Source organism: Oryctolagus cuniculus, chromosome 1, assembly GCF_964237555.1.
Source record: "Oryctolagus cuniculus chromosome 1, mOryCun1.1, whole genome shotgun sequence".
NCBI classification, from domain to species: Eukaryota; Metazoa; Chordata; class Mammalia; order Lagomorpha; family Leporidae; genus Oryctolagus; species Oryctolagus cuniculus.
In genome coordinates, this window is record NC_091432.1 from 231,931,892 (window position 1) to 231,992,387 (window position 60,496).

The 60,496-nt window shown below is 62.5% G+C and overlaps 3 protein-coding genes across 16 annotated transcripts; 1 reads left to right on the forward strand and 2 right to left on the reverse strand.

Annotated features, from left to right (window-relative positions):
• Positions 1-386: 386 nt before the first annotated feature.
• PKN3 (protein kinase N3) lies at positions 387-11,353 on the forward strand. Of its 8 annotated transcripts, none has more exons than XM_051838445.2 (22): positions 387-690; positions 2,955-3,192; positions 3,337-3,482; positions 4,074-4,185; positions 4,261-4,388; positions 4,591-4,777; positions 5,617-5,763; positions 5,847-5,956; positions 6,069-6,212; positions 6,452-6,527; positions 6,617-6,785; positions 6,946-7,048; positions 7,157-7,224; positions 7,500-7,563; positions 7,660-7,751; positions 8,426-8,602; positions 9,377-9,439; positions 9,725-9,801; positions 10,155-10,297; positions 10,378-10,485; positions 10,650-10,730; positions 10,854-11,353. In XM_051838445.2, exons 1-22 carry the CDS (start codon positions 667-669, stop codon positions 11,064-11,066), a joined length of 2,670 nt encoding a protein of 889 aa, XP_051694405.1. In that variant the 5' UTR covers positions 387-666; the 3' UTR covers positions 11,067-11,353. The 8 variants fall into 8 exon arrangements, with proteins under 8 accessions (XP_051694405.1, XP_051694401.1, XP_069913768.1 ...); XM_070057667.1 differs by having other exon boundaries at positions 538-690; positions 2,958-3,192; positions 10,650-10,686; positions 10,854-11,092; XM_051838447.2 differs by having other exon boundaries at positions 539-690; positions 2,958-3,192.
• ZDHHC12 (zinc finger DHHC-type palmitoyltransferase 12) lies at positions 11,294-16,115 on the reverse strand. 5 transcript variants are annotated; one of them, XM_070057794.1, is made up of 5 exons: positions 15,433-16,115; positions 13,520-13,656; positions 12,309-12,423; positions 12,020-12,186; positions 11,294-11,912 (listed from the first exon to the last, which is right to left on the reverse strand). In XM_070057794.1, exons 1-5 carry the CDS (start codon positions 16,098-16,100, stop codon positions 11,689-11,691), a joined length of 1,311 nt encoding a protein of 436 aa, XP_069913895.1. In that variant the 5' UTR covers positions 16,101-16,115; the 3' UTR covers positions 11,294-11,688. The 5 variants fall into 5 exon arrangements, with proteins under 5 accessions (XP_069913895.1, XP_051694410.1, XP_051694412.2 ...); XM_051838450.2 differs by having other exon boundaries at positions 12,309-12,386; positions 15,433-15,438; XM_051838452.2 differs by lacking the exon at positions 15,433-16,115 and adding an exon at positions 14,815-14,974 and having other exon boundaries at positions 11,294-11,890; positions 12,309-12,386.
• Positions 16,116-20,494: 4,379 nt separating this feature from the next.
• Positions 20,495-55,745, reverse strand: ZER1 (zyg-11 related cell cycle regulator). 3 transcript variants are annotated; one of them, XM_070057676.1, is made up of 16 exons: positions 55,376-55,745; positions 41,237-41,486; positions 39,978-40,128; positions 39,405-39,841; positions 38,943-39,119; positions 37,943-38,057; positions 37,723-37,869; positions 36,753-36,926; positions 31,749-31,964; positions 30,963-31,004; positions 30,743-30,862; positions 29,660-29,775; positions 29,265-29,453; positions 28,511-28,608; positions 23,267-23,369; positions 20,495-21,894 (listed from the first exon to the last, which is right to left on the reverse strand). In XM_070057676.1, the coding sequence occupies exons 2-16, from the start codon at positions 41,392-41,394 to the stop codon at positions 21,837-21,839; spliced, it is 2,301 nt and encodes a 766-aa protein (XP_069913777.1). In that variant the 5' UTR covers positions 41,395-41,486; positions 55,376-55,745; the 3' UTR covers positions 20,495-21,836. The 3 variants fall into 3 exon arrangements, with proteins under 3 accessions (XP_069913777.1, XP_069913781.1, XP_069913785.1); XM_070057680.1 differs by having other exon boundaries at positions 55,610-55,733; XM_070057684.1 differs by lacking the exon at positions 55,376-55,745 and adding an exon at positions 54,956-55,074.
• Between the last annotated feature and the right edge of the window lie 4,751 nt (positions 55,746-60,496).

Below are 60,496 nucleotides of genomic sequence, written 5' to 3' on the forward strand. Positions count from 1 at the left end.
CGGTGAGGCGGGCTTGGGTGACAGCCCAGTGACCGCACCTGCGAGCTCAGGTAGGTGGGGGCCTGAGGGACGCTGGGTTCATTCAGCGGTCATTTGCCATCATTCCAGGGAAGATTTGCTTCCTAACGACGTCCGTGTTCTTGTAGTGACTGACGCCTAGACAGAGCCAACCACTCCGTGGGGTGACTGCTTTGGGATTAGCCCATTTCACACCAAGGACATCCCGACGAACTGGCCTGGAGCCTTAGCGGGGTTGGGGGGCGCCCAGTGGCGGTCGCAGCCCCGAGCGCACTCGCTACGCCGGTGAGCAGCCGCCAGGGGGCGCCTCCCGGCCCGGGGCGAAGTTGGAGAGGCCGGGTCCGGCCCCGGGGCGCGGGGCCTGTGTCACACCGAGCGTGGCCTGCAGCCGTGGGGCCGCGGAATTTCAGAACTGGGGCCTCGAACCTCATGAAGGCACGGGATGCGGGGCGCGAGTCCGGTGCGGCCGAGGGGCGGCGCTGGTCCCCAGGCGCCGGGCGGGCCAGCAGGTTTCGGGAGGGGGCGCCCGATCCCGCATCTCCGGTGCCGCTTCCCGGGAAGTTTCAAGTTTGAAAGTCCTGGCGGAGGGGCTGGGGCTTCCGGCACCGGAGTGGCGGAGAGGAGGGGCCCAGCGTTCGGAGCGGCGCCATGGAGGAGGGGGCGCCGCGGCAGGTGAATGGCGCGCGCGGACGGGGGTGCGGGGCTGCCTCGCTCGCCGCCCCGGGCGCCCCAGTCGCTGGCGCGTCTCCAGCCCCCGGCTCTAAACCGGCGGCCCGACCCTCCGCCCCGGGCCCCGCGACTCCTAGGCTGGGCAGACCTGAGCGCTGGGAACGTCCCCAGGGTGGGTGACGCAAAGCCCCGGGCGGGTCAGCCCCGGAGCTCCTCTCGGTGCGCCCCTGACTTGCCTGGAGGCAGTTCCTCCAGGCGGGACCCTAGGGCCAGTGGGAATTCGCTGGGAGCGCACAGCCGGTGCAGGCTGGCGCGCGGGAGCAGAGGCGGGTGTGTGCCCCAGGGGGCGCCTCCCAGGGCCCAGGGGCACCGTCGGGAGTGTTCGGTTCGGCGCGTGCACGCCCGCGGAGGGCCCGGCTCTGGGCCAGGGCGGGAACCTTCGGATACACAGAGTGCCCCGGGGCGAGCTGGCGGCGGGCGGCGCGAGCCCAGGAGCTCCGCTGCGTGCGTCGTGGAGGAGGGACGGGGCGGGGGTGTCCCAACCTGGAGCGCGTGCGGCGGGGTAGCGTGGGGAGGAGGACTCCAGCCCGGGGCACGCAGCACCGGGGTGTGCCCGGCTGAGGTATAGGAGCCAGGGGCTGCCTGGTGCCCCCACCGCGCCCACCCCGGCAGCCTGCAGGTGGCCGGCCTCTTCCACCCACTGCGCCCAGAGCCTCTGCCGGTTCCAGGCGCAGCGTGTACACATTTTCCGATTTCCTCCCAGCCTCCGCCCTGCCGCGGCCCGGTGACTCAGGACCCCGGCGGCCGGGCCCCCAGCTCCAAGGGCTCTTTGTTTGCTCAGGGCTTTGGCTCCAGCCCTTCTGCCTGGGGCGGTCAAAAGGATTTCCTGAGCCTCGCCCTGGCCCGCTGACAGCCTGGCCAGTGGGCCCTGAGGAGGCCTGGGGTGGGGGTCCCCGAGGCAGGGCAGCCAGCCCCAACACTGGGCTGGGGAGATGGCCGGCAGAGAGGTAAGTGGTGGGGGTGGGGGGCGGTGGCTACCTTGGCCGCCACCACCGTGGGCTTTGGCACGGGTTGGTTTGAGCACAGGCCTGGGGAGGTTTTCCTCTCCGTGGCTCCATCCTGGGGTGAAGCGAGCTTTCTGCTTCCTCCCGGGCCCCCCTCAGCACTGCTGCCCCGCTGCCCGTCGTGGCCTTGGGGTGTTGGAAGGAAGCCCCTTGGTCCAGCCCGGATTCTGCTTTGATTCCAGACTAGGAGGCCGCAGTGTGGCTGGCAGGCAGGGGCCGGGGCCTCCTCTCTGTGTTGGGGGTGTGGGCCCGGTTCTTAGCTTCTCTGTGTCCGTTCCCACATCTCCAGGCCCAGCACGCCGGGCAGTGAGAGTGGTGAATGACTGCCCCCGTGTCTTCTTGGCAAGAGTGTGTTCTGAATCTGGGCTGGCAGTTAAGACACTGGTGGGGGCACCCCATCCGACGGCCCAGGGTCCACGCCCGCCCGCAGCTCTGGGTTCCAGCTTCCTGCTCGTGCCCACCCGCAGAGACCCGGATGGAGTTCCCAGCTCCTGCCTTGACAGCACTTGGGGAGAGAACCAGGAGATGGGAGCTCCCTGTCTCTCAGATACATTTCTTTTAAAAAAAGATTTGTTTATTTATTTGAAAGGCAGAGTTACAGCAAGGCAGGGCGGCGGGGGGAGGGGGGCTTCCGTCCGCTGGTTCACTCCCTAGATGGCCACAATGGCCAGAGCTGGGCCAATTCAAAGCCAGGAGCCTGGAGCTTCTTCCAGGCCTGCCTCATACGTGCAAGGGTCCCAGCACTTGGGCCACCTACTGCTGCTTTCCCAGGCCATAGCAGGGAGCTGGATCAGAAGTGGAGCAGCGGGGACTTGAACCAGTGCCCATATGGGATGCCGGCGCTGCAGGTGGTGGCTTTATCACTACGCCACAGCACTGGCCCCTCAGATAAATTTTTTGTCTGGGTGCTGAGCACCAGAGGCAGAGATGTGTCCCAAGATGTGTCCCCGTGTGGGTCCTGGGCGCCGTCTGCTCCTTGCCCCCGTGTGGGTCCTGGGCGCCGTCTGCTCCTTGCCCCCGTGTGGGTCCTGGGCGCCGTCTGCTCCTTGCCCCCGTGTGGGTCCTGCGCGCCGTCTGCCCCAAGCCCCCGTGTGGGTCCTGGGCGCCGCCTGCCCCAAGCCCCCGTGTGGGTCCAGGGCCCCGTCTGCTCCTTGTGCTGCGCCCTTGGAGGACCCACCAGGCCTCACCCTTCTCCGTCCGCAGCAGCCTGGATCCGGTCAGCGGCCCCTGGAGGAGGAGAAAGAGGCCGTCCGCCGGGCCATCCAGAAGGAGCTGAAAATCAAGGAGGGCGTGGAGAACCTGCTGCGTGTGGCCACGGACCGCCGCCACCTGGGCCACGTCCGGCAGCTGCTGCGGGCCTCCAACCGCCGCCTGGAGCAGCTGCATGCTGAGCTGCAGGAGCTGCATGCCCGCGTCCTGTTGCCCGGCCCGGCCCCGGCCGGTGAGTGGGGAATCGCCTTCTCCCACAGCCCCTGCTGAGTGGCCCAGGAGGGGAGGGAGGGAGGGAGGGAGGAGAGGGCCAGGCCCTGGGTGAGAGTGGGGCCCTGGGTGACGGGTCCGTGTGCCCCACCCTCCCTGCACACAGAGCCTGTGGCCTCGGGCCCCTGGCCACGGGCGGAGCAGCCACGAGCCCGGCACCTGGAGGCTCTGCGGAGGCAGCTGCAGGTGGAGCTTAAGGTGAAACAGGGGGCTGAGAACATGACCCACACGTGTGCCCGCGGCACCCCCAAGGTAAGGCCCGGGGGAGGGGCGAGGCTTGGCTCACGGACCTCAGGGGAGGTGCATCCCAGCCACTGACCCCGTCCTTGGTCTGATGGGGACATGCACCCTCAGGTCCCAGTCGGGTGGGAAGGCGTGGCCCTCACCCCTGGTCCACCAGGGAAGACCCCGACACTGGTTCAGTGGGGTCCCAGCTGGTCCCAGCCTCGACTCCCAGCTTGATGTAGGGAACCTGGCCCAGTGCTCCTCTGACAGGAAGGATCTGATGGGGGAGGCGGCTTGACCCCTGTCTGATCTGATGGAAGAGGCTTAGCCTTCCTTCGATCTGATCTAATGGAAACAAGCTTAACCCTGGCCCTGGTCTGATGGAGGAAGCTAGCCCTGGTCCTGATGTGAGGGAGGAGGCTTGATCTTAGCCCTTGCAGGTCTGATGGAGGAAGCTCTGCCCGCTACCCTTGCCCTGGTCCGAGAAGGGAGGCTCGGCTGTAGTGTCTGGTTTCGCTCTGTGGGGGGGGGGGGGCTAGGCACTTGGCTTTGACTCTGGTAGGATGGGGGTGTCTCTGGCCAGCCCTGGTCTCATGGGCACGGGTCACGTCCCCGTAGGAGAGGAAGCTGCTGGCCGCTGCCCAGCAGATGCTGCGGGACAGCCAGCTGAAGGTGGCCCTGCTGCGCATGAAGATCACCAGCCTGGAGGCCAGCGGGGCCCCTGAGCCAGGTGAGGCTTGGGGAGGCGGGGCGGGAGCGGCGGGGTGGGGGCGGGGCGGGGCTGCTGACCGCTCTCCCCCGCCAGGCCCTGAGCTGCTGGCCGACGAGCTGCAGCATCGACTGCGCATCGAGGCCGCTGTGGCTGAGGGCGCCAAGAACGTGGTCAAGCTGCTCGGCGGCCGGAGGACGCAGGACCGCAAGGCCCTGGCTGAGGTCAGGCCGTGCCCCTCCCTCGGGGGTCTGCCCGTCTCCATGCGCAGCGGCGGGAGTCACCTCTGGATGGGCCACGCAGGCTGGCAGCGGAAGCAAGGGGCACATGTGGTGGCGACCTCAGGCGGGGTGGCTCCGGGTGGCGCGGGCCAGTGCCCCCCACCCCGTGCCCCATGGCCTGCCCCTGCCCGTGTCTCCTTTGCAGGCCCAGGCCCAGCTCCAGGAGTCCTCCCAGAAGCTGGACCTCCTGCGGCTGGCTTTGGAGCGGCTGCTGGAGGGCCTGCCTCCCACCCACCCTCTGCGCAGCCAGGTGGCCCGGGAGCTGCAGGCGGCGCCGCTGCTTGGGAACCCCCAGCCCTCAGCGACACTTGGGAAGCCCACCGCCCTGACAGGTAGCCGGGGGTCCCTCCCGCTGCGGAGCTCCCCTTCTCTTTGGGGGACTATGGCAGGAAGGAGCTTCGGGGGAGGGTTCCAATCCTGGCCCCAGCACCCCAGCGCCCATTGGGTTAGGACCCTGGGCAAGCGACGGCCCTTCTCTGAGCCTCAGTTTGTGCACCTGTGGAATGGTGGTGCTGAGAGCCCCTGCCTCTTAGGGGTGATGTAATCAGTGCTCAAACACGGTAGCCGTTACTACTTTCAAAATTATTTAATTATTTGCTTGTGCTTAATTAAAAGGCTGAGAGAGAGAGAGGAGTCTTCCAACCCTTGGTTCACTCCCCAGATGCCTACAATAACCAGGACTGGGCCATGCCAGAGCCAGGAGCCAGGAACTCAATCCGGGTCTCCCCTGTGGGTGGCAGGGACCCAGTTGCTTAGCCATCGCCTGCTGCCTCCCAAGCTGTGCGTTAGCGACCACAGTTTGTACCCACGAGGGTGGGGGGAAGAGCTGGGTTTTACCCTCACTGTTCAGATGGAATCTGAGGCCAGGGCTAAGTGGGATGGAGCCAGGCTTCTCCCTCGCCACCCAAGATCGCATCCCTGCCCTGGTGCGGAAGCTGGCGCGACCTGTGGCTCCCAGCAGCCTGGCCTGGCCTGGGCCCAGCTCCTCTGCCCGTGATCCCGCCCCCTGGTGTAGGAAGGAGGGCTGCTGGGCTGTCTCAAGGATGCCCAGTGGCCTCCAGAGCCTGCTCTGGGGACCTAGGGCCTCGGGCAGCCATGTCCCTGGCGTCCAGGGCGCCGTGGGGGCAGTGGGACGAAGGCGCCTGACAAGCAGTCCACGGATTCTGCGCAGGGACCCTGCACGTCCGCCTCCTGGGCTGTGAGCAGCTGCTGACCACCGTGCCTGGGCGATCTCCAGCGGCCGCGCTGGCTGGCAGCCCCTCTGAGAGCTGGCTTCGGGCCAGGGCCAAGCAGCCGCGTGGCGGAGGCGGCCTGACCAGTGAGTTGGGGAGGAGCTGTGAGGGGCGGCCGTGGGGGGAGCCTGTCCTGAGCCCGTCCTGAGTCCCCGGCCCTGCCCTGCAGGCGAGGTGCTGGCAGTGCTGAAGGTGGACAACCGCGTGGTGGGCCAGACGGGCTGGGGACAGGTGGCCAAGCAGTCCTGGGACCAGACCTTTGTCACCGCCCTGGAGCGCGTAAGGCTGGCCGTGGTGTGGTCCTGGTAACGGTGGGCCACGGGCTGGAAGGCCCTCTGGGGCAGGTCACCTGCCGCACCCCATGCCCTTCAGCCTGGCCTCCCCAACGTAGGCCCGCGAGCTGGAGATCGGCGTGCACTGGCGGGACTGGCGGCAGCTGTGTGGCGTGGTCTTCCTGAGGCTCGAAGACTTCCTGGATAATGCCTGTCACCAGCTGACCCTCAGCCTGGTGCCGCAGGGGCGGCTCTTCGCGCAGGTGCCCCGAGAGCCCCCGAGTGTATCAGGGATACTGGAGACAGGGCCGGCCGGGGAGGGCTCCACGCCCCGGGGCCTGGGTTTCCCCCAGGGACTCATGAGAATGGGGCTGCTGTGGCTCTGGGCCCTCCGGCTCCCGCATTGGTTGAGGGGGAGCACGGGCTGGGGTCGGAGGGCGGGGAGGCACTGTGGCCGGTGGGGAGGGCGGGACCGTCTCCAGCCCTGTCCCTGGCCTTGCAGGTGACTTTCTGCGACCCAGTCGTTGAGAGGAGGCCCCGGCTACAGAGACAGAAATGCATTTTCTCCAAACGGAGAGGTGTGCAGGGGCCAGGGCTGTGCATGGATGGGGCGGGGCTGGGGCATGGGGGGGCGGTTCCCTGGCACTGAGCTGCCCTCTCCCCCCAGGGCAGGACTTCCTGAGAGCGTCCCAGATGAACCTCAGCATGGCAGCCTGGGGACGCCTGGTCATGAGCCTGCTGCCCCCCTGCAGCTCGCCCAGCACCATCAGCCCCCCAAAAGGGGGGCCCCAGGCCCCGACAACACCACGGGGCCCCTCGGAGCCTGTGTCACCCAGGTAGGCGCCGCCTCACCCCAGACTGCCCGCTGCTCTGTGGCATCCGCCTCTCCCCAGGGCCAGCCGGTGGCTGTCTCTCCATCCCTCGCCCCGTCTGTTTGTGTGACCGGCTGTCCGTCCACTACCCCCTCCTGCTGTGCCTGCTGCTTCCTCCCTGTAGTGACTTCCTGCCCAAGAAGATCCCCTTGGGAGAAGAGATGCGGCCCCCGCCCAAGCCCCCTCGGCTCTACCTGCCCCAGGAGCGGACCCCCGAGGAGACTCCGGTGAGGGGCGGGCAGGACTGGGGGGCCCTGTGGGAGGGTGGCAAGCCTGGCGGGAGGGCAGGAACACAGCTCAGCCCTGCCCTGCCCTGGGCCCCCTCTACCTCGCAGTGCACCAAACGCCCGCACATGGAGCCCAGGCCTGGACTCGCGGCGCCCCAGCCAGCCTCCCCCACCAGGTATAAGCGAGTGTGTCTGTTCACCACCACTGCCTGGTGAGTGCCTACGCTGGCTCGCTCTCCGGCTCTTACTTGCCAAGCTGACATTATTGAGCGCCAGGTGTATGCCAGACTCCTGGGAATTCCTGTCCAGGAACCTGCACCCTGCAGGGCTCTGCCGTGAGCCCCTCAATGGGCAGGGCCTCCCAGGGCTGGGCATGGAAGGCTTGGAGTGGCCCTGGGTGGAGGCCCAGACTTTGACCTGGGGTGGGGGCTTCCTGTGCTCAATCTTGCAGGAAGACCCCCCGGCTTCAGGACTTCCGCTGCTTGGCTGTGCTGGGCCGGGGACACTTTGGGAAGGTGAGGGGTGCGGGTGGGAGGACCCCTGGGGTAGTGAGAGGCGAAGGGAAGGCTCTCCACACTGCCCCCCTGCAGCCACCCCCCTGTGGCCCTCAGGTCCTCCTGGTGCAGTTCAAGGGCACGGGGAAGTACTACGCCATCAAAGCGCTGAAGAAGCACGAGGTTCTCAGCCGAGACGAGATGGAGAGGTGTGCAGTGGGGCTGCAGGCACCCGGGACCCTGGCCTTGGGGGGACCCGGGGTCGCTGGCGCCCAGGCTTCCGCTGAAGGCTCCTGGGCTGTGCAGTGGTGACCCTGTGCGCTCAGCCCAGGCCTCGTTTCTGTCTTTTGTGTGTGCGTGTTTGTGCGTGTGTGTGTGTCAGAGTTCACACTCCCATCTGCTGGTTCATTCCCCAAATGCTCACCAAGGCCGGGGCTGGGCTATGAGGCCAAAGCAGGAAGCTGGGACCTCACTCCAAGGGCCCCACCTGAGTGACAAGAACCCAGTTACTGGAACTGTCACCACTGTCTTTGGGTTTCGCATGGCTGGAAACTGGAGTCGGGAGCCAGGGGCCAGGTAGCACCCAGGTGCTGCACTACGAGACGTGGGCACGCAGTCGGCGTGCTGACTGGTAGGCTGAGCGCCTGCGCCTGGGTCCTGTTAGCGCCTGCAGCCGTGACCGGGGTGCCCTTGGACAGGGCCCCCATTCTCTGAACCTCAGCTTGCTCTTCTGTAAAGAGGGGTGCAGGCCCAGTGACCCCTGTGAGCTCCAGTTCATGGAGAGCGGTCACTGCCTGCTGACGCCCCAGGGAGCCAGGGCTGTCGTGTGAGCGGCGGGGCACAGCCCAGGGTCTCTCCTCTGAGCCGCTGCCTTCCCCGCCAGCCTGTACTGCGAGAAGCGGATCCTGGAAGCCGTGGGCCGCTCAGGGCACCCCTTCCTGCTCTCCCTCCTCGCCTGCTTCCAGACCTCCAGCCACGCCTGCTTTGTGACAGAGTTTGTGCCCGGGGGTGACCTCATGATGCAGATCCACGAGGAAGTCTTCCCGGAGCCCCAGGCCTGGTGCGTTCCCGCCTCTGCCACTGCGTCTCGCAGCCGCCTCCCCGGTCCCCTCTCGCTGGTAGCCCCCATCCTGCTTCCTCCAGGGTCCCCCGTGGCAACGACAGGCCTTGGTTCAAACCCTGGCACCAACTCTGGTAGTATTTGTTTTTTTCAAGCATTTATTTATTTGAAAGATAGAGTTAGAGAGAGGTGCGTTAGCCAGGAGCTGGATCTGAAGTGGAGCAGCCGGGACTTGAACTGACGTTCATGTGGGATGCCGGGGTCCTAGGTGGCTTAACCAGCTGCACCACAGTGCTGGCCCCACCCACAGGTTTTGTGATCCTGGACCTCAGTTTGTGTAGCTGGTAATTGGGCTTGTGGTAGCTTTCACTGGATCGTGGCGTAGAGGAGAGGAGTGAGGAGTTAGCACAGGGGCTGCAGCTGGAGTCACTGTTCGCCCTCTGCAGCTCCGAAGTCCTGGTTGGCACAGCGGCTCTGCCATGAGCCAGGTGACCCCGGGTGCCCTCTCACCCGGAGTCGCCGATCCTCACTAGAACCACGGGCAGGATGAGTTGGGTGCCGGGGGATGCCGGGAGAGTAAGGTGTGCCGAATGCTTGGCACAGTTGAGCCCAGGGGAGGGTGGGCTCTGGGTGCACCCAACCTTGGGACCACTGAAGAAGCCCCCCAAGCCCAGGCCTGATGCGTGTCCCAGTCTCTCGCCCACATCTGACTGCTCAGGACACCTGGGGCCTCCCTGGGGCCTGTCCTGGGCCTGAGCTTACCCACTCCTTCAGCTTCTACTTGGCCTGCGTGGTCCTGGGGCTGCAGTTCTTGCATGAAAAGAAGATCATTTACAGGTATACCAGTTGTCCCAGGGTGCCGGGGATGGGGTGGGGTGGTGGGGGGTGAGGAGGGGGCACGGTGGGGGGCGGTGGGGGTGGAGGAGGGGGCACGGTGGGGGTGGTGGGGGCCGAGGAGGGGGCATGGTGGGGGGGCTGCCCCCCCGGGCAGGTGCTCTTCCAGGATGCCAGGGGTGGTGGGGGGTGAGGAGGGGGCACGATGGGAGGGCTGTCCTCCTGCGGCTGCCCCTGCGGCAGGTGCTCCTCCCAGCCCCCCGTGATCTGCCCCTTCCTTGCTGTCAGGGATCTGAAGTTGGATAATCTCCTGCTGGATGCCCAGGGCTTCCTGAAGATTGCAGACTTCGGGCTGTGCAAGGAAGGTGGGGGCTGCGTCCTCCGCTGTGCCCGCCCAGCCCAGGCCGACCGGCGTCCCCCACCCCCACCCCCACCCCGAGCCCTGCTTCCCCCGCCTTGGCCTTCCCCGGAGCGGGCAGCTGGCCCGTCAGCTCTTCTTCCTAGCTTGCACTGCACCCTGGGCCAGAGCGAGAGCCCGCAGACAGGGCTGGGAGAGGGCACTCCGTGCCGCCTTCCGTGTGACCTTGGCACAGGAGCGTGGCTGAGACAGCTTCCTCATACAGCCGGACGGTTCCACTTCCTAGTGCACGTGGACGGGCTTGGCGCAGAGGGTTCTGGGACCGGGGCTCACCAGGCAGCCTTTGGCGGGGTGTTGCAGGCATCGGCTTCGGGGACCGGACCAGCACCTTCTGTGGCACCCCGGAGTTCCTGGCCCCCGAGGTGCTGACCCGAGAGGCCTACACGCGGGCTGTGGACTGGTGGGGGCTGGGCGTGCTGCTCTACGAGATGCTGGTGGGGGAGGTGAGTGCCGGGGGTGGGGGCGGCCTGCCGGGGCCTGTGGTTGGGGTGGCCAGGCACCCTGCTGAGCCCCGTGCCCACAGTGCCCGTTCCCGGGGGACACGGAGGAAGAGGTGTTTGACTGCATCGTCAACGCGGATGCCCCGTACCCCCACTTTCTTTCAACCCAAAGCCTGGAGCTCATTCAGCAGGTGAGTATGGCAGGGTCCCGGCTGGGCGGGGGTGGGGCAGCTGCTCCTGGGCTGGGGCCTCTGCCTCCGGGTGGCGCTCGCCGCTGCCCAGTGCACTTGGGGGGCCTGCGGCGCCTGGCAGTGCCGGGCCCGGGTGCCCCACGTGCGCTCCTGCCCTGTCGCAGCTCCTGCGGAAGACCCCAGAGCAGCGTCTGGGGGCGGGCGAGCAGGACGCGGAGGAGATCAAGGCTCAGCCGTTCTTCAGGGTGAGCGGCCGGGCGGCACGGTGCCCGGTGCCTGGCAGGGTGGGGGTGGGAGGAGGGGTGGGGTCACAACCCCCAGGGCTGCGGCTGCTGGCCCCTCAGTTCCCCCTCTGCTCTTGGCCCCAGGCCACCGACTGGCGGGCCCTGCTCGCCCGCACCGTCCGGCCTCCCTTCGTGCCCACCCTCTGCGGCCCCGCAGACCTGCGCTACTTCGAGGGTGAGTTCACGGCGCTGCCGCCTGCGCTGACCCCGCCTGCCCCGCAGAGCCCCCTCACCGCCCGCCAGCAGGCCGCCTTCCGCGACTTCGACTTCGTGTCTGAGCGATTCCTGGAGCCCTGAGGCCCTCTCCCGGCGCCTCCGCCCCAGCCCCGGACTGGCCAACCCCCCGCTGCCCGCAGGCCCAGGCCTTCCACAGTGCTTCTATGCTTTGGGGCCCCAGGTAGCGGCCTGGGGACTGCCAGCGTGGGCTCCGCCCAGCGTCACTGGGCAAGGTGCACCCTCCCCGGCCTCCCGCCCTAACCCTGCCTCCTGGGAAGACCTGGGCCAGAAAGGGTGCCACAGCGAGGAACAGTTTATGTTTTTAATACTTGACTTGCTTTACGGATCATTAAATTTGTACAACTGTGCATTGGAGGCGGCCCGGCTTGGGGGGGTGGGGTGGAGCCCGGCGTCCATCTGTGCGTGAGCCCTGGAAGCCACCGCTGAGTGAGGCTGGGATCCTGCCTGGCAACAGTGCAGAGGCCAGGGAAGAGTGGGCAGCGCCGAAGAGCCCCAGGCCACACCAGGGGCTGGCCCCGGGCCGGGCATACACAGCCTCTCCGGTTTTTAGGCACGAGATGGTGGCCCTGCCTTCAGTGGCCCTAAACAGCCTGGCCGCTGTCCTCGTCCTCCTCCTCCTCGGCCCAGAGGGTCTCCCAGGACCCCGAGGGCCAGCCGCAGAAGAAGTGGGCCAGGTTGCGGGTCAGGCCGCGGTCGAAGGGGTTGCTGGGGCGCTGGCGGAGGTAGGCGATGCGGTGCGAGGAGAGGAACTCCCAGGTGGTGGTGTTGCTGGCCACCAGGTAGAGGTGCGAGGCCAGCAGCAGGCTGGCCACCAGCGAGAAGAGGCAGAGTAGCAGGAAGGCGGCGAACAGGAGCCCGCTGGAGCGCAGCCACAGCCCCCAGGGCTGGAAGAAGCGGAGGCCGGACCTGCGGGGCGGGGACAGGGCGTGGGGCTGGGGGGCGGCAGGGGAGCCCGCTGCCCCTCGCTCCGCCCAGGCCACCCCCGCTCGCCGGGTGGTGGCGGTGGCACCTACCAGGCCAGGTAGAGGCCCCACAGCAGCACCACCAGCTGCAGGGCCAGGTAGGCCACGAAGAGCGGGTGGTTGCGCTCCCCGACGCAGTTCTCCATCCAGGGGCAGTGGTGGTCGTAACGGCGGACGCAGCGGCGGCAGTCACGGCAGTGCCGGGACCGCAGGGGCTGCTGTGGGCGTGGACGGGATTGGGGCTCAGTGCGGCCCTCCCGTGGGGCCAGGAACTGGGTCTGGGAGGCCTTCCTCGAGCGGGGGTGGGGTGGGGGTGGCTGGGGCACCAGGCAGCACTCACCAGCACCAGGCAGTATCTGCAGCGCCGCAGGGGCATGGCCGGGGGAACCATGGCCGTCTGCTCCTCCTTGGGCTCCTCCTGGAAGTCAAGCATGTTGGGGGTGAGGCGGGGTCCCCTGCGGAGACAGATGGCACCGGCGGGGGTGGGGCCTGCCCCGTGCAGAACGCAAGGGTGGAGTGGGGAAGGACCCCTGGCCTGTGAGGCTGTGTGGCCTTCAGGCTGCTGGCCCGCTCTGGGCCGTGGTGGATCCATCCCTGGGGCCAGGTACGGGGCGTAACAAGAAAAGCCGCCACCAGCAACGCCATGATCCCATGGCACAGCACCGTTCGTGTCCCGGCTGCTCCACCCACCCGCCCTCCCCTCCTCCCTCCCTTCATTTATTTGAAAGACAGAGTTAGAGAGAGAGAGAGAGAGAGAGAGAGATCTTCATCCACTGGTTCACTCCCCAGATGGCCACAATGGCTGGAGCTGAGCCAGGAGCTTCTTCCGCGTCTCCCACGCAAGTGCAGGGGCCCAAGGGCATTACCCCGCTGCACCACAGCACCGGCCACTGCTCAGCTTTCAATCCCGCTCCTTGCTAATGCGGATGGTGGCACAAGCCTGTGGGTCCCTGCCACCCACCTGAGAGCCGGATGAAGCTCCTGGCTGCAGCCTGGCCCAGCCCTGGCCGGCTGCGGCCATTTGGGGAGTGAATCAGCAGAGGGAAGATATTTCTCTGTGTCACTTTGGCTTTCAAATAAATAAGTCTTTTTTAAAAAGCATTCAGGGACCAGCACTGTGGCGCAGTGGGTTAAAGCCCTGGCCTGCAGTGCCGGCATCCCATATGGGCACTGGTTCGAGTCCCAGCTGCTCCACTTCCGATCCAGCTCTCTGCTGTGGCCTGGGAAAGCAGTAGAAGGTGGCCTAAGTGGTTGGGCCCCTGCACCCACATGGGAGACCTGGAAGAAGCTCCTGGCTCCTGGTTTCAGATCAGATCAGCTCTGGCCGTTGGGGCTAATTGGGGAGTGAACCACTGGATGGAAGACCTCTCTCTCTCTGGCTCTACCTCTCTCTAACTTTCAAATAAATAATATAAATATATATATATATATATATATATATATATATAAAATAGCATTCACCCAGTGCCACAAGAAGCCCGCAGCACAGGCCCGGTGTGCAGGCTGTCGCTGGGGTCTGGATCCCCGTGGGCCCCTCGGGGGTCTCGTTACCTGGGCCTGGGGCTGGGCGTTCACGTAGCCTGGGTCCATGAGCGACACAGCCAGGTACAGCAGCAGGGAGCCCAGCACCAGCAGCAGGAAGGTGAGCGGCAGCAGCAGCTGCCCCTGCTCTTCCCACTGCCGCAGCTCTGGGGGCCGGAGAGGGTGGTGAGGTTTCGGCTGGGCGGGACCAGAGGGGCAGGGGCGGGGACGGGGGCTGGGCGGGACCAGAGGGGCGGGGGCGGGGCCGGACCAGAGGGGCGGGGGCGGGGGCGGGGCTGGGGCTGACCAGAGGGGCTGGGGCGGGGTGGGGGCGGGGGCAGGGGCTGGGCCTGACCAGAGGGGCTGGGGCTGGAGAAGGGGCAGGGGCAGGGGCTGGGGCGGGGCCGGGGCGGGGCTGGACCAGAGGGGCGGGGGCGGGGCGGGGGCGGGGCCTGACCAGAGGGGCTGGGGCAGGGGCTAGGGCTGGGGCTGGGGCGGGGGCGGGGGCGGGGCCGGACCAGAGGGGCTGGGGCAGGGGCTAGGGCTGGGGCTGGGGCGGGGGCGGGGGCGGGGCCGGACCAGAGGGGCTGGGGCAGGGGCTGGGGCAGGGGCTGGGGCGGGGCCGTGGGCTGGGGTGGGGGGCGTGGCTGGAGGTGAGCAGGTGCTCCTCGCTGAAGGCAGGCCTGGAGGTGGGGTCCCAGCGTGGCTGCTGCCCAGCGTGCAGGCCCGAGAACAGGGTGGTAGGGAGCCATGGACGGTTACAGGCAGGAGCTGATGGGTGGGGTGGGGTGGTTGGGGGAGCCTGGAGGAAGGGGTGGGGGCGAGTGACGCCTGGCAGGGGGGTGGAGGGGAGGGAGAGCAGCCTGGGCCCGGGTGGGGCTCTGGGGAGGTGGCGAGGGGGGTCTCGGGGGCGTGCCACGGCCAGACAGCGGAGCGTGGCTTTGAAAGGCGGCCCGAGGAGAGGTCCTTTTCGGATGGGGAGACCTGAGCAACCCCTTCAGGTGGAGGAGCGGGGCTGGGGGGATGACAGGAATGGGGGGCGGCGGTGGGAGAATGATGCTATCGCGGCGGCCGGATAGGGGACGGGAGGGGTCCGGAGGGGGGCGCTCAGCGCTTGGCTCTGGCGGGCACCGGATTGTCCCAGGATGGCCAGGGCGGCTGGGTTAATGAGGGGTCAGCCGGGTCGCGGGCGGAGGGCAGGTGGCTCTCGGAGTGACGGATGGGGAGGGGTCTCGGCAGCCGGCGGATCTCGGGGGAACAGGCAGGGGGCTCCGGGGAGCCCCAAGCGTCTGGGGAGCCACGCGGGGTCGGGTGGTCCGGCTCACCGGTGTCGTGCAGAAAGAGCACCAGCGTGATCCCCCAGGTCAGCACGGTGTGCCCGGTCCGCACCAGGACCCCGGGGCTGAGGAGCGCCCAGGGCGCCATCGCCTCGGCCCGGGGACCCACCCGGAAGAAGCGCCCAGAGGGGCGGGCCCTGCGAGGGAGAGGCGCCGCAGCCGCCCGAGGATTGGCGGGCCCTGGAGGTGGGCGGGGCATCGTCGGGCGAGCGAGGCTTCCTATTGGGTGACAGCTGAGGCCGAGCGAGCCCTCAAGCCAACAGGTGCCCGAGGAGGCGGAGGGCGGGCCCGGCGCGCGCGCAGCCGGCGAGCGCCCCACGCCGGCCCCCGCCAGCCAGGTAACTTTTGGAAGCCCTGGGCGTGCGGACCCCGCTCTCTGGGCTCCGCCCCGACGGCATCGCGCATGCGTAGAGCTCCCGCTCCAACAGTCAGAGGCTGTGCGTGCGCGGAGGCGCTCGTGCCGGGTCGGTGTGCGGTGAAGGCTGGCACCCGCCCCGCCTCCGGTCGTTGGTCAGGTGTGGGAGGTCAGCGGGGGCGCGTGGGCAGCCGTGGCCGGGGGACCCCCAGCCGAGCCCGGGACAGGCGTTGAGGCCCTGACCCGCTCACCCATGCGGCCTGCGGTCTGCGGGGCCCGCGTCCTGGGGTTGAGTAAGGGGGTGCGCTGTCCCGCGGGGACCGCCTCGCCTCGCGGTGCGCTGTCCCCTCGCGGGGTACTGTCCCCTCGCGGTGCGCTGTCCCCTCGCGGGGTACTGTCCCCTCGCGGTGCGCCGTCCCCTCGCGGTGCACTGTCCCTTCGCGGTGCGCTGTCCCCTCGCGGTGCGCTGTCCCTTCGCCTCGCGGTGCGCTGTCCCCTCGCGGGGTACTGTCCCCTCGCGGTGCGCCGTCCCCTCGCGGTGCACTGTCCCTTCGCGGTGCGCTGTCCCCTCGCGGTGCGCTGTCCCTTCGCCTCGCGGTGCGCTGTCCCCTCGCGGGGTACTGTCCCCTCGCGGTGCGCCGTCCCCTCGCGGTGCGCTGTCCCCTCGCGGTGCGCTGTCCCCTCGCGGTGCGCCGTCCCCTCGCGGTGCGCTGTCCCGCGGGGACCGCCTCGCCAACACCCTGCAGAGTCCAGCCCAACCCCCGGCTGTCCGCCTGGCCCCAAGGCCTCCCGCCGCCGGCTCTGTCTTCCCACGGGTCCTCCTGCAGCTTCCTCTGACCAAGGCTGTTCTGATCGCTCCACATCCCTGTGAGTGTCGGTGGGCAGAGGCGTCTCCGTCCTGCGGGGTCCACGCCCCCATACACCTACCTCATAGCCCTGGGGCAGCTTAGGGGGTGGGCGACTCGGCAGGGCCAATCAGAACCTTTCTGTGCGATTTCAGACGCCTAAAACTTTTTTTTTTTTTTTTTTTTTTTTTTTTTTTTTTTTAAGATTTATTTATGGGGCTGGCGCTGTGGTGTAGTGGGTAAAGCCACCACCTGCAGTACCAGCATCCCATATGGACGCCTCTGTCTCTCTGCCTCTCCTCTCTCTAACGCTTTCAAATAAATAAATAAAATTATTTATTTGAAAGTCAGAATTACACACAGATTGAAGGAGAGGCAGAGACAGAGAGAGGTCTTCCATTTAGATGCTGGTTCACTCCCCAGATGGCCACAATGGCCAGAGCTGCACCGATCTGAAGCCAGGAGCCACGTGTTTCTTCCGGGCCTCCCAAGTGGGTGCAAGGGCCCAAGCACTTGGGCCATCCTCCACTGTTTTCCCAGGCCACAGCAGAGAGCTGGATTGGAAGTGGAGCAGCTGGGGGCCGGCGCCGCGGCTCACTAGGCTAATCCTCCGCCTTGCGGCGCTGGCACACCAGGTTCTAGTCCCGGTTGGGGCACCGGATTCTGTCCTGGTTGCCCCTCTTCCAGGCCAGCTCTCTGCTGTGGCCAGGGAGTGCAGTGGAGGATGCACTGCACCCCATGGGAGACCAGGAGATAAGCACCTGGCTCCTGCCATCAGATCAGTGCGGTGCACCCGCAGCGCTGGCCGCGGCGGCCATTGGAGGGTGAACCAACGGCAAAGGAAGACCTTTCTCTCTGTCTCTCTCACTGTCCACTCTGCCTGTCAAAAAATAAAAATAAAAAAAGTGGAGCAGCTGGGACTCGAACCGGTGCCCGTATGGGATGCTGGCACCGCAGGGGTGGCTTTACCCGCTACGCCCCCGTGCCGGCCCCTTGGGGTCCTTAAGCATCAGGAATAGGATAAAGGGCAGCGGTCCAACTCCCTGAGAGGCACAGAAGTGAGAGGGAGTGAGAGGGAGGCTCAGCCTGGCCTGGGCGTCCAGATCCCGCGTGCTGAAGCTGGTGCTAGCCGCTTAGTTGGCGTTTCCCACCTGTGGCCACGCCGGGTCGGCACTGAGCTGTTTCCCACCTGTGGCCACGCCGGGTCGGCACTGAGCTGTTTCCCACCTGTGGCCATGCTGGGTCGGCACTGAGCCACGCCGGGTCGGCACTGAGCTGGGCGCCGGTGACTTGCAGCTCAGCTGTGATCTCTGTGCCCGTCACCCACGCAGGTCACCCTGCAGCCGCCTGCTCTGAGCCCACCGCTGTGCCCGTGCCACGGGTGAACAAAGCTGGACGCTTGCTTGAGTGGCAAGAAACAGGTTTTTTTTTTAATTTTAAAAATGTTTATTTTCATCTTACAAGGCAGAGTGATCCAGAGACTCTTCCATCCGCTGGTTCACTCGCCAAATGCCTGCTGCGGCCAGGCATGGGCCAAGACAAAGGCAGGAGTCCAGAGCTGCCGTGATGGCCGGGACCAGGCACTAGGGCCGACACCTGCTGCCTCCCAGCATGCATCAGGAGGGGGCTGCATCGGAAGCGGAGGTGCGGATGCGGCCAGTTGTGTCTGTTAGCTGGCCATCATGGAAATTAGGACTTTCCTCCACAGGCGTGGCTCTCGGTCCTTGAGAAAGACCCTCCCCAGTGGCCGGGATGCAGTCTCACTAAAGGCCCAGGCAGGACCTCAAGTGTGAGTCGTTTGGGCAGGTGCTCTGCGCACAGGTGCAGGGGCTGGCCACCAGGGGTCGGCCACACACACCTCGAGGGGACCGGGGTCATCCAACCATGTGGCCTTGGACTGTTAGCCTTTAGGACTTTCCATGTGTGAGTGGGGGTGGCAGATGAAGTCATTTGTACTCAGAGTGTGTGGTTTTTGTAGGCCCGGGGTGAGGCCTGGCCAAGGAGAAGGCTCCAGGCACGGATGCCAGGAACACTCCCGCCTGGCTCCCACCCTCCCTCCAGGTGCCAGGCCCCGCACTGCCGTGCCCTTCCTCCACTGGGTGCTGCTGTGGTGGCACCCGCAGGGTGCTGGGGCCTCTGCCGCCCTCCGTGACCCTGGGTGTGGTCTCCTGAGGCCTGGGAGCCCAGCCTGTCCTTGGCTCTGGGAGCCCGGCCACACCCTGACATGCAGGGTGGGTCCCTGCTGCCTGCCCCTCAGGCACCTACTGCCCCAGGTCCACACCCATGCCTGTCTTGACAACTCCCATCTTGCCAGGGCAGAGCGCAGTGGGTGCACCCCCGGAGGGCGAGGTGGCATCCAGTGTGATGGTGCTGTGAGGACGCTGGCTCCTGGGCCGCCCACGCCCTCACGCTGGGAGACTGTGTCCCCCTCCCCCGGGCGTCTTCCAGTGAGCTTCCTGTAGGTTTGCATGGCTCTGGTTCTCGCGAGGTGGTATTTCCTGGGGAGCCGTGATACAATGGCCTCTGGCTTAGCTATCAGGGTGCTTTGGGAGAGGATGGTCGTGTCTGAAGGCACTGCATGGCGATACATATCTCCTCTTTTACGTTCGCTTTTATTTATTTGAGAGCGAGATCTTCCATCTGCTGGTTCACTCCCTACATGCCTGTAACAGCCAGTGCCGAACTAGACTGAAGCCAGGACCCTGTAACTTGATCCGGGTCTCCCACGTGGGTGGCTGGAGCTCAGATCACCTGAGCCCCATGGCTGCCTCCCGGGGTCTGCATTAGCAGGAGGCTGGAATTTAACCCAGGCGCTGAGCCAGCGTCTACATGTCTACCCTTCATCTGGCAAGTTTTTTATGTTTTAAAATATTTATTTATTTATTCATTTGAAAGGCAGAATGGCACAGAGGGAAGGCCAGAGAGCCAGCTTCCATCTGCTGGTTCACTCCCCAAGCAGTACACGTTCTGTTTATAAACGCCCCAGCGCGGGGGACTCCAGCAGAGGTGGACTAACAGAGCAGGGATGCGGGGGAGGCTCTGGGCACGGGAATGGTGGGGACACAGGCTGGGGAGCTGCGGGAGGGCGCGTGGGCCCATCTGGGAGCTCCTGCTCTCCGCCTCGCCGTGGCCTGAATGTGTCCCCCCGGAGATCCGCGTGCTGGCAACTTAGTCCCCGATGCCAGCGTAGGTCACGGGGACCCCTCTCTCCTCTGCCTGCCAGGTGAGGACCCCTCGCCCTCCCGCCTCCCGCCTGCCGAGGACACAGGAGAAGGCGGGACCTTCGTCTTGGCCGTTCAGGCCAGAGAATAAACTTCTGTTCTTTATAAATTCCGGGTCACAGGTGTTGTATTTTGCAGCATGAAGTGGACTCAGATACTGCTGTGGTTCATGTCCCTGAAGGGCTCCCGTACCGGGAGGCTGGGTCCCTTGGAGAGGTGGCGCGGTGCGGGTGCTCAGAACCGCAAGGACCTCTTCCTCCTTGGTGCCCGCGCCAGGCGTTTTCCCGGCGTGACGGAAGCTGACTCATTTGCAGAGGCCTCCTTTGCCGTGGCAGCCTCGAGGCCATGAGTCACTTGACCTCTCGGAACCTCAGCGTCGTCGTCCGTGAGATGGGCCGCTGGGTGGACGACCGGGCAGCGCGACCCACACGACACACTCAGCACTGTCGCCTGCCCGGGCTGGCACGGCCCTCCCTCCCCGGAGTGACCACTCCCCAGATCCCAAGACGGACCAGGCTCCCCAATGTCCTTTCTGCCCAGGCCCCGAGCCCCTCGGGTAGCCGTGGGCGGGGCTCTCACCGGGAAGGAGAGGCTTGGTCCAGGCCCTGGTCAGGGGGTGAGAAGGGGGGACCTCGTTCATGGAGGGGGGGAGGGTCAGATGCTCAGGTCCCAGCACATTCAGTCCCAGCCTGGGGCTCCCACGGGAAGCCTTCACTCAGGCGCCTTCCACGGAGACGGGGAGCCACAGGCTCAGCGTGGCCTCAGGCACGGGAGTGCAGGGCACCTGACACTGGGCACCGTGGCCCCAGCGCCGGGGTGGGAACCGCGCATCCCGGCGCCCCAGCTGCGGACCCTCTGCGGGGACGCACCCCCACGCCCCTGGGGCCAGGCCTGGCAGTTGGCATCGTCTCTCTTCTCTGAAGTCTCTTGGAAGAAGCCTCCTCCGACTGCACCGGGGACACAGGTGGGCTCTTCCCTCTCCCAAGCCCCCCACCCAGCCAACTCCTGCTGCCCTGAGCCTGCGCACACCAGCCTGCAGGGGGCGCCACATCTCCTTCCCGTCTGTCTCCCATCACACAGCCCTCCTGGGCACAGGCGTGGGCAGAGAACGTGGAGGAGCCAGGTGCCCGAGCAACGGACCCACCCAGCGCAGCCCTCCCCCCAGAGCTCCCGCTCCTCAGGCCCCTCTGGGGCCCTGGAAGCCAGGCGGCAACCCACACCCCCGCGCAGGAAAGACACTGCTCTTCTGCACTTCGCACAAAAATGTATTTCTGTGACATCCCCAAGTACAGACGTTTGCCCCGGCCCCAGGTGGTAAAGCGACGCGAGGGGAGCCCTGCCGGGGCTCTGGCTGGGCCGAGGCGGCCGTCCACCACGCGGCGGGAGCACGGGGCCGCCGCCCCCCTCGGCCAGGGGAGATTCCAGGAGGGAGGGCTGGGCACCGTCCCTGAGCTGCCGGCTGCGGGGCAGGACTGCTGGCAGAGTCCAGAGCAGGCCCAGGGGCCGCCTGCGGGGCCGGCTCCTTCCTTGGCCTCCCCACCTGTGTCTGATGAGAAGCGTGCGGCAAGGAGGGGCGCACAGGTGCTGCTTTTCGGAGCAGAGCCCGGGGCAGGCCCAGTGGCCACCACGGCGGCCCAGCTGCTGGTCTGGAGGCGGCCGCCCGCTGCTGCCCTGAGGGACTGCGGTGGGAACCTCCTGCCTGGGGAGGCGCGTGGCCTCTGGGCAGCAGGTTGCGCGGGGTGCAGGAAGCAGGCTCAGTTCTGCTGGTGGGGGTGCCTGGGCACCTTGGGTGCTTGTGGGCAGAGGAGGGTGAGGGAGGGCCGGAGCAAGCCCCCGGCTCCGGAAGGTGCAGGCGGGACGTGTTGGCAGAGGGGCAGTAGCTCACCCCTGAATTTCTGATGTCCCTGGGCTGGGGCCTGCGGTAGCCTGGGGCCTGGTGGGAGACTCAGAGGCAGCCTCCGTAGCAGCGTGGCCGCAGGCAGGCCTGGCCCAGGAGCTGCAGAGCCGCAGGGAGCCCCGCTCCTCCAGGGGCCTCTGGGGCGGGGACACCTGGCCCTAGGCCTGGGAACGCGCCCTCTCCTGCCCCGATGGCCTGCAGCTGGGAGCACCAAGGCGTCGGAGAGACCCGGGAGGACCAGTTTTCAACTCTAAGCCCCGTCAGCCGCACCCAGGGGCCCAGACGGGCCTTCAGGGGTCTGGGTGCCAGCCGGGGAGGGGCGGACAGGACAGGTCCGGGCTCTCGCTGGTCATCGGCCTTGGGGCCTCGGGCGGGGCAGGGGCAGGGTAGGGTGGCAGCGATGCAGGCTCTCGGTGGGGTTTGAGAATGGCCATAAAGCTGCGAGGACTCGGGGAGGGTCTCTTTTGTTTCCGTACAGAAATCATACACACAAAACTTCACACTTCCTAACCAAAAAAAATAATATATATATATAATATATATATCTCACTAATGTTAAGGAAAAGCGTCGGTTGTGCAAAAGTCCCCCGCGTCTGTGTGTCCTGCGGGAGGCTCCCGGAGGGCCTGCGGCGGGGCTGCGTGAGCGGCGCCCCGGCCCCGGGTGCGGAGCGCTGGCGGGCGTGGCGGAGCCTCTATCTGGACGCGTCCATGTTCTCCTCTTTGAAGGTACTGCAGTGCTCAGTCACCTTGCTGGAGACAGGGGGCGGGGTAGGACAAGGCTGGGGCCAGCAGCCCGCCCGCCCCCTGGGGGGCTCACTGGGGGGCTCTGATGCTGGGGACACAATGGCTGGTGGCGCAGGCAGGAAATGGCACCAAGGCCACCGTGGCCGCCAGCCTCCCTGGCTCCTTCACCCAACCCCTGGGTCCCAGGGTGGCTGTGGACCCGGGTCTCTGGAGGCCGCTCAGGCCTGGCCCCCAAGCCCTCTGTCCCCCTCTGCCCTCTCCCTTCCTCTGTCCCCCTCTGCCCTCTCCCCTTCCCTTCCCACGAGCCCACGGGCATTCCCACACTGGCTGCTCACGTATTTGCTGGGGAAAGGCGGGGACAGCTGGGCTGGCACAAGGCCCTGAGGCACTGTGGCCACCAGGCCCCGGCGCCCCAGCTCCGCTCTCAGCCTGGCCCCCCGCGACTGCTGACTGCGGCTGTCGGTGTCACCCGACCCTGGCCAACACGGAGCCGCGAGGCCGGGGCTCGCTGCAGCCTGCCTGTGCTGCTGGGGTCCCCTGGCCAGGGTGGGGAGGGGGCTGCCTCTGGGCCTGCTCCAGGGTCACTGGCTCAGGCACTCACCTCAGGCCCCGTCTCCCCGGGCCTTCCCTAACGTCCTGGGGAGCCTTGCGGACTCCGCGTAGACCCGCTGGGCAAGGACCGGCGTGGCCTGTCCACGTCTAACGCTGTCTCCGGCTGGCTCTTCGCTCACTCTACCCAGCCTCACCCTCATCTGCCAATGACGGTGTAGGCGGAGCCTCCCGCTGAGAATGATGGCAGACCCCTGCAGCCCTCAGCCCAGCGAGGGCGGGGCCCCTGCCCCTACACTCGGCGCCGCGTTCAACTGGGACTGCAGGCCCAGGGCAAACCTTGACCGGGCTCCCTCCTGCTGGGCCCTGGCTGTTCCTGCTCATTCTGCCTCGTGGCGCCTCTGGCACTCAGCTCAGGGGGCGAATCAGAGCCCACGCGGTCTCGGACACCGCGGTGAAGCCAGCAGCTTCGCCGTGTCTGAGCCTGGCGCCCAGAATCCCACGTGCCTGCCCATCTGACGTCCAGGACGTATCTGAGCCCACCGAGCCCTCCTTTTGGTTGGAATGTCTTTGGCTAAGAATAACCAACAGCTCGGACTTGCTAACGTCCAGTGATGAGCCGATGGGATTTGTCAGGAATAAAAGAAAAACAGAACTCACAGAGAGGCTTACAAGGGGCTTCTGTCCTGAGCTCGGGCCTCTAGTTTCCTGCCCCCCGTGGCTGGAAGGGCGCTGAGAGAGGCCCTCGCTGGCCACACATACACTCCACCTCCATGCTCCGCCCTGAGTGTCCCTGGGCATCTCGGCCGACATGCCACACCGCTCTTACCGGGCCATCTCCTTGGTTTCCTGCCGCGCCGTCGCCATCTGGATCACGTCCCTCAGCAGGGGCAGCCCTCCTTCTTTGATCAGCAGGGGGCAGTACTTGTCCGCTGTGGGTGGGGCACAGCAGATGATGGGGTGAGTCTCACCAGCCGAGGCCTAGGACCACCTGCGCCCTGCCCCTTTACTCCCTACCCCTGGGAGAGCGGATGGAGACCCAGGCCTGGGCTGAGGGTCCTGGGGGAAGCGGGGATGAACCACAAGGCCCAGCCCCATGGCCAGGAGTCCCTGTGGCCACCTGGGGGAGCAGGCGGAGAATCCTGGGAACGGACCCTTCCCGACTGCGGTCCAAAGCGGCTGCTCCCCCCCCCCCCCCCCGAGCTTGTCCTGTGGAAAATCTCACCCAAACCAGTGGCTCCTAAACATGACCCTTCGGAAGCTTTGTCCCTGGATCTCCTGACTCAACAGCTCCGGGGACGTGTGTGTGTTTGTATTCCTAACGAAACCCCACCAGGTAATTCTGGTGACTGGCCAGCGGTGTCTGACTATCCACTCCTAGGGAGGCGGGGAGCAGAGAAGGTTCTCTGTGGGGCTGGCACCGTGGCCGCCACCTGCAATGCTGGCATCCCATACGGGCATCGGTTTGAGTTCCGGCTGCTCCACTTCCGATCCAGCTCCCTGCTAATGTGCCTGGGAAAGCAGCGGAAGATGGCCCAATCCCTGCACCCACATGGGAGACCCAGAAGAAGCTCCACACTCCTGGCTTCAGCCTGGCCCAGCCCCAGCTGTTGTGGCCATTTGGGGAGTAACCAGCAGATGGAAGATCTGTCTCTCCCCTTCTCTCACTTTGTAACTCTGCTTTCAAAAAAAAAAAAAAATTTTAAGAAAAATAAAAAACATGGGACTGGGCTGGCGCCGCAGCTCACTAGGCTAATCCTCCGCCTTGCGGTGCTGGCACACCGGGTTCTAGTCCTGGTTGGGGTGCCGGATTCTGTCCCGGTTGCTCCTCTTCTAGGCCAGCTCTCTGCTATGGCCCGGGAGTGCAGTGGAGGATGGCCCAGTTCTTGGGCCCTGCACCCCATGGGAGACCAGGAGAAGCACCTGGCTCCTGGCTTCGGATCAGCGCGATGCGCTGGCCGCAGCACGCCGGCGCGGCGGCATTGGAGGGTGAACCAATGGCAATGGAAGACCTTTCTCTCTGTCTCTCTCTCTCACTGTCCACTCTGCCTGTCAAAAGTAAAAAAAATAAACAAACAAACATGGGACTGGCACTGTGGCGCTGTGGGGAGCAACTCGGACTAGACTAAGTTACTGGAATTAAGACTTATTCTATGCATCTGTTCTCCCACAATATGGCGCTGGGAGAGGAGAAAACAGCTTCTACGCAGCTGCCTCTTGCCAACTTGAGTGATGACCTCCAGGAGCTGATCCTGCTCCTGATTGGAGGAGAGCAGCGTACTCGGCGTGTGGGTAGCAGAGTTGGGATTGGTGGAAGAGGACTATAAAGGAGGAGAGAGACAACATGCACCAGGAACATCTATCTGAGGGAACACCTGTGCAGCCCCCGAGAGAGCCGGCCGACGGTGTGCCACTCCCCTGCGGAAGTGGGGAAGGTGGCAGGGGGCCCGCCCCTCCATGGAGGTGGAGGGACGGTAGCCAACCTGGGAAGAACCAGCAGCAAACCCGGGGAGGGCCGAGCAGATGAAAGAACAGCGCAGGGTCCTGTGTCGTTCCTCCACGAAGAGGGGGAGCGACATAATGGTGCCGTGACTCGGATATGAAGCCTAGGCAGGGCTTAGTGTCGTTCCTCCACGAAGAGGGGGAGCGACATAATGGTGCCGTGACTCGGATATGAAGCCTAGGCAGGGTTTAGTGTCGTTCCTCCACGAAGAGGGGGAGCGACATAATGGTGCCATGACTCGGATAGGGAACCTAGGAGGGAAGAAGCGGATAGGAAACCTAGGAGGGAAGAAACGGGAAGAAGTGGGAAAATACCGGAGAGAGAGACTAGCAAAGAGCCTAGGGGAAAGCCGGACGGAAAAGGTGCCAGAAGAAGCTATTGAAAGCCTAGGCATAGACTCGGATACGGACTACGGGGGGGAAGCTGGGAGAAATCTCTAAGGTCGAAAGCGAAAGTGAAAGCTAGAACAAACAGACTTGGATACGGACTGTGGGGAGAAGCCAGGAGAAATGAGGGAGGAATATTGTTGGAAGAAAAGTTAGGAAACATACCGGGTAGAGAAAAATGTTAGGGAGGATGTAGCCGCGGGGGCAGGCCGAGGCGGAGACGTAAGCCAGCTTGGAATTCTTTAAGTCAGCCCGGGGAGCAAAAGGCGAAAAGTTAAACCAGAGGCGGAAACGTGGGCCAGGTTGGAATCTGTCAGATTAGCCCGGGGAGCAAAAGACTGGAAGCCAAACCGTGAGGCGGAAGCGTGGGCTAGGTTGAATTCGCCAGGTAAGCCCGGGGAACTTGGATTGAATGCTAGTGGCGGAAACGTGAGCTAGGCTGTGTGATTCGCGGAAGCCGCCGCGTGCAGAGAGAGCACGGGGCGTGAATAGATAGGGAACGTGGGGCTAGTGCGAGGCCGTGGTGTGGGCACGAAGGGGCGCGGAGACCGCGGAGTGCGCCCGCGAAGCCGGGAAGCCGCGCAGATGAGAGAAGCGCGGGCTGAAGCGGCTCAGCACTGGGAAGCTGCCGAGAAGCAGCCTCGGGGCGGGCGCCAGGAAGCCACAGGGATAAGAGAAACAGAAGTTTAGAAGTAAAATGAGAGAAATAGGAATGCTGGTAGATAGAAGTAAAATAGGTGAGATAGGAATGCCCGGAGATAGAGAAATAGAGAAAAATAAGGCCTCCCCTCAACATGGCAATGAGAGAGCTTGGATTCGGTCTGCCTGATTAGGGAGGTGGTGAGCACCTGCGGGCGGCTAGCAGCTTATGCGCCGCAGGTCACCGAAGACAGGCACGAATTAACATCAATAAGTCTCCCCACAATACCGCAATGAGAGAGCTTGGATTCGGTCTGCCTGATTAGGCGATAAGCACCAGCAAGCAGCTCGACCAGAGTATGAGCTGCAGGTCACCGAAGATAGGCACGAACCAACACCAATAAGTCTCCCCACAATACGGCAATGAGAAGGCTTGGATTCGGTTTGCCTGATTGGTAGGGCTTGTAAGTACCTGCAGGCAGTTCTAGCAGAGCAGAGCATGCGCTGCAGGGCACCGAACACAGGCACGCATCAGCGCCTAAAAACCTCCTCACAACATGGCGAAGAGAGGACCCGGATTCGGTTTGCCTGACTGGTAGGGCTTGTAAGCACCTGTGGCAACTGTAGCAAGCAGAGCAGAGTGTGTGCCGCGGGGCACCGAAGACAGGTGCGTATCAACGCCAAAAAATAAAAAGAAAGGGGGATCTGTGGGGAGCAACTCGGACTAGACTGTTACTGGAATTAAGACTTATTCTATGCATCTGTTCTCCCACAATATGGCGCTGGGAGAGGAGAAAACAGCTTCTACGCAGCTGCCTCTCACCAACTTGAGTGATGACCTCCAGGAGCTGATCCTGCTCCTGATTGGAGGAGAGCAGCGTACTCGGCGTGTGGGTAGCAGAGTTGGGATTGGTGGAAGAGGACTATAAAGGAGGAGAGAGACAACATGCACCAGGAACATCTGAGGGAACACCTGTGCAGCCCCCGAGAGAGCCGGCCGGCGGTGTGCCGCTCCCCTGCGGAAGTGGGGAAGGTGGCAGGGGGCCCGCCCCTCCATGGAGGTGGAGGGACGGTAGCCAACCCGGGAAGAACCAGCAGCAAACCCGGGGAGGGCCGAGCAGACAAAAGAACAGCACAGGGTCCTGTGTTGTTCCTCCACGAAGAGGGGGAGCGACATGGCGCAGTGGGTAAAGTGCCGCCTGCAGTGCCGGCATCCCATATGGGCACTGGTTGGAGTCACAGCTTCTCTACTTCTGATCCAGCTCTCTGCTATGGCCTGGGAAAGCAGTAGAAGATGGCCCGGCCGGCGCTGCGGCTCACTAGGCTAATCCTCCGCCTAGCGGTGCCGGCACACCGGGTTCTAGTCCCGGTCGGGGCGCCGGATTCTGTCCTGGTTGCCCCTCTTCCAGGCCAGCTCTCTGCTGTGGCCAGGGAGTGCAGTGGAGGATGGCCCAAGTGCTTGGGTCCTGCACCCCATGGGAGACCAGGAGAAGCACCTGGCTCCTGCCTTGGGATCAACTGCGGTGAGCTGGTCGCAGCACGCTGGCCGCGGCAGCCATTGGAGGGTGAACCAACGGTAAAGGAAGACCTTTCTCTCTGTCTCTCTCTCTCACTGTCCACTCTGTCTGTCAAAAAAAAAAAAAAAAAAAAAAAAGAAGAAGAAGAAGAAGAAGAAGATGGTACACATCCTTGGGCCCCTGCACCCACGTGGAAGACCCAGAGAAAGCTCCTGGCTTCAGATTGGTGCAGCTGCAGCCACTGTGGTCAATTGGGGAGTGAACCAGTGGATGGAAGACCTCTCTCTCTCTCTCTCTTTCTCTCTGTTTCTCCCTCTCTCCCTGTGTAACTGACTTTCAAATAAATAAATAAATCTTTAAAAAAATAGATAAACCACTAACTAACCTAATTTAAGAAAAAAATAGAGACAGCAAGCTGTCTGGGGAGCTGGTGCCTAGTCCAATGCTTGGGATGCCTGCGCGACTCCTGGCTCCAGCTCTTGACGCCAGCTTCCTGCTAATGCAGATGACACAACGCTAATGGCTCAAGTGAGCCGTCTCTGGCGCCCGCGTGGAGACCTGGCCTGAGAACCTGTCTCCCGGCCGAGGCACAGCTGTTGTGGGTTTTTGGGCGATGAACCAGCAGATGGGAGCTCTCTGTCTCTCAAATAAATTTTTAAAAAGATTTATTTTATTTACTTGAAAGGTAGAGTTACAGAGAGAGAGAGAAGGAGAGAGATGTTCCATCTACTGGTTCACTCCCCAAATGGCTGCGGTGGCCAGTGCTGGGCCAAGCACTTGGGCCATCTTCTACTGCTTTTCCCAGGCCATTAGCAGGGAATGGGACAGGAAGTGGAGCAGCTGGGACTTGAACTGGTGACCATGTGAGATGCTGGCATTGCAGGCAGCAGCTTGCCTGCCAGGCCCACTTGCGGAGACGAGGCAGGGGCCGGCCGCCCCCGGCACTCCCGTCCTGGGCTGTGAGCCCCGGGTAGGCTGGCCTGCTTTCTAGCTGGGGGTGTCTGAGCCCAGGACAAGCGGACACTCACGGTAGACAGACACGAGGTTGTACAGGGCCCAGGTGGCCCAGTGCTGGCTGACAGGAGAGATGCCCTGAGGCAGGAGGCGGAGAATGGGCTCGAAGGACCTGCGGGAGGAGAAATGGAGGTCACTGCTGAGGCTGGCCGGGGAGCGGGGAGTGCGCCTTCTTGTCCAGTGCTGCCCGGAAGGTCCTAAGGACAAACACGATGCCGGGGCGGGGGAAGTGGGCCCTCGGGGGCACACTGAGCAGAGGAGGCGGGGCAGGGAGCTGGAGCCCCGGCAAGGAGGGGGCCCAGCCTGGGGCTGTGTGCAGCTGCGCCTCCTACAAGGGCAAGCCACAGTCATGCTCCAGACACCCGGGAACCATCCGTGCAAACACGCGGGGCCGGCATGGCTTCTCCCTCCCCGGGAACCACAACACCTGGAGGCAGGCCTCCCCATGCGGGACTTTCAACTTCAAGGTCCGTTGGAAAGTGACTCACTCGCAAGAGAATGTGGACGCCCACGCCTGGCGACGGTGAGCCCCGACGCCAGCCGGGCTTGGGGTGCGCGCTCTGAGCGTGCGGGAAGGGGCTGAGGAAGGAGGGAATGAACGGGCAGGCTGGGGGCACGCGTGGGGGCAGACGAGCGGGAAGGGGCCGAGCTGCACAGGTGGGCTCCGTGCCCTTTGCCCCGTGCCGCACCTCCATGGCTGAGAACGGAAACCCAGCAGAGGCCTCGAGGGGCGCGCCCCTGCACGCGCCCGCCCGCCCGCCCGCACACCTGTAGTTGATGTTCCTCCGTGAGTTTATGTCCCAGCTCTGGATGGCTGCCCACATGCGCTCCTCCACCTCCGCCCGCCGGGGTTCACAGACGCCCCAGGCCTCGGGCCCGTCGAACATGATGTGGGAGAGGACGCCGCAGGCATTGTAGGAGACCTCGATGCCATCAGCCTTGCTCTCCAGCAGGTTGCTGTGGGGGGGGGGGTGGGGTGGAGAATGCAGCCCACTGCCTCGGCCCCCGTCGGACAAGCCAGAGGCCCCTCGCTGCTGACAACCGGACGACTGCCACAGGGGACTCGGGGCCCCTAGGACAGGCTTCCGGGAGGACCATGCACGCAGGGTTGAGAGAGGAGCCCCGTCACAGAGGACAGGCCGGGCGCAGGGAGACGTGCCAACCTGAAGACACTGATGAACTGGGACGTCATCAGCTGCGGCCGCAGCTCCTTCACCTCTGCCACGTTCCCCAGCAGCCCCAGCATGTTCCGATGCAGCTCCTGCTTCTCTGGGAATTCCTGGAAAAACGCCAGCCATTGGGGCCACAGCAGCGGCCCTTGTGCAGGGTCTGGTGGTGCAGCTGAGAGCTCTGGGCGTCGGTCTGGCTGTTCCAGCCGGAAAGGCGGAAACAGGACCTGCTGCCCACGACCTCCCAGTGCCCAGGCGATGCTGGGTGCACACGGGCAGGGATCAGAAGGTGGGGGTTGGGGGAGGCGCGGTGGGTAACGCTGCCGCCTGCAAAGATAACACCCATGATCCCACATGGGCACAGTTCATTTCCCGGCTGCTCCACTTCCGACCCAGCTCCCTGCTGATGCGCCTGGGAAAGCAGTGGAGGACGCCCAAGTGCTCGGGCCCCTGCACCCGCGTGGGAGACCTGCATGAAGCTCCTGGCTCCTGGCTTTGGCCTGGCCCAGCTCTGGCTGTTGAAGCTCTTTGGGGAGTGAACCAGCGGATGGAGGATCCCTCTCTCTCTCTATCTTGCTCTCTGCCTCTCCTTCTCTGTAACTCTTTTAAACAAATAAAGAGATGAAGAAGAAAAAGGAGGAGGAAGGGGGGGAGCAGGGGGGGCAGGAGGGGCAGGAGGGGGCGGGGGGGCAGGAGGGGGGCAGGGGGGCAGGAGGTGGCAGGAGGTTCCTTGCCACAAGGAGGAAGGCTGCTGAGGGACTGGACCTCAGGGACACACGTGCTCTAGGGACTGAGGTATGTAGCAAAGGGATCATCTTGGGAATTTGAGCAACAGCCTGTCCTACTGGGCAGAAGTCTGTGCAGCTGACCCGGCAGGGGGTGCCAGCCAGACGTGGCTGGACTGGGGACCGCGGGCTGAGCTGGGGTCAGCTCTTCCCCAGCACTGGGGTCCCAAGAGGGCCCTGCCGGGACACCGGGCCGGAAGCACGTGCTGGCGCGAGTCCCGCTGGGAGAGCCTGTGCCGGCCCTGGCTGGGGCGCCCGGGGCAGGAGCGGCGCGGCTGGGGCTCAGTGCCACCTTCAAGCAGTCGAGGAAGAGCCGCATGCCGTTGAAGTTGAGGAACATCTCACAGTTGTCGGGCGTCTCGTCCGTGATGTTCCACAGGGCACTCCAGGAGAACTCCATCACCTGGTCACACTGCGGGCGAGGGCGGGGCAGGGCTCAGCCGGGCTCCACACCGCGGCGGGGGCGGGGTGGGGGACGGGCCGCGCGGTCCGCGGACAGACGCTCGACTTACGATCTTGTCCAGCAGCTTTTTCTGGATCAGCTTCAGCATGGTCTGTGGGCAGAGAGCAGCTCTCACCAGAGGGCCGGGCTCGCCCGCCGCTGCGCCCGGGCCGGGCGGGGAGGGGAGGCCGGGGTCTGCTTCTCGCCCTCTGGGCACAGCCTCTCCTGCTGCATGCTGGGACTTCCCAGAGACACAGGAGAGGAGTGGGGCCAGCGCTTGGGGCAGTGGCTAAGACGCCATGTGAGACACCCACAACCCACGTCCGAGAGCCTGGGTTCCCGCCCCAGCTGCACTCCCAATTCCAGCTTCCTGTGACGTGACCCCGGCCGGCAGCAGGGGATGGCCCAAGCGCCTGGGAGACCTGGATGGAGCTCCAGGCTCCTGGCTTTGGCCTGGCCCAGCTCTGGCTGTCGGGGGCACCTGGGGAGCGAACCAGAGGATGAGCCCTCTCTGCCTCTGAAGTAAAATCACCCAGAGCACTGTGCTTCCTTCGCCGCTTTAGCAAAACCAGAGCGAGGAGGAGCCGGCGCTCTCCCTCCGCGGCTCATGCCCAGGGCGGGGGCGGGGGAGGGCAGCGTGCGGACAGGCTGGGGGCTCGCGGTGTGGGGCGCGTCTGGTCTGAGGGGGCAGCAGTGACCTGTCAGTGGGACCTAAGGGACCGGTCGAGGGGACTGGCAGGGTGACAGGGCGCCCCAGGCGGGAGGATTTAGGGGGCCGGGGAAGTCTCCCTCGGGTCCAGCCCAGGCCGTCCTGACGCTGGCGGGGGGGGGGGGGGGAGGGGGGTTGCGGACGCACCACCACGAAGCCCATCTTGCCCACGGCCTCCTTGTGGTCGTTGTCCACCTGGCACACCAGGGCGTTGCACAGGTGCACGGCGATGCGCTGGATGGACTCGTCCTGGCGGCTGGGGCTGAGGATGCCGAGCAGCAGCTCGTTGACGCGGCGGTACTGGAACTCCAGCTCCTCGGGGATGCTGAAGTTGCACAAGGTGAGGCAGCAGTTCCTCTGCACCTGGGCCACGCGGGAGAGGGGCGCAGCGCGGTCACGCCGGGCTCGGAGCAGAGCCCCGGGCCCGGGGCAGCCAGAGGGGTGCTCCCGGAGGCTTTTTGGAAGAGGCGGGTCCAGGGCTTTCTTTCTTTTTCTTTTTTTTTTTTTTTTGGACAGGCAGAGTGGACAGTGAGAGAGAGACAGAGAGAAAGATCTTCCTTCCGTTGGTTCAACCCCAAGTGGCCGCTATGGCTGATCCGAAGCCAGGAGCCAGGTGCCTCCTCCTGGATTCCCATGGGGTGCAGGGCCCAAGCACTTGGGCCATCCTCCACTGCACTCCCTGGCCACAGCAGAGAGCTGGACTGGAAGAGGGGCAACCGGGACAGAATCTGGAGCCCCGACCGGGACTAGAACCCGGTGTGCCGGCGCCTCAGGCGGAGGATTAGCCTAGTGAGCCGTGGCGCCGGCCCAGGGCTTTTCATTTGTAAATGATATATTCACACGGAAGGATGCAGAAATGGCAAACGTATGGTTTTTCCATAACCCTACAGTGAACCCCGCGTGCGCACGGCCTGCCAGCACCCAGCACCCAGCACCCAGCAGCCGTGTCCTGGCTTCTCCAGGGGACAGTCCTGCAGCACTGCTGCCTTCCTCAGCACGGGCTCGCGCGATCACCCCCTGCGCTACGTCCCTCAACTGCGCCCGTGACGTCCACGGCTGGCTACGGTGAGCGTGCATCCTGGGGCCCATGGCTGTGGGCTTCTCCAGGGCACACGTGCCTCGTGGGACTTCTGCGTCCCAGGACCCACATCTTCTGCTCTGCTAGGTACCACCGGACTGCTCTCCACACGGCGGGACAAGCCCCTCTCCCACCAGCACGGTACCAGCTCCAGCTGCTCCACTTCCTGTTTCTCTCTGCACTGTCTGCGCATTATTATCTTGGTGGTGTTCTCTGAACATTTTCCTTGTCATTCTATTTCCTTCCTTCTTCCTTTGTAATGTAATTTTTAGAAGATAAAGTCCTATTTGTCTTTTATTTGAAAGGCAGAGAGAGAGAGAGGGAGGGAGATCGGTTTTCCATCCTCTGGTTCACTTCCCAAATGGCTGCAATGATGGGCCGCACTGGGCCAGGCCAAAGCCAGGAGCCAGGAACTCCCCCCAGCACTCTCACGTGGGTGCAGGAGCCCAAGGACTCGGGCCATCTGCTGCTGCTTTCCCAGGCGCATTAGCAGGGAGATGGATCAGAAGTGGAGCAGCAGGACTCCAACTGGTGCTCATACTGGATACCTGTGTTGCAGCCCATGGCTTAATCCACTGCACCACAATGCTGGCCCCCTAGGTATTTTTTTTTTTTAAAAGAGATCTTCCATCTGCTGTCCCACTCCCTAAATGACCACAAAGACTGGGGATGGGCCAGGCCAAAGACAGGAACCAGGAATCCATCCCACATGGGTGCCACGGGCCCAAGCACTCGGGTCATCTGACGGTGCTTCCCCAGGTGCGTCAGCAGGGAGCTGATTCAGAAGCAGAGCGGCCAGGACTCAGATCTGTGCTCCAACCTGGGACGCCGGCATCGCAGGAGGCAGCTTGACCTGCTGTGCCCCAACACCGCCCCCTCGCCCTTCCCTTCTCGTGAGGTATTGCAAGTTTAGCAGACTTCATTAATTGTGTAGTTTAAAAGATACCATCCGGGGCCGGCACTGTGGCGCAGCAGGTTAAAGCCCTGGCCTGAAGCGCCAACATCCCGTATGGGCGCTGGTTCTAGTCCCGGCTGCTCCTCTTCAGATCCAGCTCTCTGCTGTGGCCCGGGAAGGCAGCAGAAGATGGCCCAAGTGCTCGGGCCCCTGCACCCACGTGGGAGACCCTGAGGAAGCTCCCGGCTCCTGGCTTCGGGTCAGTGCATTTCCGGCTGTTGCGGCAATCTGGGGGGTGAAACAGTGGATGGAAGACCTCTCTGTAACTTTCAAATAAAAAAAATAAAAACCTCTCTGTCACTCTTTCAAATAAAAAAATAAATCTTTAAAAACCAATACCATCCCCCAATATACGTCCTTAGTTTGCATTTAGTTTGTCATCTGAGAAAAAGTCCAAGTTATAAAAGCAATACTTCCTGTAAAAAGCTCAAATCCTGAGAAGAAATACCCGAGAAGTGCCCACAGTCAGTGTTCAGTAGGCATCTGCTAGATTTCTCCACCATGCAAATGCACACACGGGGCTGGTGCGGGGGGGGGGCACAGACACGGGCTGGTGCCGGGGGGCACAGACATGGGGCTGGGGCAGGGGGAGGGGGCACAGAAATAGACTCGGGACTGGGGCAGAGAGGAGGGGCACAGACACGGGCTGGTGCAGGGGGAGGGGGGGCACAGACACGGGGGTGGGGCAGAGAGGAGGGGGCACAGACATGGGGCTGGGGCAGGGGGAGGGGGGCACAGATGCACACACGGGGCTGGGGCAGGGGGAGGGGGGCACAGATGCAGACACAGGGCTGGGGCAGAGGGAGGGGGCACAGATGTAGATACGGGGCAGGTGCAGAGAGGATGGGGGCACAGACACGGGGCTGGGGCAGGGGAGGGGGCACAGACACAGACACGGGGCTGGGGCAGAGAGGAGGGGGCACAGACACGGGGCTGGGGCAGGGGAGGGGCACAGACACAGACACGGGGCTGGGGCAGGGGGAGGGGGGGCACAAAGGAAGGCCGCAGGGCAGAGCTCCGGCATGCAGGGCACCTCCCTGCCCTCACACGCAGTCTCCCATGAACCCCACTGTGCAGAGGGAACCGCACGCTGCTGTTCAGAGCCCAGTTCCTGAGACACTGGGGTTTCCTCGGAGTCCTTCATCAAACAAGGATGGATGTGTTTCCTCTTTTCCCTCCGGGGACATCTACGTCTGTGGAACACCGAGGTCGCAGGTGAACACAGGGCAGGGTTTGGTGCAGAGGTTAAGGAGCTACGTGGGGGCTGGCGCCACGGCGCAGCAGGTTAATCCTCTGCCTGTGGTGCCGGCATCCCATACGGCGCCGGTTCTCATCCGGCTGCTCCTCTTCCGATCCAGCTCCCTGTTATGGACGGCCTGGGAAAGCAGCGGAAGATGGCCCGCTGGCAGAGTGTTTCAACACTCTCTCAAACTCTCCCCACGCTGGGTAGCACCCACTCTTAGGACAAAGTGTAATCTCCTCTTCTTTTAATTTCCATTTCTCTTAGGACTTACTAATTCACTTTAGGGTCTCCAACTAGCACTTAAAAAAAAAAAAGACATCTGTTCGGCCTGACCGCAAACTCCATCTCAGTGTAGAGACGATGACCACTCAAGTTCCAGTTCACAGGCAGGGGAAGGGGCTTCCCACCCCGCAGAGCCTGCGTCCCCACCGGGGCCCTTCTGCGGGAACCCACATACCCATGGCCCTGATTCTGCTTCTAGGATACAGCTGAGGGTCAGCAGGTAAGTAGAGGCAGCAAAGCACTGGAAGACGAAGAGCACCCTAACCGGTCAGCCACGGGGCAGGTCCCCTAGCTGACCTGAGGCTCACACGCGTGGGCTGCTTCCGCGCCTCTCCCTGGATGGGGATGCTGGGGTCAGCGATTATGAGACTGAAACATTAAAACTGGCTGGATCCGGAGTCTGTGAACAGCTGTCACCTTCTACTGAATCCATTCTCACACTACCAGGAAGATCTCTGTTTCTTAAACATTAGGCGTCGAGGGCCGGCGTCGGGGCACAGCCGGCTAAGCCGCCCTCACTGCCGCCGTCTCCTAGGAGCGACAGTTTGCGCTTCGGCCGCTCCATTTTCCATCCAGCCCCTGGTTCATGCGCCTGGGGAAGCAGCGGAGGACTGCTCCCTGGCGCCCACGTCGGAGACGCGGATGGAGCTCCAGGCTCCTGGCTTCAGCCTGGCCCAGCCCTGGCTGTTGGGGCCATGTGGGGAGCGAACCACATGGAGTTCTCTGTCTCTCCCCCCATAACTCTGCTTTCCAAATAAACACAAAAATCTTTAAAACGATTTGACATACTCTTGTAATCAGAAAAACATTATCACAAAGCTTTTACTAGGGAAATATGTTTCTGGGGCTGCTGTCTTCAACGCCAGCCTCCCGGACTGGAGCGCTGCCTCAAGTCTGCTCCCCCCAGCTACCTCCTATTGTTCTCGGGGAAACAGCGGAAGACGGCCGAGTGCTTGGGCCCCCGCGCCCATGCGGGAGACCCAGATGAAGCCCCTGGCGCTGGCCTGGCCTGGTCCTGGCTGTCGAGGCCACCTGGGGAGTGAACCTGTACATGGAAGATTTCTGTTTCTCTGCCTCTTCCTCTCTCTCTATAACTCTGACTAAATAAATAAATCTTAAAAAAAAAACTATGCATAGATTTCAACATGTCATCAAAATATACTTATCTTTTCATTCCATTTTCCATGAACTTTTTGAAGTACCCTTGTAAGTGTTCACAGACTAAAATCCAGAACAACGAAAATCCAAATTCAATGTTAGTGGTGGCTCTCGGTGGGTGTTGGGATTATGGGCGACTTTTATTATTTTCTTTGTATCGGTAATTATAAATGTTCTACACTAAAATTTCTAATTGCCTTTGTAATAAAAGCAGCTATTAGGAAAAAAACAAAACCATGGGGCAGGAGGGCGGAGGAGACAGCACCACGGAGGCCCCGAGGCAGGAGGCAGGGTGCCCGGGCTTCCAGGTGGAGCAGAGCAGAGCGGGTGGGGGCTGCGGCGGGGCTGGGCTCCGGGAGCGCTGCCCGGGCCAGGGGAGCCGGGAAGGAGCGGCGCAGGGTTGGGGCGGCTGGGCCGGCGCGGGCAGGGGCTCACCGTCACCTCCTGGTAGGACTCCATGCCATTCAGCACCACCTGGATGACCTGCCGGCGCAGCCGGACGCTCTGCTCGGCGCGGTACTCGGAGTTGGTCAGGTAGAAGAGGGCGGCGCTGCCTGTCACCTGGATGTTCTTGTCATACTTGTGGCACTTGAGGGCTGTGATGACCAGCTGCAGGCAGACGGGGCAAGGGCCAGGCTGGCAGGTGCTGGGCAGGCTCTGCCTGGGCCTGGACCAGGGCCCCTGGGGCAGCACCTGCCTGATCCTGCTCAAACTAGGCCGGGCCTGGGCACGACCCAGTGCGGCACTGCGAGGTGGGGCTGGGGTTCAACAGGCAGTGCCGTCTGTGCCCCGGGATGGGAAGTGGGGACACAGTGAGCCACGTGCACCCCAGCCGCTCCCGGGGGGGCTGGGCAGGAGGCCGAGGGCCCCAGGGATGGGAAGTGGGGACAGTGAGCCACGTGCCCCCAGCTGCTCCTGGGGGGGGGGCTGGGCAGGAGGCCGAGGGCCCCAGGGATGGGAAGTGGGGACAGTGAGCCACGTGCAACCCAGCCGCTCCCGGGGTCGCTGGGCAGGAGGCCGAGGGCCCCGGGGATGGGAAGTGGGGACAGTGAGCCACGTGCCCCCAGCTGCTCCTGGGGGGGCTGGGCAGGAGGCCGAGGGCCCCGGGGATGGGAAGTGGGGACACAGTGAGCCACGTGCCCCCAGCCGCTCCCGGGGTCGCTGGGCAGGAGGCCGAGGGCCCCGGGGATGGGAAGTGGGGACACAGTGAGCCACGTGCCCCCAGCTGCTCCTGGGGGGGCTGGGCAGGAGGCCGAGGGCCCCGGGGATGGGAAGTGGGGACAGTGAGCCACGTGCCCCCAGCTGCTCCTGGGGGGGCTGGGCAGGAGGCCGAGGGCCCCGGGGATGGGAAGTGGGGACAGTGAGCCACGTGCCCCCAGCTGCTCCTGGGGGGGGGGGGGCTGACCTTTAGGGCCCGCAGGAGCTGGTTGCAGCGCTCGATCCGCGCGATGTCGAAGAGCAGATTGATGGCCCGCGACGTGATCTCGGGCCGGTGCTCCGTGTAGGCCTCGATGGCGTTCAGCACCTGCTCCTCGTTTTTGTCCCCGCTCACCTAGGGACGAGGCACCGCTCAGAACCACACAGACCCCAGGCCGGCCCTCCCCGCTCCCGCGCCCGCCCCTCACCTTATAGGCGGGAATGTGTGTGAGGCGGCAGAGGGAGGTCTCGAAGAGCCCGAGGAACTGCAGCGGCCTCTTCAGGGCCCGGAACGGCGTGATGCTGCTCTTGGACGGCTCGACGCTGCGGGGTGGGGGGTGGGGGGCGGGGGGTGGGGGGTGCGGGTCAGCACTGGGGCGGGGCCTGGCGGGCGCTTAGCGGAGGCTCTCTTCCAGGCCCTTTGCTTTATTTACTTTTTCCCTCTTTAAGGGCAGGGGACATGAGTCGCCCCTCCTGCTGGAAGGCTGGCAGGGCCACACTGCGGAGGAACCGGTGGGTGGGAGGTACTGGTGCAGCTGCCCTGGGAAACACTGGCAGCCATGCTAGCGGGGGAACGCCCCCCTCAGGTTCCACCAGTGCCACGAAGGGTAAGCTCATCAACCAAACACCCGGGCGTCTGCCTGGGGCTGGGACTTCTCGCCATGACGGCTGGCGGCTTCCTGTGACACCTAACGGGTGGCAGGTGTGGCCACACCGGGCTCCCATCAGTCTCCAAGGGGCTGCTGACCGCCCAGTCTCTCCTCACACCCCCGCTTCCGGCCTCTGCACGCGCTGCCCCCTCTCGGGAAGACCGGCCTCTGCACGCGCTGCCCCCTCTCGGGAAGACCGGCCTCTGCACGCGCTGCCCCCTCTCGGGAAGACCCGCCTCTGCACGCGCTGCCCCCTCTCGGGAAGACCGGCCTCTGCACGCGCTGCCCCCTCTCGGGAAGACCGGCCTCTGCACGCGCTGCCCCCTCTCGGGAAGACCGGCCTCTGCACGCGCTGCCCCCTCTCGGGAAGACCCGCCTCTGCACGTGCTGCCCCCTCTCGGGAAGATCGGCCTCTGGGAAACCCCGGAGGAGCTTTCGGGACAGTGGAAGTCACCCCTCCTCCTGCCTCTCCCGACCCTCAGGGCACGCCCAGAGCCACGGCTGTGTCCCCAGTGGCTCTGGGTGAGTCCACGCGGAGCCGCAGCGGGTGGGCCCACACCTGGTCTGCCCGGCCTCCTCGTCCATCTTGGAGATGCTGCAGTTCTCCAGGATCATGTGGCCAGAGATGTCCAGGGACATCAGGTTCCCCAGCTTCTGCACAAAGAGACTCAGCACCTTCCGAGTCAGCTTGAACTTGTAGTAGCTGGAGAGGCGGTCTCGGGAGATGTCCAGGTGTCTGGGTTGAGGTGGGGGCCACGGGTCAGGAGCTGGGCAGGGGCGGAGCTGCCTACCAACCCAGCCCTCAGCCCACAGCAGGGGAGTGCCCGTGACTGCCACCCTGTTCCAGGCATTCCGAGAACTGAGAACCTCCAGCCAGGACCCAGCTGACCTAGAAGGTTTAGGGACTGGGCCATGTCTTCCATCCCCACCCTCAGCCCGGCCAGGTGCTCTTGAACCCTCTGGGATGGACAGCACGCCGCCCCCCCACGCCAGGCCCGGTGAGCTCTGGGCCGCAGCTCACCGCAGCTTGTGCAGCTGGACGATGACCCGGATGTGGTCGTCCGACAGGTCCATGTTGTAGAGCACGAGGGACACCAGGCTGTCCTTCCACTGGGTCAGGAAGGCGGCGTCGCTCGTCTGGATGCCCGAGAGGTCCAGGGCGGCCAGCGAGCTGAGTGGCCGCAGCAGGGACTCCACGGGGACCCCGTCGATCATGCGGCCCAGGTTGAGGAAGCGCAGGCGGCTGAAGCCCTCGAAGGTGAAGTCCTTGACCAGCACCTGGCAGGTGGGGTTCACGAGGCACTCGTCCTCGCAGCCCCCCGGGTTCTCCTCCTCGTAGAAAATGTTCGCGCAGCCGAAGAGGCTCAGGGACACCAGGGTGTGGCTGAAGCTGCGCAGCGTCTGCAGGCTCTTGGCCGACAGCTTCTCGCAGTTGGTCAGGTACAGCTCCACCAGGTCCTGGGCAGGCAGGGCTCCGTCAGGCCGCCCCGGCCCGGCCCTCGGTGCCCGGAGGCTCGGAGTGGCCCTGCCCTTGCCCGCGGCTCCCAGCAGCCTGCCCGGGCCCACTCCGAGCGCCTGGCAAGGCAGCTCTCACCTGCTTGCGGATGGCTTCCAGGTCCTGGTCCTGCACCAGGTCCTCGCGGAGGTGGATGCGGGTGAGCCGGGTGCTGCGGGGGTCGGAGAAGAGGCTGAAGAAGCTCTCGTGGGGCTCGAAGTTGCAGGCGGCGTTGACCAGCTCCACGTACCTGAGAGGTAAGACGGCCCGGCTCAGGGAGGGCTCGGGGAGGGCTCGGGGAGGGCTCAGGGAGGGCTCGGGGACCGGCAGGCGGCTCCCCTTCACAACACAAGCCCTCCCCTCCCGGAAGTGCCTGATTGGATCCCGACTACACGGCAGGTGAGAGCAGGGGTGCCCTAGGGGGCGGGGCTCTGCAGGCACTCGTGGGTGACCTCCTGGTTTGCAGGGTGCCCTTCCCCGCTGCAGTCTCCACGCTCGCCAGACAAGCACAGCCACCGGCCCTTCTCCAAAGGCCCACTCCGGCCACACCCTCCACTGCACCACCCCACTCATCTTATCAGCCCCTCCCAGGACCTTTCAAACAGCTGGGGACAGGGCAAGGCCTCCCTAAAACCCAGCTGGGACGCCAGCACGTGCAGGAACCCTGGGCTGCTGGCACCAAACTCCTGGCTTGGCTGTGTTCCACCTGCACAGCGTCAGCCGGGTAACTGAACGCCCCTGGACCTCAGGGTCTCCGTCTGTCAAATGGACACAACTCTGGGCTGCAGAGTGCCCACGCTCCTGCCACACCCCCAGGAAATGCCTGAGTCCCATACTTCCCCCTGCAGCCTTGGTCCAACAGCTCCCCTTCCGGGCCTCAGGAGATGCCTGCGGGGTGGGGGGGTCCCTGCGGGGGCTGCACACAGATCTGCATGATCTGGTCCCTGCTCACGGATCCATTCTCCTGGCACTGGAATGTGAGCCCACGCGCCCACACTCGTGTCAATTCACAGGCATGTGTGCAGGTACATGCGTGTACACACGTGCCACACAGCACGCGACTCCGCCAAGTACATGCAGCTTTCCTACCACCTCAGCCCTGAGTGCACGCTTCAGGCTCACACCTGCAGGTGCGCTCAGCTCTGCACACGCATGCCAGCATGCACACACAGACCTCTGCAGGCACGGCTACACCTCTTCTCTTGCACCCAGAGACGTCCATGACAGCCACACCCCCTCCTACACGCGAATCCACAGCCATGCCCCCGGGTGCACCACAGACCCAGTGTCTCCACTCTCGCTCACGCTAAGACCCCTGCCCAGCCCCAGCCCCAGCCCCAGCCCCGGGGCTTGCTCACTCATTGACAAGCCGGTCACAGATCTCGCTGGGCAGGAAGACGTCAGGGTGTAGGCGCAAGGTCTCCTTGTCCAGCAGGTAGCCCAGGGTGCCGTCCAGGTTGCGCAGGCAGAGGTCGGTACAGAGGGCCATGAGCGACTCGGGCGTGTCAGACGCCATGCTGGGGGCAGGCGGCTGGGCCTCTCCAGGTCAAGGCCCCCAGGGGCAACAGTGACTCCCTGGACTCACAGGATCATTGGCAGGACCGCGGCCTGGGTGATGGGAAAAAAGTCAGGTGAGTCCCATGTGAGGGCCGGAGCCCTGGCCGCCCCGGCTGCTCCCGTGGCAGGGAGACCGAGGCCACACACGTCACACTGAGCAGCAGCTTGGCGGAGCCAGGGCCAAGCCCCGAGGTCTCTGACCCCTCTTGCTCCTGTCTGTGCGTGAGTCAACACGACAGGAACGCAGGTCGTGTTTAGGCATTTCTTTGCCTTTACAACACCTGCGGTGGACGCGTGTGTCGGGGAAGCTGGTGTTTGGAGGGGGATAGGAGAGACTCTCATCTTCGCCATCCATCTGCTCCTCACCACCTTAGCAGCCACGCTGAGGGGTCCGGTGGGTGCTCCCTAGCCTGCACACAGCCATCAGGATGGAGGGCTGAGTACGAGCAAGGCTGTGCAGACGGTATCAAAGAATCTCATGATGCATGATGAAAAATGAAGCCTCCGGGGTGGGCGTCTGGAGAGCAGTTAAGCCCAGGATGTCGACATCCCACACTGGAGTGCCCGGTTGAGTCCTGGTTCTGCTTCCCGTCCAGCTTCCTGCTAGTGCACCCTGGGAAGGCAGCAGGATGGCCCAGGTCCTTGCCACCCACACGGGAGGCAGGATTGAGTTCCAGGCTCCTGGCTCAGGCTGGTCCAGCCCCACCCGTTGCGGGCATTTGGGGAATGAACCGGCACGTGGAAGATTTCTGCTTGTCTCTCTGCCTTTGAAATAAAATGCAAGTGGGGGAGGGGGTCGTGCGGCAGGTGAGGCCGGACCCCAGGCTGGATCGCTGCGTTGAGTCCAGCTTGCCCTGCTTCTGAGCCAGTTTCTTGCTCCCGCGTTCTGCGAGGCAGCGGATGACGGCTCCAGTGTTCGGGTCCCCACCACCCTGTGGGAGTACCAGATGGGACTCCGAGTCCTGACTTTGGCCTGGCCCAATCCGGGCTGTTGCGGACATTTGGGGAATGAACTAGTGGATGTCTGTCTGTCTCTCTCTTTCTGTTCCTCTGCCTTTCAAGTCGATGAAAATAAATACACATTTTTAAAACGACAATAAATGTTTAAAAATGAGGGTTTCCTCCAGGAGAAATGCAAACACGTCCATGTACAAACGTGCTCGAATGATCGTGGTAACAATCTTCGTGATAACCAAAGAGCAGAAATAACCCAAGTGCCTGTGAGGTGACGAACGGATGAACAAAACGTGGCTCGCCCGTCCCTGGGAATCACGTTCGGCCACGGGAGGCACTGACACACATGAGCCTTGGAAATCACGCCACAAGAAAGCGAGCCGTCACCGAAGCTCACGTGCCCTGTGACCCCAGGCCCACCAGTATCCAGCCACACAGCACATTTACAGAGACGAAAGCGGATCAGTGACCGCTGAGGGGTGCGGGTACCTTCCTGGGTGAACACGGTGGCCTGAGGCTGAGGGGGACGGGGGGCGACCGCTGAGGGGTGCGGGTACCTTCCTGGGTGAACACGGTGGCCTGAGGCTGAGGGGGACAGGGGGCGACCGCTGAGGGGTGTGGGTACCTTCCTGGGTGAACACGGTGGCCTGAGGCTGAGGGGGACGGGGGGCGACCGCTGAGGGGTGCGGGTACCTTCCTGGGTGAACACGGTGGTCTGAGGCTGCTTGCGGGATATGAGCCTGCACACCCAGGCAGGCCAACTGCACGGCGTGGGAATCACATCTCAGTAAGTGTCACTTAAAAAACTGAAAGTGGAGGCAGGTGTTTGGCCCAGCAGTGAAGACTCTGGCTGAGCCGCTCACGTCCCACGTCAGAGTGTCAGCGTTTGCTACCTTGATGTTGACTGCAACTGCCACCTAACGCAGCCCCTGGGAGGCAGCGCTGCCTCAGGCAACTGGGAGAGCTGACTGAGCTGCTGGCTCCTGGCTTCCGCCTTGGGGAGTGAACCTGTGGCTGGGAAGGTTCTCTGTCTCTCTCGGTCCCTGTCAATCCAATCCTCCAATCAATCAATCAATTCTCTTAGAAAAGAGAATATGAAGAAAGAGAAAGGGCAAGCTACAGACCAGAAGACAATTTTAGTAATATTTCCAACTAAGGACTCGATTCAGAATATATAAGCAGAGGCCGGCGCTGTGGCGCAGAGGGTTAACGCCCTGGCCTGAGGCACCGGCATCCCATATGGTCGCCAGTTCAAGACCCGGCTGCTCCATTTCCAATCCAGCTCTCTGCTGTGGCCTGGGAAAGCAGTAGAAGATGGCCCAAGTCCTTGAGCCCCTGAACCCACGTGGGAGGCGAGGAAGAAGCTCCTGGTGTTGGATCGGCACAGCTCTGGCCGTTGCGGTCAATTGGGGAGTGAACCAGCAGATGGAAGACCTCACTCTCTCTCTCTCTCTCTCTCTCTCTGCCTCTCCTCTCTCTGTGTAACTCTTTCAAATAAATAAATAAAAAAAAAGATGATATAAGCAACTTCTGTGTGTCAGTTGGGAAAAAAAGACAGCACCCAGGCAAAACATGGGAGAACGGCTTGAACAGTGTTTCACAAGGGACAGCGGGACGGACGGCGTGCACTTGAAGAGGACTCAGCGTCATGAGTATCAGGCAAGTTGCTAGGAAACCACAATGAGATGCCACTTCCCCGCCACCAGCCGGCTCTGCTGGGACAGTGACAGCGGCGGCAGCAGGAGAGGCAAGCCCAGGCGTCCACGAAGACACGGGCAGTGCCCAGCTCGAGTCGTGTCTCAGATTCCAGCTCCTGCTTCCTGGAGACGCGTTCTGGGAGGTGGCTGGTAACGGCTCAAGGGGACAGAAGACTGACCTCTCTCTCTGGTTCTGTCTCTTTGAGTCTCAAATAAAATTAAAATAAACAAACAAATTGTTAGATTTTTTTAAAAAGATCTGGGGGTGGAGGTGTTATGGTATAGTGGGTTAAACTGCTGCTTGCAACATTGGCAACCCATGTGGGCACCAGTTCAAGTCCCGGCTGCTCCACTTCAGATCCAGCTCCCAGCCAATGTACCTGGGAAGGCAGCAGAGGACAGCTCAAGTGCTTGGGTCCCTGCACCCATGTAGGGGACCCTGATGAAGCTCCTGGCTCCTGGTTTCAGCCTGGCCCAGCTCTAGCCATTGTGGTCATCTGGGCAGTAAAACCAGCAGACAGAAGGTCTGTCTGTATTTTGTCTCTCCCTCTCTCTGTAGCTGTCTTTCAAATAAATAAAATCTCAATTCTTTTTATTTGAAAGGCAGAGTTACAGAGAGAGGGAGAGACAGAGAAAGATCTTTCATCTGCTGGTTCACTCCCAAAAGGCTGCAATGGCTGGAGCTGAACCAATTGGAAGCCAGGAGCCAGGAGCTTCTTCTGGGTCTCCCACATGGGTGCAGGGGCCCAAGCTCTTGGTCCATTCTCCACTGCCTTCCCAGGTGCATTAGTAGGGAGCTGTATCAGAAGCGGGGACAGCTGGGATTCGAATCGGTACCTATATGGGATGCTGGCATTGCAGGTGGCGGCTTTACCCACTACACCACAGTGCCAGCCCCAATAAAATAAATCTCAGAAATAATTAAGAAAAAAAGAATTGGACAATGGGAAGTCTCCCACCCTGCTGTGGGCGTGTAAACTGGCGTGAACTGGGATGTAATGGGAGCACTGTTTAACTTCACCTACAGAAGCCGAACACACACAGGTTCAACGCTGAGCAACTCCACTCCTAGGCAGATGGCTGACAGAAGTGCGTGGCTAACTGTGCACCTGGAGACACGTGCTGGAATGTTCACAGCAGCCGCATGACTGTCTGTCGCTCCCCCTCTTCGTGGAGGAACGACACAGGACCCTGCGCTGTTCTTTTGTCTGCTTGGCCCTCCCCGGGTTTGCTGCTGGTTCTTCCCGGGTTGGCTACCGTCCCCTCCACCTCCGTGGAAGGGCGGTTCCCCCTGCCACATTCCCCACTTCCGCGGGGGAGCAGCACACCGCCAGCCGGCTCTCTCGGGGGCTGCACAGGTGTTCCTTCAGATGTTCCCCTTAGATGTTCCTGGTGCATGTTATCTCTCTCCTCCTTTATAGTCCTCTTCCACCAATCCCAACTCTGCTACCCACACGCCGCGTACGCTGCTCTACTCCAATCAGGAGCAGCTCCTGCTGTTTATTGGTTGAACTAGAGGCAGCTGTGTAGAAGCTGTTTCCTCCTCTCCCAGGGCCGTATTGTGGGAGAGCAGATGCATAGAATAAGTCTTAATTCCAGTAACAGTCTAGTCCGAGTTGCTCCCCACAGATCCCCCTTTCTTTTTATTTTTGGCATTGATACGCGCCTGTCTTCGGTGCCCCGCGGCACACACTCTGCTCTGCTTGCTAGAGTTGCCCACAGGTGCTTACAAGCCCTACCAATCAGGCAAACCGAATCCGGGTCCTCTCTTCGCCATGTTGTGAGGAGGTTTTTAGGCGCTGATGCGTGCCTGAGTTCGGTGCCCTGCAGCGCATGCTCTGCTTTGCTAGAACTGCCTGCAGGTGCTTACAAGCCCTACCAATCAGGCAAACCAAATCCAAGCCTTCTCATTGCCTTCTTGTGGGGAGACTTATTGGTGTTGATAACGTGCCTGTCTTCGGTGACCTGCAGCGGGTAAGCTACTAGCCACCAGCAGGTGCTTATCGTCTTACTAATCAGGCAGACCGAATCCAAGCTCTCTCATTGCCGTGTTGTGGGGAGGCCTTATTTTTCTCTATTTCTCTATCTCCGGGCATTCCTATTTCTCCTATTTTACTTCTATCTGCCAGCATTCCTATTTCTCTCATTTTACTTCTAAACTTCTGTTTCTCTTATCCCCGCAGCTCCCCGGCGCCCGCCCCGAGGCTGCTTCTCGGCGCCTCGCCCCGCGGTGGCTTCCCGGCTTCACGCGCTCCGCAGTCTCCGCGCCCTTTGTGCCCGCACCATGGCCCCGCACTAGCCCTGCGTTCCCTATCTACTTGCGCCCCGTGCGCTCTCCCCGTTCGTGCCCCGCGCGCTCTCTGCGCGCAGCGGCTTCCGCGAGTCACACAGCCTAGCTCACGTTTCCGCCACCGGTATTCAGTCTAAGTTCCCCGGGCTAACCTGGCGAAATGCAACCTATAGCTTACGTCTGCACCTTTCGGTTTGGCTTCCCATCTTTTGCTCCCTGGGCTAATCTGACGGATTCCAACCTGGCTTACGTGTCTCCGCCTCTGGTTTAGCTTTACGCCTTTTGCTTCCCGGGCTGACTTGACGAATCCCAAGCTAGCTTACGTCTCTGCCTCAGCCTGCCCCCGCAGCTTCATCCTCCCTAACATATTTTTCTCTACCCGGTATGTTTCCTAACTTTTCTTCCAACAAATTTCCCCTCTCATTTCTCCTGGCCTCTCCCCACAGTCCGTATCCAAGTCTAAGTTTCTTCTAGGTTTCACTTTCGCTTTCGACCTTAGAGATTTCTCCCAGCTTCCCCGCCATAGTCCGCATCCGAGTCTAAGTTTCTTCTTGGTTTCACTTTCACTTTCAATCCTAGCTTTCAATCCTAACTTCTTTCCCACAGTCCGTATCCGAGTCTATGCCTAGGCTTTCGATAGCTTCTTCCGGCACCTTTTCCGTCCGGCTTTTCCCTAGGCTCTTTGCTAGTCTCTCTCTCCGGTATTTTCCCACCTCTTCCCGCTTCTTCCCGCTTCTTCCCTCCTAGGTTTGCTATCCGAGTCACGGCACCATTATGTCGCTCCCCCTCTTCGTGGAGGAATGACACAGGACCCTGCGCTGTTCTTTTGTCTGCTCGGCCCTCCCCGGGTTTGCTGCCGGTTCTTCCCAGGTTGGCTACTGTCCCTTCCACCCCCGTGGAAGTGGGGAAACTGGCAGGGGGAACCGCCCTTCCACGGAGGTGGAAGGGACGGTAGCCAACCTGGGAAGAACCGGCAGCAAACCCGGGGAGGGCCGAGCAGACAAAAGAACAGCGCAGGGTCCTGTGTCGTTCCTCCACGAAGAGGGGGAGCGACAACTGCCAACGCCAAGCACGGCACAGCGGCTGAACGGCCCCTGACACTGGGGTGGGTAATCATGGTGCGCTCCCAGTCAAATACTGCGTGGCAATGGGAACGCACAGACCGCGGCCTGGATGAACCACACCGTACGGAGCGAAGGCAGCCAGGCATCAAGGAGCATCTACGTCCTCGACCCATTATCCGTCCTCCTCCACTTGGGCCCAAAACAGGGGCATCACGGGAGATGGGAGAGGCGAGGGCTGTGGTTACAGGGTGGTGGCCGGAAGGCAGGCTCTGGGCCTTCCTCTGAGGTCTGGACACACGGGCAGAGGCCCTGCGGATATTCACGGCGCTGTCTGACACGGATCGTTCAATGAAAAGGCGGCAGATGGCTGAACGTGAAAGACGCCCATGTTGAGAAGGCAGCCAGGGCCCGGTCAGGCGCTCAGCCACTGAGTGCGGCCCCAGCTACAATCCGTGGCTGCAGAGAGAAAACCAAAGCCTCCCGCGCAAGCCGAGTGCACAAGAAACCATTTATAGAACCAAGGACAGTCAGGAATTCGTCCCAAACCACCATCTGCCTGCCGGGGTCTCCTCCACAGGGAGCGGGAGCAGGCCTCGCCGACGCCCGGTGCCAGCCTGCAGGGTGGCGACGGCATTCTGGGGGTGTGCCGGAGCTGCATGGGCGCGCAGTGGCGTGCCTCTCCTGATGCCCGGCACACTTCAACAACCTATCTAACTACAGACTCTGTGGCCAGGCCGAGCCGGGTTTTGACCCAGTTTCCCGCCTCAGTAACCCCTCTGCCGTTTCCTCATCTGGAAAATGGGGGCACAGTCCCCACGTCACTGGGCTGCTGGGAATCGGGCCCAGGCCTGACCCGCAGCTGGTGACGCTCCCGTCTCACACGCCGGAGACGCCGGCTCGGGACAGGAGGCCGCTGTGTCCTTAGAGGACCTGCACGTCACCTCTGATGGCTCCAGAGGGGTTTAGGACCCAGCATGGGCCCTGCGTGAGCCTTCCGGGCTGCCCAGGAAAGGAGACCACAGAGCCCTGAGGATCCTGGAATCAGCCGGTTCAGAGTTCAAGCGCGCCATTTACTGGCAACAGTGCTGGGGTCACACACCCAGCTTCCAGTCCCAGCCTGGCTGTGGGAGGGCCGGTGGGCTGGGGCAAGGGTCTCCACCTCTGTGCCTGTGGCCTTTTCCCTCAAATAGAGGCCTGTCTACAGCCCTGCGCGACCATCACACAGCTACGAAGACGGGGCTGGGCACAAAGCAGCTGCTCAATAAAAGACAGGTCTTATTATTATCAGAATCATTACCTCCAACTGTCTCCCCTGCCCTGGCCCCCAGACACAGCAGGGTCTGTCCCAGCCCAGCCCAGCCTCTGGCCTGGGTTTCCCACAGGCCCCTTGTGTCAGCTGTGCCCCTGGCAACATGACACCATCGAGGGAGGGCCGGTGAGCAGGAGGCGGGGCCCTGGCTTGACCTCCCTGTGCCTTCCTTCGTGTCCGGGTCTTCAAGGGCCCAGCAGCTCTCTTGCCTGGGGAGCTGGAGCGAGGCAGCGGTGCTGGCAGGGAGACCTCGCCCTGTGGAAGCGGACAAGTCCAGTCTCTTCCAGCAGCCACGCAAGGCCTCTGGAGTCAGAACCAGCTTTGTGCCTCCTCGGCCCCTCTGGCCCTTCCTCCGGGCGGCATGGCCTCCTTCATTGCACGGGCAAGAGGCCTGGGCTTAGGTCAGCTTCAGACCTCTGCCCAGGTCCTCCTCACTCAACTGGCACCCTGCAAAGCCAACTACTGTTCCACTTTGAACTCGGCAATACTGCTCCTGTTCTCCCCGAATACGCTCTCCAGGAGGTGCCCCTGACCGCCGGCCTGGCGTCCAAGCTGCCTGCCGGGTGCTCCCGCGTGTGTCCCCGCAAGTCCTTCCCCAGCAGCTAACACCTCGAGGCCAGGCCGATGAAATCAGCCGGCTTCCTTGATTGACAGCAGCGCACGAGAACAGACGCCAGGCTGCCTTGTCTGGCGCGGCCTCCCTGGGCCTGTGGGTGTCAGGGTGAGCAGCCAACGAGGTCCTGACCTCTTGGAGCACCGCACTGACGTACGCACGTGACGGGGACCAGCGCGCTGAAGGCCAGGGAGGGCCCCAAGGCTCCGGGTTCAGAGCCTGGACAGGCGTCCCAGGAGGGAATGTTTCAGCCAAGAACCAAAAGACGAGCCCTAGGGAATGCCGGTGGTGGGGAGCGTGGGGCAGAATCGTGGGAAGAAGGGAAAGACGGGTGCGGGCTGCAAGGCGAGGGGGTGCAGGCGACACTGGCGCCATGGGCCCGGGGCCAGGGCCGTTTGCTCAATGAACAAAGGAGGCACTGAACACCCAGTGCGGGGCCGACACACAGGCAGGCCTGCGGCGGAAATGACCAGGCCCATGAAGCCAGGGAGGATGGGCACGCTTTCCCCGTGTCCCCGCCCCCGTGCCCATGCCCCAGGACCCCGCTGCAGAGACCCACTGCGGGTCTGAGCCCAGGCCCCCAGATGGCTGCTCTGCCTCGACCCGGCTCTCCAGGTGGAGGGGACAGTGCCGTGGCACCGTGGCAGTCACCAAGGGCAACCACAGCCCCCAAAAGACAAGCCGGGCAGGTGGCGACATCTGCCAACTTCCCCTTGGCAGAGCTGCCCTGCTGCTTGGGGCTGGGGTGAGCTGGAGGAGGAAGGAGCAAAGGCCAGGGTCTGGACCACCCTGCTCCCTGTGCCCCCTCCGGCTGCAGGCCCGGCAGCCGCCAGAGGCAGCCACCTCCCTCTGCCCACTGTACCCCTAGGGACCCTCACTCTCACGGCGGCACCGGCCCTCTGGCACCCTGGCTCTCACAGACCACCATGTGGGCAGGCCCTGCATCTGTCTCCACCTTGTCCTTGCAGGTTCTCTAAAGCTGAGTCCATTGCGAGCTCACGATGCCCTGGGGGGAGGGGCCGGACAGCAGCCACTGCCGCCTCCATGCTGGCTGCTCCTCGCTTACCCAACAGAGCTGCACCTCCTAGGAGCCTGCACTGCCAGCTGGCTGGGCACCGTCATGGCTCATTCAGCCCTCTCCGCCCTCAGCCCTGGGACGACAGCCCTGGGTCTGCCTGTTCACACAGCTTAAGGCTTGCTGTCACCAGAAGCACCTCCCTGGAGTGCTGCAAGGTGAGCTGTTAGCCCATTTTCTGGTGAAAACACTGAGGCCGCACAGCTAAGTGTGCCCGAGACGGGAAAGCCGTCGAGCAAGGGACGCAAGCCTCCCTAAACCCTGTATCCCTGGTCCTTGCATCCACCCCACGGTGTGGAGGGAACTGAGGTCCAGAGGAGGCAGCCGGGGACCCAGCCAGTGTCTGGACACCCAGGGGACAGACAGGCTCGGGGAGCCAGAAGTGCTGCGTCTTGGCACAGCACCTGCCCTGTGAAACTTTAACCCAGGAGCTGGGGGAAATCCCGAGCTAATGCTGGCGGCTCTCCAGGAGGGCGCGGGTCACGGGCCAGAGGTCGGGGATGGGAGGCTCCCGCGAGGCGGGTCGGGGCAAGTGCCCTGGGACTCCAGGGGCAAGGGTGCAGGGGAGGGTCAGAGGTCACCTGGCTTTCGAAGTCTGCAGGGCAGATTTCTGGGAAGACGCAGAGAGCGAGGGGGCAGACGGCCACATTGGCACCAGGTGGCTGCTGGTGCCACCTGGGGGCGGAGGCCTTGGGGACGCTGTGGTAGGCCAGGAACCAGACTGCCTGGGTTCTCTTCTTACAACCAAACGTGTCTGTGACCATTACCACAGTGAGCACCAAGCAAATACCAACAATGCAGTGAACTCCCTCAACACCCATGCGAGACACCAGTTATTATAATCTACAATTTAGGGGGCTGGTGCTGTGGCACAGCGGGTAAAGCCGCCGCCTACAGTGCCAGCATCCCATATGGGCACCAGTTCGAGTCCCAGCTTTCCGATCCAGCTCTCTGCTATGGCCTGGGAAAGCAGTAGAAGATGGCCCAAGTCCACCCGCGTGGGACCCTGAAGAAGCTCCTGGCTTCTGGCTTCAGATTGGCTCAGCTCCAGCCTTTGCGACCATCTGGGGAGTGAACCAGCAGATGGAAGACCTCGCTCTCTTTCTGCCACTCCTTCTTTCTCTGTGTAACTGACTTTCAAATAAATAAATAAGTAATCTTAATAACAAAAAAACCCTACGATTTAGGGACCAGCATTGTGGTGCAGTGGGTTGAGCTGCCCCCTGTGGCGTCGGCATCCCATATGAGTGCCGGTTCGAGTCCCAGCTGCTAACTTCTGATCCACTTCTCTGCTAAGGCGCCTGGGAAAGCAGCAGAAGGTGGCCCCCGCACCCACGTGGGAGACCCGGATGGAGTTCCAGGCTCCTGACTTTGGCCTGGGCCAGTCCTGGAAATTGCAACCATTTTAGGAGTGAGCCAGCTGATGGAAGATCTCTCTCCCTGTCTCTCTTTATAACTCTGCCTTTCAAAGAAATAACTGACTCCTTTAAAAAGCACACGATCTACAACTGGCACACGAGGCAGCTGAGACTGCGCGGCTGAGGAGTCTGGGGACTGGGCCCGGGTGCACCCCAGTGTGCGTACAGGACTCATCTGCTCCAGAGCCCTGTTGTGAGCTTGTCATGCGCACTCTCGTTGGAGCCACCAACCTCTGTGGGACACACGGTTTTGAGTCCCAGATGAAGACTGCGGTTCCGTCATGCAAGGGCTTGCACGAGGTCCCCTGGCCAGTGCTGGACTCCAGGGCCCAGGCTCCCACCTGTGCTATGGACAGCCCCCTGCCCCGAGCCTCTGCTTCCTCACGACCCTGAGCGTCCCAGTGCACGGATCCGGCACTGCTGCCCTCAGTCCATGGCATATGTCATTTCTTCATGAAGTTATTTTGGAAGGCAGAGTTACAGAGAGGGGTAGGGAAAGACAGAGAGAGAAATCTTTGCCTGCTGGTTCACTCCCCAGATGGCCACAAAGGTTGGGGCTGACCCACCCAGGTCTCCTACGTGGATGCAGGGGCCCAGGCGCTCGGGCCACCCTCCGCTGCTTTCCCAGTGCGCTAGCACGGAGCTGCGCTGGAAGTGGAGCAGCCGGGACTCAAACAGCGCCATGTGGGATGCTGGCGTCGCAGGCAGTGGCTTGACCCATTGTGCAACGCTGCGCCTTCCCCCTGTTGCCATAGGACTGGCAGCTTCCTGAAGGCAGGGGCTCCCTGTGGCCCTGGGGCCTGCCTCACGCAGTGAGCTGGTTGTGAGGGAGGGAGGTCCCCAGCCCGCGACCTCCAACCTCTTCCCCACCAACGCGCTGTGTGCGAGCGGCACCTGCCTCACGGGGTGACCGGACAGAAGCTATGGAACACTGGTGCTACGCACCAGTTCCCACAGTGACCTTTCTCAGAATGACGCTCAGAATCCGCTGACCCTTCTGTTAAGTCTGGAAGCCGGCAAACCAGCTTCCGTGATCGAACCAGATGGAAGACATCGGTCGCCAAGCAGAGAGCTCACAGGGGTCTCTGAACTCCCATTCCAGGAGTCAAGTACAGCAAGGAGGTTGGGTGCTGGGGCACGGCGGGGTAAGTTGCTGCCCGGGACCCCTGTGTATCCTAGATCAGCGTGCCTGGGATCAAGTCCCCCTCGGCTTCCCGCCGCTGTGCACCCTGGAAGGCAGCAAACGATGGCTCCAGTTCTTGGCTTCCTGAGACTCTCGCGGGAGACCCGCATAGATTTCCCGGCTCCTGGCTTTGGCCTGGCCCAGCCCTAGCTCTTGTGAGCATTTGGGGAGTGAACCAAGCAGATGGAAGATTTTCTCTCTCTCTCTGTCACACTGCCTTTCAAATAAACAAACTTTAAAATACAATTAGAAGATATTAGATTTTTTTTTTTTTTTTTTTTTTTTTTTTTTTAGAAAAAGAACAGCTGAAGTCCTGAAGCCAACCAAGACACCTCGGGGCCACCTGCAGCCCTCTGCCCGTGGGCGCCCAGATGCACCTGCAGAGCCCGCGGGTGCCAAGACCAGAGCTGTCAGCTTTATGGCGCACCCAAGTCTTTCACAACCTGCGTCTCCTTCAGCCTCCCAGCAGCCTTCACAGTTAGTGGGAAGAGGCTGACGTTCTTTCCAGGGAGACCCAGAGCAGGGTGGGCCGGCCCACGTTCACACAGCAAGGCAGCTGCGGTGCCCGGGCTTGAACCCAAGTCTCCAGGGTGCTAGCCCAGCGCCAGCCACCACAGCCTGTTCCAGGATGCAGGCTGCCTGCTTCAGGTGCTCTGGCCTTCCACTTCCGCCTCCTCTGACCCGGTCGCCCTGCTCAGCCTATGACCCAGGCCTGCCGATGCAGCCTGGGCTTGGCAGGTGAGGAGATTCACTGTGGCTCTGCTCCCTGGGAGGCAGGCGCAGTGGGTGAGCCTCTGCCCGGCACTTGCAGACCAACAGTCTCCACCCGCTGATTAACCACACGCACCACCCCACACCTAGGCCCAGACACCGCCCTCCCCCACCCGTCTCCGGGCTGCACTCATTCCGACACTCCCGTTTCACCTAGGTTATACAGCCAGATGGGGATTTGTTGGGCTCTTTAAAAGACAAACAGAAACCTAATCTTCCAGTGCTGTCAAGGAACCCAGGCTCACGACACTGGTGTCACTGCGGGGTGCCAGGAGAGGCCCACCTTCTCTCCCCCAATATTCCTGCAAATTCCACCACGCAGAGAGGCTTCTGGGGTGGCCGACACCACCAGCAGGTGCTAAAGACAGGCTCACACGCGTGTGCAAGTATGACCCAAGCACCGCACTGAGCACACCATCGACTTCAACCCAACAGTTCTTTCCACAGATGGGAAGCCCGACGTGGGAGCAGGTGCCCCACTCGCACTCGCACAGCCCGGAGCCGGTGGCGTTCCATGGATGCCACCCCCCCCTTTCTTTTTTTTGTATTTATCCCATCCGCGGCCATCCCGGAGGTGGTGGAAGACGGGTACTTAACACACAGGGCCGGGGAACAATGGCCTTTTGTCATCTGAAACAGATCCGCATTTTCTCCGGCCACCAGACACTTCAGCGAGCCCGGCTCTGACCGGGTGCCCACTGGAGGCCCGTGACCCGCGTCCCGTGGACAGCCCCCCACTCCCTCCCCACCGTCGCCCAGGCCCTGGGTTCACCGCTCCTCCCCTCCCTCACCTGGCTCCAGCTGACCTGGCCTCCCGCCCCCGCGCCCGCTGGAATGCCCGTGCCACCAGACCTGTGCAGCGCCCTCCTCCTGTCCTTTCCGCTCAAACACCACCTCACCGGAGGCCCTCCCTGGCCAGCCTCCCCACCCCTGGCCCTCCCGCGGTCCTTCCCGATCCACTTTCTGATGGTCTGTTATTTGCTGAATGAACAAAAGAACCCGGGCTGAGAAGCCCTGAACCCACGGCAGCCCTCTTGCGCCTTGTCTGAACCCCGAAGACAGAGTCGGTGGGCACGCTCCTCCAGGGGGCGGTCCCCCCGGGACATCAGGCCCCCTGCCCTCCCTTTCCGAGCGGAACGCACTCACAGGCAGTCTGGGGCTCCTCCAGAGACAGCGAGCCAAGCTGCACCCAGGGACCTGTAGCGGCCAGCAGTTTCACTTTCTGCTAACCTGGCCTCAGGTTGCAACTCCACCCATGCACCGTGCCATCCCTTTTGGGAGCTGATCCAGAGCTCCAGGCGTCCCGGAGGCTCCGGGGGTGGGGGAGCGTAAGCATCCCCAACAGGTAGGAGGGGCGGACGCGCGGCCCTGTCACCCACACGGATCCCCCACCTTGCAGGGGGCGTCCGACGGGGCGGCATCTGCTTTCGGGTGCAGGAGGGAGCCCTCCCACCGCTGGCCGAGAGCGACCCTTGCACGGGGCTGAGCGGCGATGCTTAGGCCGGGGACACAGATGGAGGAGGCGGACGCACGTTAAAACATCCTTGGCCGGGGTCCTGGACCTACCCTGGGATGGGGCCTGCCCTCAGCGTCGCGAAGCGGCCGAGATGCTTCCTGGGCGAGGAGGGGCGCAGGAGGGGGCCCGGGAGAGCCCGGGGCCAGAGCGTCTCAGCTCGGGGATCTCGTCAGGCTACGGCCGGGGTCCGGGTTAGCACTGGGGTCGGCGGGGCGGAGCCTGGGATCCCGGGGGCTGGAGCCCCAGGCGGGAGGGGGTCACGGCGGCGACCCCGTGGCCGTTACCTTGCCCGTCGGGCTGAGGGCCACCGGGTGCTGGCTCCCGGGCCCGGCCCCTCCCCCGATCCGGCTCCTACGGCTCGCAGCCTGCAGCCGCCGCCGCCTCCGCTGTCAACAAACCCCGGGCGCGTCACTTCCGGGGCCGCCCCTTAGCAACAGCGCACGGGTTCCCCCGGTGGGTCCCGCGGCGAACGCTGGCGGCGGCGGCGGAAGGTTCCGGGGCTCCGCGGGCCGCCCCGGGCCCGGCCTTGGCCGTGCGCACGTGCCCGGGGCTTTGCGCGAAGGACCCCGCGCTGGGCGCGCGCTCCGGCCCTGCCTTGCCCGCGAGCCCTGGACCGGCTGCAGCTTCCAACCCCCGCGTCCCGCGCGCCGTGGGTCGCGTGGCCTCTCCACGGGCGGCTCCCGCTCTGGGGCCCCCCTCGATCCCGCCCCGGCCGCACGGCTCCTCCACACCGCGAATCCGACCCGGAGCGTGCACGAGGACCCGGCGCGCTGGGCGGGCTCCTCACGCACTCTCATCGCGCCCCTCCACTCTCCACTCCACTCCAGACCCCTCCCCGCAGCTCCGGACGCTTCCCTGTGACCTTGCCCGTGACCTAGGCTTCTCCCGCACCTGCCTTCTGGGCCTCAGGCTCAGCTCAGAGGCTGTCTTGCCCCTCATCTCCCCGAGCCATGAATGTTGTGGGGTTTTTGTGTTTCGTAGCATCTTTTAGTCTTTGACCATGCACAACCATGTTGGGACAACCTTGAACCCTTTAAAAATCCGGTTGATGGGTTAAAATTACCGCAGCCTGGGGCAGGGGTTTGGCCCAGGGGCCTAAGTCGTCTCTGGGGCTGCCCACGACCCATATCCGAGTCCCTGGTTTGACTCCCTGCTGCTTCCTGTCCAGGCGCACCCCTGGGCGTCAGCAACTGATGGCTCGGGTGCTGGAGACCCGGATGGAGTTCCTGGCTCCTGTTTTGGCTTGGCCCTGGCTGTGGCAGGCATTTGGGGTTGAACCAGTAGATGGAAGTTTTTCTCTCTCTTTCTCTCTCTAACTTTGCCTTCCAGATAAATAAATAAATAATTTTAAAAAATCCTAACCATACCTTGGCTTCTTGTGCTCCCACAGCTGGGTGTGCAGGACTTAGTTTTTAAAAATATCCGTGTGGGGATAGCACTGGCATCCCATATGGGCACAGGTTGAAGTCCCGGCTGCTGCACTTCCGATGTAGCTCCCTGCTAATGCACCTGGGAAAGCAGCGGAGGATGCCCCAGTGCTCGGGCCCCTGCCACTAAGAAGAAGCTCCTGGATCCTAGCTTTGGACCAGCCTAGTTCCGGCCATTTGAAGAGTGGACTGCAGATGGGAGATTCTCTCTCTCTCTCACTCTGCCTTTCAAGTGGATAAATACATATTTTTTAAAAATGCATGTAAGGGCTAAAACTGCAACACTTTTTTTTTTATTTGACAGGCAGAGTTAGACAATGAGAGAGAGAGACAGAGAGAAAGGTCTTCCTTCCATTGGTTCACCCCCCCAAATGGCCACCACAGCCGGAGCTATGCCGATCCAAAGCCAGGAGCCAGGTGCTTCCTCCTGGTCTCCCATGCGGGTGCAGGGACCCAAGTACTTGGGCCATCCTCCACTGCACTCCCGGGCCACAGCAGAGAGCTGGACTGGAAGAGGGGCAACGGGGACTAGAACCTAGCACCCATATGGGATGCCAGTGCCGCAGGCGGAGGATTAACCAAGTGAGCCATGGCGCTGGCCCAAACTGCAGCACTCCTAAGGGAAGACATAGAGGTAAATCTGTGACACTGGGTTAAGCAATGTTTGGTTAGACAGGACACCAAAAGCATAAGCAACAACAATAAAATTGATAAATTGGATCTCATAAAATTAAAAACTTGTGCCTCAAAGGGTACCCTCCAGAAAGTGAAAAGACAATCCACAGAATTAGGAAACATTTGTCAGTTAGCTATCCTTAAAGAACGAGTTTCCGGAATGCAAAAGAACTCAACTAAATAGTGAGGGGGTAGGTAACCCAAATCCCCAAGTAAGTGCAGGAAAGACGGGAAACAAAACCGCAGTGAGATACAATTTCACACCTCGAGGATGGATATGATCAGAGACGGACGAGAACAAGTGTTAATGGTGTGGAGAGATGGGAACCCCCATTCATCGCTTGTGGGAATTTAAAATGCTGCAACTGCTGGGGGCCGGCCCTGTGGCGTGGCGGGAAAAGCTGCTACCTGCAGTGCCAGCAACCCATATGGGTGTTAATTCGACTTCTGGCTGCTCCATTATTTGAGTTTCGGCTGTTCCACTTCCAATCCAGCTCCCTGCTGTGGCCTGGGAAGGCAGTGGAGGATGGCACAAGTGCTTGGGTCCCTGCACCCGCATGGGAGACCAGGGGGAAGCACCTGGCTCCTGGCTTTGGATCAGCCCAGCTCTGGCCATTGCGGCCAACTGGGGAGTGAACCAGCGGATGGAAGACCTCTCTTTCTCTCTGTTTCTGTCTCTACCTTTCTCTGTAACTCTGTTTTTCAAATAAATAAAACAAATCTTAAGAAACACACTCTGGGCCGGTGCCACGGCTCACTAGGCTAATCCTCCGCCTAGCGGCGCCGGCACACCGGGTTCTAGTCCCGGTCGGGGCGCCAGATTCTGTCCCGGTTGCCCCTCTTCCAGGCCAGCTCTCTGCTGTGGCCCAGGAGTGCAGTGGAGGATGGCCCAGGTGCTTGGGCCCTGCACCCCATGGGAGACCAGGAGAAGCACCCGGCTCCTGGCTTTGGATCAGCACGGTGCGTCAGCCACGGCGGCCATTGGAGGGTGAACCAACGGCAAAGGAAGACCTTTCTCTCTCTCTCTCTCTCTCTCTCTCACTGTCCACTCTGCCTGTCAAAAAAAAAAAAAAAAAAAAAAAAAAAGAAACACACTCTGACAGCTCCTCAGAAAGTTACGTGTAGATGGCCGGCGCCGCGGCTCACTAGGCTAATCCTCCACCTTGCGGCGCCGGCACACCGGGTTCTAGTCCCGGTCGGGGCGCCGGATTCTGTCCCGGTTGCCCCTCTTCCAGGCCAGCTCTCTGCTATGGCCAGGGAGTGCAGTGGAGGATGGCCCAGGTGCTTGGGCCCTGCACCCCATGGGAGACCAGGAGAAGCACCTGGCTCCTGGCTCCTGCCATCGGATCAGCGCGGTGCGCCAGCTGCAGTGGCGGCCATTGGAGGGTGAACCAACGGCAAAGGAAGACCTTTCTCTCTCTGTCTCTCTCTCTCTCACTGTCCACTCTGCCTGTCAAAAAAAAAAAAAAAAAAAAAAAAGAAAGAAAGTTACGTGTAGAATTACCACGTGATCAGGCACTTCCACTTCTGGGTCCTCCACAAGAGAAACCGAAATATGGGCGGGTGGTTATGATGCTGACTCGAAGTCTGAGCCGCAGATTAGAGCTCCTGGATTCCCAGGCTCCTGCTCTGAGAGGCAGAGGGGTGCCCTAGGAGTTGCGTTCCTGCCACCCACCTGGGAGACTTGATTTTTTTTTTTTTTTTTGACAGGCAGAGTGGACAGTGAGAGAGAGAGACAGAGAGAAAGGTCTTCCTTTGCCGTTGGTTCACCCTCCAATGGCCGCCGCGGCCGGCGCACCACGCTGATCCGATGGCAGGAGCCAGGAGCCGGGTGCTTCTCCTGGTCTCCCATGGGGTGCAGGGCCCAAGCACTTGGGCCATCCTCCACTGCACTCCCTGGCCACAGCAGAGAGCTGGCCTGGAAGAGGGGCAACCGGGACAGAGTCCGGCGCCCTGACCGGGACTAGAACCCGGTGTGCCGGCGCCGCTAGGCGGAGGATTAGCCTAGTGAGCCACGGTGTCGGCCTAGGAAGACTTGAATTCTCCGCGGCTGGCTTCATTGTGGGCATTTGGGAGTGAACCAGTCGTCGGGAGCTCTCTCTGTCTCACAGATAAATAAATATTTAAATTGTGCTAAATGAAAAAAAATCATAGAAGACCATAGATTGCATGATTCTGTTCATTTGTCCAGAATAGGCAGATCTAAAGAGACAACAACAGCTCAGTAGCTGCTTAGGGCTGAGGGGTGAGCGAATGGGGAGTGACCGGTGGTAGGCAGTTATTTGTTTTTGGGGTGACCAAAATGGCCTGAGGATGGGTGGTGATGATTGTTGGGTGATACTTGTATATTCACCACTCTGTGCATGTACAAAGAACAATGTCACTGGTCACTTTTAATGTATACTTTTAATGTATACTTTTAATGTATGCTGTGTGCACTTATCCCAACAAAGCTGTTAAAATGCATTTCTAGACATATATGGTTATACATAAATGCATAATACAGATGGATTTTAAAATACAGTCACGTGGTGCTTAATGATGGGAAATGCGTCGTTAGGCAATGTTACTGTTGGGAGACTCTTAGAGTGCACTTAGACAGCTTAGATGACACCGGTCACTCAGCGTGGGCTCTTGATGCAGTCAAGAGTCAAGGTGAGGGCCAGCGCTGTGGCGTGGCGGGTTAAAGTCCAGGCCTGCAGTGCGGCATCCCAGGTGGGCTCCCAAGCACTGGAGCTTTCTGGGATGCATCGGGAGGAAACTGGATCGTAAGTGGAGCAGCCCAGACATGAACCAGCACTCCTGCAGGGGGTGCAGGTGTCCCGAGAACTGACTTAACTGCTGAGCCACATACCTGCCTCTATTCATGTATTTGACAGCAGAGAAGACAGAGAGAGAGAGCACACTTCAATCCACTACTTTGTTACCCAAATGTCCTCAATGGCCAGGGCTAGGCTAAGGCCAAAGCTAGGAACCAGGCCCTGAATCCAGCCCTCCCCTGTAGGTGGCAGGAACCCAATTACTTGGGCTATGGACGGCTACCTCCTAGGTTCTGCAAGAGCAGGAAGC

Bases quoted from the DNA above. Each gene is read 5' to 3' on its own strand.
- PKN3 (XM_051838441.2), top strand. From the start codon at position 667: ATGGAGGAGGGGGCGCCGCGGCAG. The intron at 6,786-6,945 runs GTAGGCGCCGCC...TCCTCCCTGTAG, and splicing joins TCGGAGCCTGTGTCACCCAG to TGACTTCCTGCCCAAGAAGA. The intron at 10,486-10,649 runs GTGAGTATGGCA...GCCCTGTCGCAG, and splicing joins GCCTGGAGCTCATTCAGCAG to CTCCTGCGGAAGACCCCAGA.
- ZDHHC12 (XM_070057794.1), bottom strand. From the start codon at position 16,100: ATGGGGGCGTGGACCCCGCAGGACGGAGACGCCTCTGCCCACCGACAC. The intron at 13,657-15,432 runs GTGAGCGGGTCA...TCCGGCCCCCAG, and splicing joins GCAGACCGCAGGCCGCATGG to AGCTGCGGCAGTGGGAAGAG. The intron at 12,424-13,519 runs GTAACGAGACCC...CTGTCTCCGCAG, and splicing joins ACGCCCAGCCCCAGGCCCAG to GGGACCCCGCCTCACCCCCA.
- ZER1 (XM_070057676.1), bottom strand. From the start codon at position 41,394: ATGGCGTCTGACACGCCCGAGTCGCTCATGGCCCTCTGTACCGACCTC. The intron at 40,129-41,236 runs GTGAGCAAGCCC...CTTACCTCTCAG, and splicing joins TGTGACCGGCTTGTCAATGA to GTACGTGGAGCTGGTCAACG. The intron at 31,005-31,748 runs GTGCGTCCGCAA...CTCTGCCCACAG, and splicing joins GCAAGATGGGCTTCGTGGTG to ACCATGCTGAAGCTGATCCA.